The sequence below is a fragment of the Strongylocentrotus purpuratus genome, unplaced genomic scaffold, assembly GCF_000002235.5.
Source record: "Strongylocentrotus purpuratus isolate Spur 01 unplaced genomic scaffold, Spur_5.0 spur5_scaffold_1, whole genome shotgun sequence".
Taxonomy (NCBI): Eukaryota; Metazoa; Echinodermata; class Echinoidea; order Camarodonta; family Strongylocentrotidae; genus Strongylocentrotus; species Strongylocentrotus purpuratus.
The window spans coordinates 23,930,079-24,002,167 of record NW_022145594.1 but is presented as its reverse complement, the minus strand read 5'-3'; the positions used below and the strand labels follow the sequence as shown (position 1 = coordinate 24,002,167).

The following is a 72,089-nucleotide window of genomic DNA, read 5'->3' as shown; positions in this document are numbered from 1 at the left end:
CAAGTCGTAAAAGTATAACCCCGAATCAGGCGGTCATAATCAGTAAATCATGTGTAAAAATATAGTAATAGTAATAATAATGACATAGATGTGAAATACTCGAGGACAAATTAACTAACTCTGTTCTGATTGAGTGCATGCCCCACCAGTGGAGCTTGGGCGGCACCCCTCCCCCCGAGTGTCTTAATGTTGATGTTTACCCCTAATTTTGGTGTGAAGCGTATCTACTGCTGGAAGCTAGCTCGGCCTCCACCCCCCCCCCCACCACCCCCCCCCCCCCCGCCCGTCGGCCTGGCCGCATTGCGTTTGCAAGGACAACTCAACTCACCGAACTGACCGAAGGCAGGGAAAAGAGAAATGGGATTGAGGGGGCAGTTTTGAACAGAAGCAATACAGTTGATCCGACTACTCAAACGTTGCATCCCTCGTCGATGTATTTTTTATAGACATGATTAGAGGGGGTTCTGAAATTGCTCGGATAAGGTTTCCTGTCCCACTAAGGGAGCCTAACGTAGCAACCCTCCGCCAAGTGTCTCACTAATTGCACTTTCACATATTTTGAAAAATCCATGGCTGGGTTCTAACCAGACTTTGTAGGAATCATCCTCAGATAGGGCGGATCTGATATTGCTCAGAGGCCTGGTGCAGCTATCACTCCAGCAGACTCGAGTCAGTAGGCCTCAAAATGCCCCGGTGGCAATAATGATACAAATTGTACTTTTTCATCAAAAATCTTTATTGGATGTAAACTTAATATTTGTCAATTAGGGGTAAAACGGTGAATTCATAATGAACAACGCCATCTAGCGACACCACTGTTTAATATATAGTTATGATAATGCATGCTTATAAAACACCCTAAATGAATGTAATTATAATCGTTCTCAATGTCTTTCGTAATTAATTGATATGTGCAAATGTAAGTTGATCTGTACGTATCCTTCTTTCTCATATTAGTTTCCCCTCTTTGTTGTCTACCATCACGTACTATCCCTCAAACACACACACTTACACGCGACCTCACATTGAAACAAACACACACTCTCTCTCTCTCTTTCTCTATTCCTCTTTCTTCTCATTATCATTTATTTCGTTCATGAGCTGCAGGAAGTGCTGGCAGTGATTTAAGGGGAGTAAAAGGTTGAGTAAATATGAAATCTTTTTGAATCTTTGGAGAACATTGAATAAAAAAAGGACGCTATTTCTTTGTCTTCGTTTTTTTGCCTTGTAATCGAATTCTATAGGGGAAAAAATGCTTGTCACGGGGATGTTTCACTTGTTCGCATTCAGAAGTCCCATTTTGGGGAAAAGCCCCCAAGGTTCTTCTTTCTCCCTCTCTCTCTCTCTTTTTTCTTCTTCTCTCTTTATATACATATAGGCCTATATCAATGCCTGTAAGTTTCTTCATCGCATATTCGTATTCTTTCATATCCTTTTATGCTTCGTCTTTATCTTATCATTTGATTGAACTCTGAAATATAACCAACCCCCTTTGTATTAATCATGAAGAATTTTGTTGCCTTTATTCTTAAAATCTTTGTACCCAGTTTTACCAATAACATGTAAATATCTTTACCTGATCAATTTGAATAAGCCAGTTCAGAAGTTTTCATCTGCAAATAGGTAGATAAAGGTCATTAAGGTTGTACATAACTGTATAAACAGATTTAGACAAATGCTGAATATGTATTCATGAAAGTTAATTTTTTATTATTCATTTACGCACCGACGGTACATGCTGTGATGCGCACGTGAACATATGTATTTAAAGTATTTAAAGAGGGCAATCAAAAGTATATTTAAAAGCATCTCCGTGACTTCTGCAAGCATGATTGTACAACGAGCAAAGACTTGTCCGTGTTAAAATATCAATATACGAATATTTGAGGTTGTTTCTATTATGTGCTACAAACAAGTAAAACATCCATAGGCTCTGCCCACACATACGGTAATTTAATAGGCAACATCTTAAAAAGTATTTAATTATTTTAAAATTGCGTTGCATAGGTAATATCGGTGATATTGAATTAATAAATGGTCAAATTTGTGTGAAATTTGTACAAATTTGGGATACAAATACAAATACTTGTAAGACGCAGCATTTTCCAAATGTTATAAATGAATAGGATCAGTGCACAAAACGTGTATACCTGTCTTCTGATTATTTGTTTGCAATATCTGCTATTGACTTTTCCAGCTACAAATCGTATTTCCAATGTCACTTTATTCCTACAAGGTGTTTGCTTGTGGTGGTACGTTAGCTTTATAGATAAGATATTAGTGAACTTAGATTGTTATAAAAATTGAAAAAATACATCATACGTAAATTAAACGTCAAAGTCATTACAATGTGTAAACAACAACTGTAAATGTCATGCAAACAACATACCTAGACGAAATATAAGTTCTACGAAAGTGATTTGCAACATAACATGGAAAAGCGATTATTTTTCTTCTTCCGAAACAAGTCATCGCAGTAAGTATATCCAGCGACATCTTCTCCTTTTTTAAATCGAAGTAAAAATGATATCTATGGAAAGCTTACGATAAATAATAATAAATAATAGCTTATAATAAAACATAAAATGCTCATTATCGCTCTTTATTAAAGGTAGTATGTCCCATTTGCAGGCCAAACAAAAGAAAATGTGTAATTCCAACGGCAATTGAAAGTAAATACCAATTTTGAACTTACCTAAAAAAAGGGGGCTTGGAAATTTCTTTAAGTGGGCAAATAACGACTATTAGTTGTCGAATCGACTGAAGAGCTATAGAGCCAGTAAGTAATAGTCTAATTTTCAGACCATTGTACCGAATGGTTGTACGTTTCATGCTGCGCAAAAATTTAATCAGTGTAATTTTGGCCATTGCAAGTGGGTTATTGATGTAGACAAATGCTCATGTACCCTAATTTACAACTCATTTTATGCATGTTATTACCAAAGAAGGAAAAAGGCCAATCAGTCACTAAATATTGTCTGACATTGAAGCCTAGCAAGTAAACGGGTTTCCTTGAATAATTTTAATATAAGGACACTGGTAACGTTTACATTTCACAGATAGGACATACATGACATATTCATAATTTATGCAAAATTCTGCAGAATTTGATGTTGGCTGCAAAAGGGTCATAGTATCTTTAAAAACGAATATTTACAGTGAGAAACAGTAAGTATTTGTGGCATCAAACTAATTTGTCATACAGAGAGTATTTCAAGTTCAATGTATTCAAACTTATTTTTTTCTATACAAAGGTGAGTTTACTACGTAATGTATTTTCACATTTATTTTGTTACGGCAATGACTTTATTTTATTTTACTGTGTGCTGAACGTGATATATTTGTAAGTATTCATTTCATAATCAAAATATAAAGTGGTACAAAAAAGATCATACTTATACAGAGATATATCACAGTTTATCATAATGGCCCAGGACAATAAATCTTCTAAAAAAGCAGAGTGTAACATTTAAACATAAATCGTGCATTTTCTACCTATACTACACATACTTAAATAATCTGCTATGCATGAGATAATTACAATTTCATAGTTGATAGTATATAGTAAAATCAATATTTATGTTTTCCTTAGGTTTCCCAAACCTTTATTATTCTTATGTCATGTGTACTGATAACATACACATAATATAATGCAACCTTTGCATTTGCACATGAAATATAGGCATTCACATTTAAAGGTATAATAATCACTCCAAATACTATTGGGGAGAACAAAATGATATCTTATTTGTTTGTGATTTAAAGTAAAGTCTTAATAAGAGAATTATGTTTTTGTTACTTTGATTAAGTCACTTACAGTTTTTTACATTATATTTTTAAGCCCTCATTACTGTGAGGACGCAGGCGTACGAGCGTGAACATCACATAGACTTTATGTATTTGACTATCCGTATGTCAAAATATTGTTATGTTATACCTTACTATTGCATAGGAATAGAATTTGTTTTTAAGGGCACCTCAGTATTAATACTTTAAAAGAATCGTATTAATCTGTTAGACTATCCAACATTTGTATTTAGGAACCATAATGGTAACATAAACATGAGTATACAAGATCCAGGAGAATCATATCTCGGTATAGTCATAGTTGTTCACCTGCCAATGTAAAGTTTTGTAATTGTCACTATGGTTAATCTTTAAGCAAGTTAAATTCACATATAAATGTGTAGAAAATATATATACAGTCACAATAAAGGTTGTCCGAAAGGGTTTATCCACCAAAGGCTTTTTGACGAACATCAATGATTACTTTTATGAATAAAAGCATCACTAGATTCTCCGAAGATGTCTCGGTCAAGGCGATGTTAGAGAGCCAGTCGCTATAGTTGATGCCGTTATCTTCTACACCCTCTTCATCAGATGTGTTAGTTCCCTCTTCAAACGGCTCGTTAGAAGACACGTTGGTTTGTCCTCCTGAGGAACATTGAGCTGCAGATGTGCTATCTATCCTGGATAGCTGGTGAGAATCTTCCATTTTCTGAGAGTGTCCTGGTCCTGGTCCTGGTCCTGATCCTGTTCCTGTTCCTGTTTCGGGAGATGGTATTTATCAAGACTAGCATCAATGCTCTTCAACATGAGCTGGTCCAGAATAAATAATGAATATTGTACTCTCAGCAACACCCCAACCCCCCCCCCCCAAAAAAAAAAAAAAATAATAATAATAAAAAAAAAAAAAAATAAATAAATAAAAAATTAAAATAAATAAATAAATAAATAAAATAATAAATAAATAAATTAATTAATTATTTTTTAAAAATAGACAAAATCTGACAAACGACATATAGACAAATAACAACCACGAAACCGGCAACCCTTATTCATGTTACATATTTATTTGTAAAGTGACATTATCAGGCGGATGAAAACAGAGAGTATTCATGATTAAGGCGGCTTAACGATATGTTCTCCTTAGTTCTGGTTACGTGGAAAAGCAGGCAGACAGTAGACATTAATTTTCTCTTTATATTGATTATATCACGAACCAAATCAAATTATTAAACCAATTTTATGATAACCTTACCTTGTGGAATATAACGGTCAGCAAGGTCTAGCAATTTGGCAGCCACAAGCGCCCTCCTCAGTTCCATCCGTTCATCTTCCCTGGACACACCTCTTCTCCATTGTTTCAGCATGAGATGGGTTCCTCTACTAGTGACCTGTTCGTATCTCATGTTGGTTTTGAGAGCTCTTGCTATATCACCCTGTAGGATTCCAAGCTGACTACCCAAGCTATCGATTTTGGCCTCATCGGAAAGATCGTCAGCTATCTGCTTCAAGATGTCTGCAAACTCATCATTGGGTAGTTTCACGTTGGAATATACTTTAGAAATCAGCATAGTTAGAGAAAATAGAAGACATGCATTTTGTTGTCGCTTTAACAAAAAAGGTAAGCGGATACAAGTTAAAATCTGCCATGATGGAAATAATCATAACAATTAAACGAAGTTCTCTATCGGGTTTCGTTTAGCAGAATTATGTACCACAAATTGATACATAATAAGGAATTTAAAGGTTATAAGCGTTTGCCTTTTAAGGAAATAATACTATTATTCCCACACGGAAATAATGATAACAAGAAAAAGAACATGACGAACAGAAAGAAGGACAGGAAGAAAGAAGAAAAAGAAAAATTAGATGGAAGATGAGGAGAATGAGAAAGAAGAAGAATAAAGGGAAAAAGAAGATGTTCAATATGATTTACATTTTGTAATGGAAATGGGCCCTCAAGCTAGAATACCCAATACCTGGAACATGAGGTGTAGTAAACCGACATGCAAAATCTGTTTCAATCTACTCTGCTTCTGATGTAGTACTCCTTTTCGATGGATAGCATTGTCCAATTGAATTATCTTCAGAAGAACTTAACTCTGCCATGAACGTAGAATATTTGGATGTGATTGAAATAAAACGGTTAATAATTAAGGACAGTTTGATATGATCAGATCGTTAATGTCAGTATCTATTTATTTGCACAACATAAACTAACGAAATTAATAAAATCGTATCATCACAAAATAATGTACTACCCAGTGGCGTACATAGGTTTTTTTCAAGGGGGGGGGGGGGGGGGTTAACATTTTGAAATCGGGCCAAACATTTCGCAACGACTCAGCCAGCCGCTGAATAAGCGGGCGGGGGGGGGGGGGGGTAAGAGGTCATTTTGTATTATTATTATCATTATTATTATTATTATTATTATTATTATAATAATAATTATTATTATTATTATTATTTAATTCATTTATTTATTTATTTATTTATTTATTTTGTTTTATTTTTTAATTTTAATTTTTTAATTTTTTTTTTTTTTTTTTTTTGGGGGGGGGGGGGGGTCCCGAAATTTCAACATTTGACCGATCGACATTCCGTTTCGTTGGGGGGGGGGGGTAAGATCATTTTTTTTTATGTCATCCATTAGGATTTTTATAAAAAATTTTTTTTAATTAACCCCCCCCCCCCCCCCCCCCCCCCCCCCCCCCCCCCCCCCCCCCCATTGCGAATGCGCCTGGTACTACCCATAATTATTGTATTACCCTAGTTAGGTCTGCAGACTAATTCCAGATTAATTGGTATACAATGTCGACAATTGAAAATTAAATTCACTTTGTAACGTAACCAAAGGCTGAAGATGAAACAGTAATACTATAAACATATTAAGATGGTAGTATATACAGACGTGCATAATAATATCGGAAAATAGTCTTACCACTCTGTTCAAGCTTTCCAGAATTCGTCCAGGTAATCAAACTTTGCATCCATCGAGGTGTTTCTGCTTTCCTCTTCTGCTCTGCTGATCGTATCTCACTTTCTAGTTGAATTGTGGTTCTCAGTTTCCCGTTCTCACGCTCAAGTTGCTCCATACGATGCTCATTAGAAGCAGACTCGAGTTTCCATTTCAGCTCCTGAATTTCGTGTCTGCGTTCTTCGACCTCTTTGACCATCTTCTGATTGGCTTCTTTCATCTCTTTCTTGGTTTTCTCATAGAGCAACCTACATCTTGGATTCGTGCATATTTTTGTCAGTTCATTAATTGCTAACACTCTGTCACCTTCTTGGAGGCATCCATGTAGAAGTATTAGCAATTTCAACTGTTCCTCATCTGAAGAAACGTGATCAGAACATGGAACTTCATAGATGTGAATGACCCCGAGCTCCTTTAGTTTATTTATTGCCTCATTGGTGTCTTCACTTCCGCCGAAAGTAAGCATGGCACATGAAGGGATGCGATCTATCCAATCCAAACATATTTAGTTTGATTAAAACAAGTCGTTTAATCGTTTCATGACCTCTATATGCTACACATTTGTCACCTAATCCCTTTTTTCTGGGGGTGTATTTTGACACCAGAGTATGGATCGATTCGTAATATTTCATTCATCTCTGTGCCTTCTTGTATTGTCACTAAACATGTTGTATGCGCGCATAATATACCACCATTTGTTAAGGGTTGTAACAAGTAGAACTGGTAAATGAGAGAAGGATTGAGGAAGCGAGAGATAGAGAGAGAGGGGAGGGGTGATAAAGGAAGGAGACTGCAGAAGAGGTGGAATAGGGAGTTAACATGGAGAGTCAGGAGATACTCATACATTTACAACTATGACAATACACATGGATTATGAGAAGATGAAATAGCAGGATGACATTGTTTATGAAATTTAGCTACAACAATTGCAATCCATGAACATGGTTCTGACGAACTATCGTCAATGTAAAGACTAGTGAAATGATGTATACAACATTATTTTTTAAAGAAAAGAATGAAATAAAGAGAATCCCATAGGCATATTGCATTATACATGCCTAAGTATTAGCGTGTGTTTCACGAAGGAAAAAAAGGGAATTCGATATACAAAATGAACGGACAAAGGGCATGTTAGATTCGACGAACAGGATTACAGATGTGTAATATAGTACTTGATAATATGACATAATGGATAATATAGATATCTACTTGAATTCAATGTAAATTTTCTTCTAGAAATGAGCATGTAATATGCAATTAATAATGGTTGTTCCTCGTATGTCTCATGTCCTAGCCAAAATTGTTTCTGTATCAGGTGTCATTGTTGTTTGATGTTTATTCATTTGATAGCAGTTCAAATAACACAAATCGTCACCTATGTAAACACAATTTACCAACCTGTATAAAACAAACTTTCATGCGTGGAAGTAACCTAGCTCAGAACTTTATTGATTCATTCATCTCTTTAATTATATTCATTCTTTTAATCAATGCGGTGGTGTATATCACTCCATTGTGGTGTTTATGGTGTGTATAAATTAAATAATCGCTCCATATGCCCTTAGTTTATTTTCCTACCTACCTTTAAGGAATATGATTAGGAGCAAACTTACCTGTAATCGTCTTCACCAAACTGATCCATTGTTGGTAAAATAAACTATGAGTCCGGCTGAAGCTAAATAAAATTGAAAATGCAACGACAGAATCATTATTATTCACGTGGTGATGATTAAAGGGTTTATGATAACAAAATGCAAATAATTTTATTCTGCAACCCACCCACCCCCAACTGAAGGCCACCCTCACAATAAAAAAAATTGTATGTAGTTATTATACACTAGAACGAAGTATTCTTTGTGCTTTATGCCTCAGTCACACCATTGCGTATTTGTTTCGAATTTATCTCTCTCTCATCTCTCTCTCTCTTTCTCTCTCTTACTCTATTTCCTTCACGTGCAAGGCCCGATGTACCTAACTGGTAGAGATAACTACCAATAAACCGTAATTAGCAGTTATTGGTTGAGCGAAATGATTGTAAAGGAAAGGTAACTCTTCTGTTATATATTATAACACATTCCGCTTTTCAGTCGTAAATAATTGATTAATAAATAATAACATTTTTTGTATTGAGAGCGTTTACAGAATTATGGCTAAGCACAGACCTATTTTCCTTTTTTGTGCGAGTTACTTTTTTTAATTTGATATTAAAATATATATATAGTATTTAATTTTAGTCAATATATGTATGGCCTATGTGAATATAACAACGACAAAGATTATACTCACTCAACTAACATCACCACACATCCGACCTTCCCAGTAAGGTATTGTATATAATCTCTCAATTCCGAAAATGTGACTGTAACAGAGAACATATGTTATACATTGTTCATGATGCGATGGATTATTATGAACATGAAATTCAGTATTCATAAACAACGAAATAGACAAGTTTATGCAATTCTTTAAATTGCATTCAATATTCCAAAATAACAGAAATATATTTTGTGATAACCAAAACAGTGAACATATCATAAATTATTGAGAGGTAAGTAGCCAAAATATGATAATTATTTGCAGTTCTACAATTATACCCGGCACAAAATGAATTATGAATGATTGTAAAGTAGCAATGTAAGTACAATGTCGTTTGAAAATATATTAAGAATTGGAGTGGGTTGTCATGGAACAATACCAAATTCAGAAACAAGAAACAGCAAGAACAAAACAAAAACAAGAATAAAGAAACACCGAACCTAGTAATGTACAAAAATGAGGATGTTTGAAAATCCCAATAAACCCCTCCCTTCAATGAAAGGGTGCATCTATATATGAACACTATTTGAGCTTCATTTTACTGAAAATGTCTTTGGGAAATGCATGTTAGGGCCCTTATGTTTATTCACATATGATTTTGAGAGAGAAAACCAAAATTAATTCTACAATTGTTCCCAGCTCCCTTTTAATTAATCCCAATGTGGTGATCTGACGATTGACTTTGTCCGAAAACCTGTTTTTGCAACGTCCAAAAATACTTGTATGCTTACGCATAATACCCTGCTGGTAGACTTTAAACTAATAGCATCAGGCAGGGCAGGTACATGGTCACAAAGAAACATTCACATCATCTGAACAATATTTCTTTTAGTACAGGTAAAATGTAAAAATGAATCAATGTCCCACAAACATTAGTTTTTTTCTTATCCATGATAACTATATATACATATATTGCGCTTCATGAATCGGATGTGTGCTATGTTATGCGAAATATAAGAGTTTTATGTATTACTGATAAACCAATGACTTTATAAGAAAACGCAAGTGTTCACATAATTTCCCTCTGAGTCGATAGTGGGTTTGAGATGTCAATAGTCATTAGGTTACTTATGTCATGATTCATACCCGCGACAAAAAAACAATTACAGGTTAAAGACAACTGATATTTAGGATATATGATTATACAATTCAAGCGACTGAGTAAAGCCATGACAGTGTTGAATAACGTTTGATTGTTATGTAGTGTAGTATCCCATCAACGTAAAGGTAAAGTAAGCCCACTTGTAAGGATCAAGATATAAGAAGCCAAATTTAGTTTTTGTTTTGAGGATACCGTAGATTGACTGGAATTGTTGTACAAACGTAGCTAGGCTTGTCACATGGAAACTACAGATATGATATGATGTGGGCACGGATTCAAGGAAGGAAAACTTTGTTTTACCTACTAAACTACTACTATTATTGCTACTTTGTACATTCCGATGTATGGAAATGATTGGAGTTCAGTTGAGTGTTAATAAACAAAGAACCATGAAATTACCACATTGTCTCAAGGATCATATGTAGATATATCTACATTAGTAAAACAAAGTCGATTCTTCAACGGATACTGCATGGATGAAGGAATTCGACACGGCAAAGCCCCCGGGCGTGATACTTGCGAACACCGCACAAGTACTAAAGTCTGACGTGACGTGACACAGTGAGTAATTCAATGAAATGAAACTCAGAAGTGAAATCGGCTGAATGAAATGAAACTTTGAAGTGAAATCGGCTAGACTCTATAGCTCTACACGTTACTGCTGATTTGAAAGGAATGTTTATCAAGTAAATTGCAATTATGGATGAGAATACTACTCCCAAATCCCCAGGTGGGAAAGATAAGGAACTGAGCAATGCCAATGGCAATGATATTGATCATGTCGTGAAAGATAAGGAACTGAGCAATGCCAGTGGCAATGATATTGATCATGTTGATGATAAGGAGAGTAGTGCAACAAGGAGCTTTACTAGAGAAAGAGATCTAGAGAATGGGAAAGAAGATCAAGATGACTCAGAATCCACATTGTCATTATGTGGATCATCGGCCTCTTCTGCCAGTACTGCAAAGAGGAGAGAAAGAGAGAGAAAGAAGGAAAGACAACTTAAAGCAAAGTTGATAGCCTTACATCAAACGAGTGAACTTGAGAAGAAACTGAGAACACTTCAAAAACAACATGAAATGGAACAAGCCGAACAAGAAATACGAATTGCAAAAGAAAAGGCTGAGAATTTGAGAAAGAGTCAGCTTTTGAAGGATGAAGAAGCGGAGATTGAAAGACAAAAGACTGCTATTCTCTTGCAAGCAGAATTGAAGCTTCTACAACAAGACTCAGAGGAAGAGCTACAGAAATGGAAAGTGGAAGGTGATTCTTTCCGTGATCGTGGACAAGAACGAGAACGAGTTAGAGGTGATTTTGTCGGTGATCATGGACGAGATCAAGTTAGAGGTGATTTTGTCGGTGAACGTGGACAAGAACGAGATCAAGTTAGAGGTGACCCTTTCCGTGATCGTGGACAAGAACGAGAACAAGTAATAGGTGATTCTTTCCGTGATCGTGGACAAGAACAAGAACAAGCCTTTCGTAAGGAATCTGTGAGCAATGAAGAAGGAGCCACCAAACAGATGCTTAGGGAGATGATTAGATTCACTGCAGAAAACAGTCTACCATCGCCAGATCTCGAGCCGTTCAATGGGGATCCACTTGATTACCTTACCCTTATAAGGAATTTTGAATATGTGGTTGAAAAGAGAACTGATGAACCTTTCAGAAGACTAGAGCTTCTACTAAAATACACACGAGGAGAAGCGCATGAGCTTATTCGAGAATGCCCCCCACATACAACCAAGTAAGAGGGCATATGAGACAGCCAAGTCCATGCTACACAGAGACTATGGAAAGCAGAGTAACATAATAAATGCATACAAGGAAAGGGCAATTGCCTGGGAGCAGATACGATCAGGAGATAGGCAAGGATTGCGAAAATTCGCAATATACCTCAATAATTGCTCGCATGTTAGAGCAGCAGGGGACTTAGGAGGCATGGATAGTGCAAGTTTTCTGAGAGTTCTGGCAAGCAAGCTACCCTTGTATCTCCAGCAGAAATGGATATCACGAGTAGGCCTGACTCGTGATATTGCTAATAGGAATCCCACCCTGGAAGACCTGGCACAGTTCGTCATACAGACTGAAAGAAACATTAACGATCCCATGGTACAGGGATTGGGATATCAGAGGACAGAGAAAAATGCTTCCTACAATAAAGATGAGAAAGAAAAACTACAAAAATCAAGAAGCACAAAGGCATTTGGTACAGCTACACAACAGGATAGGGAGCAGAAGGACAAGAGGGAACCAAGTTGTACTTTCTGTGGCACCAACTCAAGGCATGTTATTGACGAGTGCCGAAAATTTGAAGCCTTGACAGTTGAAGAAAGATCAGAGCAATGTAAAAGGAAAGGCCTCTGCTTCCGATGCCTGAAACCAAAACATCTGAAAAAGGAATGCAAGAGTAAGATCAAGTGTGATGTCTGCGACAGGATGCACAACACTTTAATGCATGATCCCAGGTGGATGAAAGACGGAGAAGGAAATACAAGGAAAACCACCAATGATGCTTCAACATCTACCGATGTGCAAAGTGAAGCTGGAAGGATCTCTTCAGGGTCTACCAATGTGAAGAAAAGTGTTGGAGGAAAACCCCAGACATCGACGTGCATGACGATAGTTCCAGTCATCGTGAAGCACAAAGGAAATGACAGATGCATATCAACTTATGCATTCATAGATAATGGATGTGGAACAGTCTTCTGTGACACAGAACTTACCCAAAGGCTGCATGCAAGAACCAGGAAAACCAAGCTAATAGTCAAGACATTGAATCTTGAAGAAGTGATAGATACAGAAGTCACTGTAGATGAGCTGCAGATCGCAGGAGTAAAGGAGAAGGAATTCATCAATCTTCCGCCCATCTATGTCAAAGATGGTATACCAGTGACAGTTTCAGATGCTCCAACTCAAAAGGATCTGAAACGATGGAAACATCTGAAGGACATAGAATTGCCCGAAATAAGTAACCGCAACTCTATTTCAAGGGTAACTCTCATGATTGGAGCCAACGTTCCGTCAGCATCGATGCCTCTAGAAATTAAAGCTGGTGACATCGAAGAACCATATGCTATCCGCTCAAGGCTAGGTTGGCTCGTGTATGGTATACAAGCTCAAGAGCAAGCAGATATTCACAAAGTCTGTTTTTGTAAACAGGAGGAAGTTTCCATCATTCCTAGACAAGAGGAATTAGAACGGAAATTCAAAGACTTCTGCAATATGGAATTTACAGAGAGACTAAGTGATCACAGAGAGGGCCTGTCAGTTGACGACAAGAATTTCTTGGACATAATGGAGAAATCTATCACTAAGAAAGACAATCATTATCAGATAGATCTGCCCTTAAAGCAGAGAGATGTGGCTATGCCTAACAACAAGGACCAAGCTGAAAGATTTCTGGAAAGACAAGGACAGAAGTTATCAAAGAACAAGGAAATCCATGAACAGTACACCACATTCATGAATGATCTGGAAAAGCAAGGCTATGCAGAGAAGGTTCCAGAAGCAGACTTGGACAGACATGATGGGAAGGTATGGTATATCCCTCACCATGGGGTGTATCATCCCCAAAAGCCAGGAAAGATTAGAGTAGTCTTCAATTGTCCTATCAGCTACAAAGGAAAGTCTCTTAATCAGGAACTCCTACAAGGACCAGATCTAACCAACAGATTGCTTGGTGTTCTCCTCAGATGGAGGAAAGAGAAAGTGGCTATAATGGCAGATATACAGTCTATGTTCTATCAGGTGAAAGTTACACCAGACCAATGCGACATGCTGCGTTACTTGTGGTGGCCTGAGGGGAATATCACCAAAGAGCCAGTAGCCTACAGAATGCTAGTCCATCTTTTTGGGGCTACATCTTCTCCCAGTTGTTCGAATTATGCCCTGAAAAGAACAGCAAAGGACAATGAAGGTTGTGCAAAGGAAGAAGTCCTAGATGCCATACAGAAAGAATTTTACGTTGATGATTTTCTGAAGTCAGTATCAACACCCCAAGAAGGCATTGATCTAGCTGAATCATTAAGACAAGTGTTGTCCAAGGGAGGCTTCAAGTTAACCAAATGGTCAAGCAACAGACGAGAGGTCTTGGATTCCATTCCAAAGGAGGAACATGCTGTTGAATTGAAGGATTTGGACTTACAAAGGGAAGTACTTCCAACGGAACGAGCTCTTGGTGTGAGATGGGATCCAGAAAATGACCAGTTAGGCTTCAAACTGAAAGAAATGTCAAGAAAGGCTACTCGCCGAAACATCCTATCAGTAATGAGCTCAGTCTATGATCCCTTCGGGCTAGCAGCATCATTCGTTCTGAAGGCTAAGATAATTCTGCAAGAACTGTGCCAAGCTAAATTGGACTGGGACCAGTCAATCCCTGAAAAGCAGAAAATGGAATGGGAACATTGGATGAATGAGCTACAAAATCTTGACCAGGTGAAGACTGAAAGATGTCTAAAACCAAAGAACTTTGGTATAGTAACAAACAGACAGCTGCACCACTTTGCCGATGCTAGCATGGATGGCTATGGTGTTGTGACCTACTTGAGACAGACAGATGAGAATGAAGAGGTTCATGTGGCATTTTTGACAGCTAAAGCCAGGGTTGCCCCACTGAAGCCCCACACTATTGTTAAGATGGAGTTAACTGCTGCAACACTCGCAGTAAAGCAAGACAGTATGATCAAGAGTGAAATGAATATGGAGTTGGATGAGACAGTATTTTGGACGGACAGTCAAACAGTTCTGAAATACATTGCCAACGAAACTGCCAGATATCCAGTATTTGTGACAAACAGACTGAGTATCATCCGAGATGGATCAGAGACAAATCAGTGGAAGTACATTCCTACCAAGTTAAACCCGGCAGATCATGCATCCAGGGGATTGGATGCCAGTGAACTAACCAAGAAGAAGGAATGGTTTGAAGGCCCAGAATTCCTAAAGCGGTCTGAAGAAATATGGCCATCTGAGGGTGTGAAAGCTCAAGCAAGAATGGAGAAAGCTGATGATACTATGTCAGGAGATTTGGATGAGACTCACATTCATGCCACAATGATAAACAAAGAGGATCCAATAAGTGCACTCCTGTCGCACTATTCTGATTGGGATAAGCTGAAACGAGGAGTTGCCTGGATATTGAAGTTCAAGAAAATGCTACAAGGAAAGGGGAAAGGAATAGATGGCAATTCTAGTGAAATGTTCAGCCTGACAAATAAGGACATTGAAGATGCCGAAGTCGCAATTGTTAAACAATTGCAACTTGAATCATTCCCAGAGGAAATGAAACGACTGGCTGGTCACGGAGAAGAGAAAGGAGTACCAAAACGCTCTACCCTTAGTAACCTTGATCCAGAATTGAGCAATGGGTTACTTCAAGTAGGTGGAAGGTTGCAGAATGCCCAGATTCCAAGCAGTGCTAAACATCAATACATCCTACCAAAGAAGCATCATGTAACCACTCTTTTAATGCAATACATCCATAGGAGAGTTGGTCATCAGGGACAAAATCACATGGTAGCTGAATTACGACAGAAATTCTGGGTGGTAGCAGCTGGAGTTTTAGCACGAAACATAGCAAGGAAATGCATCATTTGTAGAAAGAACCAAGGAAAGGCTGGTCATCAGAAAATGGCAGAACTTCCAAGAAGTCGAGTTCAGAGTGACGAGCCGGCGTTCACCAGAGTTGGCATGGACTATTTTGGTCCTTTTGAAATAAAGTGTGGAAGAAGCATAAGGAAAAGATATGGCGTAATCTTCACATGCCTGTCCTGCAGAGGGGTGCACATTGAAGTTGCATCGAGTCTAGACACAAGCTCCTGTATTGAGGCTATTCGTCGCTTCATCAGCCGCCGAGGACCTATGAAAGAGATGTTCTCGGATAATGGTACAAATTTAGTAGGAGCTGAAAAGGAACTGAAGCAGGCATTAAAGGAGCTGAATCAAGACCAGCTGATCAACTTTCATGCAAACCATGGCATGAAATGGCATTTCAATCCTCCTGCTGCTTCCCATCAGGGGGGAGTATGGGAACGTCAAATTAGAACAGTCAGAAAGATACTGTGTGCAGTCATGAGAGAGCAGTATCTAAAGTCCTACCAGAATGAGGAGCAGCTCCATACATTCATGTGTGAAGTGGAGGCCGTCATAAATAGTAGGCCTCTTACCCGATGTTCAGACAACCCAAATGATCTGGATGTAATCTCACCAAACAGCTTGCTGACTATGAAGGGTTCAACGACGCTACCTCCAGGGATCTTCGACGACAAGGACATCTACGCAAAGAAGCGGTGGAAACAGATGCAGTACTTGGCAGACTTATTCTGGAAGAGGTGGGTGCGAGAATACCTGCCTTCCCTACAACGCCGACAAAAGTGGCTGCAGCCAAGTCGTAACCTTCAGGTGGGGGACATTGTACTCGTCATAGACGAAACAGCGCACAGATGTTCCTGGTCCATGGCCCGAGTGCAAGAGGTTATGCCAGACAACAAGGGGTTCGTCCGCAGAGCGAAAGTGAAAACTGCAACAACATCGCTAGTAAGACCAGTAACCAAGTTGTGTATTCTACTGGAGCAGGAAATTTGAATGGAGTTTGTCTCAAATTTATGAAAGGATCTATATGTATAATATGTGAAAGTGCCTTTAAGTGGATTGCTTTGAATCATTATTGGAGGAGGATATCAAGAAAATGAAGCAATTTGTGTTTGGATCAAGCGAACAAGTGGAATTCAGAGCGCCAGTGAAATTTTGTGTTTGTGTTAAAGTGAGAAGTAAAATATTAATAGCCCTTTGGCTAGTAATTGGTAATCATTTGTGATAATGAGCCAATACAGGATCAAATCATGTTTAATAGCGAATTTGGATCTGATCAACACATCTTTAATCGCGAATTTGCATTGGATCAACACATGTTTAATCGCGAATTTGCATTGGATCAACACATGTTTAATCGCGAATTAATTGGATCAACACATGTTTAATTGCGAATTTGCATTGGATCAACACATGTTTAATCGCGAATTTGCATTGGATCAACATTTCAAGTCGCGAATTTACACAGGATGATTTTGTCAACACGCGAATTGCAAGAGAGCAAAGTTTTACGCGATTTTAAGAGAGGACACTTCCATGAAAGGATGTCAATTTAAGACATTGAATTATGATAAGTCAGCACCGAACATTGTTTATGCTTTGCAAGAACGATAAAGGATATGAACATGAACTGGAACGAACTATTGAACTTTCAAACTGTTTAAGTTGAACTCTGTGAAATGCTATTCATGACTGAAATGTTCGTTTTGAAATTTGATGTTTTATACTCATACATGTACATGTATATATGTAAGTTTGTTGAGTTTCAATATTTCTTTGTGCTATCACAATTGGGATGTTTAAATTGAGGATGATGGAACATACATGTACACAAATAATTAAAAGAGAATATTTTGTTAAAAATTTGTTCAAGGTAATGATTGAATTAGCCTCAGAGTTAAAATCAGATATATTTTGTTAATATAAAACATACCAGAAAGAGAGAACTCAAATAGGGTTAAAGGGAGAAAGTGTTTTGAAAACAGTGTATTTGTTGACATAGAAAGTTAGAAATTTCATTTCATTAGATGTTCAGAACAATAACATGAATGAAAAGATTTAAATATATGTGTCTGCACTCTGCAGTGTAGAGCATTATAAGGAAGTTCAGATTGTGTTATATTTAAATTGAGGATTAACATGTTTAAGTGAAGTAAGGAATGTTATTTAGTTTTATGTGCAAATGGCAAGGATATTTGCATGTGCTTAGTAGTCAATCCACAATGTGACTTCAGTCATGCAGGTAAACTTCGGACAGATTGATATATGCAAATAGAAAGAACAAGGTTAATGTTCAAGCAGAAGTATAAGTATTACATGTATGAAGATGGTATTATGCACAATGCTAAATATTTCCTTTTCTCTATTGTTTGAAAGTACATGTGCATCTACGTTATTTCGATGTTCCTTTTATGTTGATGTACATGTACATCAGTTCAGTTCAATTGAAGGTGTTTAGAAATTGTTTTATGTTTAAAGTAAAAACAAAAGGAAAAATGTTAAGGTAGTAAATACAGCCACTAATTATTCTTGTTTTGGAAGAACAATTCTTGTGTTTGGATTTCATATTACTGGTTTATTTCCAGAGTTATTTTTTGAAAGGCAATTATAACGAAAATGATGTTTTTGATAATTTAATTACCATAGGTATTACATTTTGACAAAAGTTTGACAAAAGTTTGACAGCTATGAGTAAACATTGAAAATATTTTGATTTAAAGTTATCATTGATTCATGATTATTTTGTATTGGATGCTTTTGTTGAGTTGATACAGTAATGTTTATAGTAATCCAGGGATAAAGCTTGATTTTGCAGAATTTAGTGTATTCTGTGCATTTAGATAGTAGAAATTGGCAGAGTATAGAGATATAAGTGTTACATCTCATTGTGATTATGATTTGTTTTGGAAACAGTTAGGTATTATATAAATAGAAAGTGTTTGAATTTAATTTTACCTAGGTTATGAGACAATATGTAGAAAATGGTTGTAAACATTTGATAATACATGTAGATAACAGTTGGTATTTTGTTAATTTACATCAGTGATGGACAATTAAGTTTTGGTTAAATAGATGTTAATCGTTGCATCCTCTAGCTGCAACTGGGGGGAGGAATGTAAGGATCAAGATATAAGAAGCCAAATTTAGTTTTTGTTTTGAGGATACCGTAGATTGACTGGAATTGTTGTACAAACGTAGCTAGGCTTGTCACATGGAAACTACAGATATGATATGATGTGGGCAAGGATTCAAGGAAGGAAAACTTTGTTTTACCTACTAAACTACTACTATTATTGCTACTTTGTACATTCCGGTGTATGGAAATGATTGGAGTTCAGTTGAGTGTTAATAAACAAAGAACCATGAAATTACCACATTGTCTCAAGGATCATATGTAGATATCTCTACACCACTTAGGATCATAACGATGTTCAGTAAAACAGTCATGATTATTCACTACAAGGTGGTCACTGGTGACGTCGGTCTTTTTCGTACTTAGTTTAGAGACAAAGAAGAGCAAAATAGGAAGGAAAGAAAATGAATTGTTTTACCCGACGAGTGTACATACATTCTTCACAACGCCAGTTTATTGAGAGAAAACGAGTATTCCGTTGGTTTAGTAATACTAACAACACAATTCAATATTTTACCAAAACCATACCACGAACTTGATTATTAAAGAATAATGCTATCCAATAGTTACATGTTCATCGTAGAAGTGTTGCTTCATTTGAATTAAAACAACACCAAAATTGTAAGATTTTCAATATACAAACAAACAAATATACAAACCATATTTCGTGATGACAGATATGAAATCGGTGATATATTCCTCCTCATTCTTAGTAGATGTTTGACGACGTTTATCAGCAAGCTTGCTATACCTTGCGTCTCCTTCCAGAGCGCGCCTCAGAGCAGGGACTATGCCGGGCACATGCCCATGCGGACATATCATACTGATGACAAGCTTATCAGGAAACACCACTCGTTCATCTTCACAAGGTACAGCCTTTCCCGGTTTGTACGACAAGATTTCATGCCGTAATTCATCATTTCTATTCCTAATCACAGAGCTGACAGTGGCCATCTTTGTACAGATGTCGCCTTGAATACACGAACAAACACGTTTTATTATACGCTCAATATCATTCAAGTTCAACGTTTTCTGTTTAGTTAAGCATGTAACATTTTAGGTCTAGTTATTACTGGCCATGGTTGGTAGGAAATTCTTTATCTAAATGCACGTACCATGCACAGTAGGATAAACGGATGAGGGATTTTAATCAATGATCAACCGATTTTAGATTTGAGGTATGAAACTCAAATCTATTATTTGAATCACACAATCTGCCCTCCACCAAATTGCACACACACAAGTTTTACAATAATTCTCTCCATGTTAAATGGTGGAAGCACAATATTCCACGCTAGTTTCTGTCCTTAATTTAAATGTTTGAGTCTTTTACCAACATATTTAACCACATGAGAAACACATGGCTATTCTTGAGGCTTCAGTTATTTTAAGGCATCATAGTGAGACAAAATTAACCGTCAACCCATAACTGTTGGAGAGGAAACTGAATGTTTCAAATCGTACTGTAGTTGTACAGCCATGTCCTTCTTGGTTGCAGATGTATATTAGCGACCAAGGCTAAGAATAAATATCATCCACATTTTCCAGTAAATCATCGATTGCCTTTAATAGGGGCTTTTGGATTCTGCACGACGAGAACGCGGACTGCCCTTTTAAGGCAATGTGACGTCACTGACAGTGCCTTAAAAGGACGTCACGCCTTAAAAGGGCAGTCCACGTTCTCGTCGTGCAGAATCTAAAAGTCCCTAATAGGTGGAGGCGGACAACAATTAGCACCGTAGTGACAAGCAAAGACAAACCAACAACAAAAATAATAGATTGGCCATGTTTCATGAAATTGGGAAAGCCCAGAGCAAAAGCGGTGCTATGAAATAAAATCGGTTGAATCTATATAGTTGTCACCAACTCACGAGTGCATACGGAAGCCAGTTCAAAGTACATTGACGTGTGGACTTGCCAACTTGATGAGAGAATAAATCATATTGTATACATACAATATGATTTCAGGGCCCTCAGGGAGAACAGTATGAATAATGATGAGGCTACCCTGGGTAAACTAGACATATTTATTATTATTATTATTATACAGCCGCTGTACCATGCACACGTAATGCGCGCTTTGTGTGCTGTGTATACATCTGTTTATATGCAGCAGCAAATCTCTCGAATTGCAGCATTTCCCCCTTTTTTAAAACAAACAACAACGACAAAACAAATATAGGACCAAGAACGAGAATGCGGCACCCTGATATGTATTTGTCGTCGATTAAACATGTTTGTCAATTTTTCACAAAGTCATGAGAGCTCGTCACCAAATCACCAGTTTTTCATCAAGTCACCGTCATTTACCAATGAGGCCTATTACATTTTTATCAAATAACAAGAACTTGACAATAACATAACATGTCACCGTCATGCACATTATCTAAGGATAATTCTTAACCAAGTCATGGAACACTTCACCAAGTCATTGTCATGTATCGATCCATGTCAACTTTTAATATGCAACAAATCAATTGACACTAAGCTTTTTGGCAGAATACTCGATGCCAGCATTATAATTAAACGCTTCAACCCCCCTTTTTTAATTACTACTGATAATAATAATAGCTAGTTCTTATATAGCGCTTTTCAGGACCACAGGCCCTCTCAAAGCGCTTTGCAGATATAAATATCATTTCCCCGATCATCGGATTCAGGCTTACCCGCACACAGCCAGGCGTCATTTTTACAAGAGCACACTTGCTCATCTAACCACATTAACTTTCGCATCCTACCGGGTACCCATTTAACACCTGGGTGGAGATTGGCAAATGTAGATCAATGTTTTGCCAAAGGACATTAGTGCTGCGGCGGGACTTGAACCGCGGACCTTGTGATCCACAGTCTGGTGACATATCCACTCGACCACGACACCTCTAATAGCGGTTGATATAATTTGCCGAAGATTTATTGGTCAGCCATGTCGTGTTTTATTGCAAAACGTTATCATGTATATCGACAAAGACTTTAATATAATAAATGACAGCCATATTTGTCAGCCTAATCATCAATTCCCTTTTACAGGCAAGGTGTTTATCAATGGAAACAAAAGGCAATCCAACATTAATCCATAAAATGGTCATGTTAAATGAAACTGGGGAAACTTCGAGAACACGGGGAGGGGAAATTACCTCTGACAGACAACTTTCATAATATATTATGTAAGACAATCTAGAGGTGTCGTAGTAATTTCAGCACTTGACTTGACTAATGTAACGGTCGTGGGTTCGATCCCCGACACGGCACTAATGTCCTTTGGCAATGCATAAATCTGAAATCGCCACTCCATAACCAGGAGAGAAATGGGGACCTGGTAGGATGACGAAAGCCCTTGTGTTAGTAATTGCTGTATGCCCTCATGGTGACCATGTGGTAAGAATACATCCAGTGAGTTGAGATGGTGCATATTGTGAATGAAAGAATCCGATGACCCGGGTAATCTTATGTTTATAAGCGCTTGGAGATGGTGTTTTGTAATAAGTGCTATGTAAATCAAGATTACTATTATTATTAATCTCTGAGGTGCACCGGTAGCAGGCCTACGCTGGGAATGAAAGGATATCTAACGTGTGTATTACAATAAATCCAAATAAAGAAAATTTATATTTCAAGGACATTGCCTTTGGCAGTTTATTTTCCAGCTTTCAAGTAAAGAGGAACTCTTCACCTTTCCATTGATCCATTTCTATTGATGTCATGCATGATCGAGTACATTGTAGATGACAGGTACGTATGGCATGCCAAAAAGCAAATAATTGAAAATATGTGGTTTTATTTTTGTATGTGAAATAATATGTGTTCATAAACTTGTTATGCGTAAACCTTTAATTTTCGTATGCATAAAATGTTTCTACTATATTTGTTATTGCAAATACTGTATGTATAACTCCTAATGCTTAAATGCTGTGTTATACACTTTTTGTAACGCATTGTTTTAAATAAATAACTTTGTCAATGCATGCCGTTATTTATAAAAAAAACTTTTTGTTATCGTTTTATAAATTGCAAATTTCGTCGGCCTTTCAGCGTTGTGTGTACAATAATAGCTCACCGTAGGAATGGACCATGTATGCTGATGAAAATAAAGATAGAAATAACCTGTCTGACAGAGCGAATTGAAAAGAAGCAACAGTGTCGGTGCGATTTCTCCAACGTTGTATTGTATCCCCAATTGTTGTATTTAAAATCGACTTGATGGGAGGCGTCCCTAAGACCAGGGGCGGATCCAGCCAGTGTTTAATTGTATAGGTATGATAATGTATGGCAATAAATCCACACTAAATCAGTATTATAATGGTAATTTATTATCAATATCCATCAAAATAAATTGATAGGTGCAAATGTTAGTTGATCTCTACGTATCCTTCTTTCTCATATTAGTTTCCCCTCTTTCCTGTATACCATAACGTTCTATCCCCCAAACACACACACTTACACGCGAACTCACATTGGAACAAACACACACACACATACACACACACACACACACACACACACACACACTATCTCTCTCTCTCTCTCTTTCTCTCTTCCTCTTCCTTCTCACTAAAGGCCTTTTCATTTATTTCGTTCATGAGCTGCAGGAAGTGCTGGCAGTGATTTAAGGGGAGTAACAGGTTGAGTAAATATGAAATCTATTTTGAATCATAGGAGAACATTGAATTGAAAAGGGACGCTATTTCTTTGTCTTCGTTTGTTTGCCTTGTCATCGAATTCTATAGAGGGAAAAATGCTTGTCACAGGGTTGTTTCACTTGTTCGCATTCAGAAGTCCCATTTTGGGGAAATGCCCCCAAGGTTCTTCTTTCTCCCTCTCTCTCCCTCTTTTTTTATTCTTCTCTCTTTATATACATATAGGCCTATATCAATCCCTGTAAGCTTCTTCATCGCATATTCGTATTCTTTCATATTCCTCCCTTTTATGCTTCGTCTTTATCTTATCATTTGATTGAACTCTGAAATATAACCAACCCCCTTTGTATTAATCATGAAGATTTGTTGCCTTTATTCTTAAAATCTTTGTACCCAGTTTTACCAATAACATGTAAATATCTTTACTTGATCAATTTGAATAAGCCAGTTCAGAAGTTTTCATCTGCAAATAGGTAGATAAAGGTCATTAAGGTTGTACATAACTGTATAAACAGATTTAGACAAATGCTGAATATGTATTCATGAAAGTTAAGTTTGTATTATTCATTTACGCACCGACGGTACACGCTGTGATGCGCACGTAAACATATGTATTTAAAGTATTTAAAGAGGGCAATCAAAAGTATATTTAAAAGCATCTCCGTGACTTCTGCAAGCATGATTGTACAATGAGCAAAGACTTGTCCGTGTTAAAATATCAATATACGAATATTTGAGGTCGTTTCTATTGTGAACATATGTGTTTAAAGAGGGCAATTAAAAGTATATTTAAAAGCATCTCTGTGACTTCTGCAAGCATGATTATACAATGAGCAAAGACTTGTCCGTGTTAAAATATCAATATACAAATATTTGAGGTCGTTTCTATAATGTGCTACAAACTTGACTAAAGACAAATAAAAAACATCCGTAGGCTCTGCCCTCACATACGGGAATTTAATAGGCAACATCTTGAAAAAATATTTCATCATTTTAAAATTGCGTTGCCTAGGTAAAATAGGTAATATTGAATTAATAAATGGTCAAATTTGTGTGAATTTTGTACAAATTTGGGATACAAATACAAATACTTGTGAGACGCAGCATTTTCCAAATGTTATAAATGAATAGGATCAGTGCACAAAACGTGTATACCTGTCTTCTGATTATTTGTTTGCAATATCTGCTATTGACTTTTCCAGCTACAAATCGTATTTCCAATGTCACTTTATTCCTACAAGGTGTTTGCTTGTGGTGGTACGTTAGCTTTATAGATAAGATATTAGTGAACTTAGATTGTTATAAAAATTGAAAAAATACATCATACGTAAATTAAACGTCAAAGTCATTACAATGTGTAAACAACAACTGTAAATGTCATGCAAACAACATACCTAGACGAAATATAAGTTCTACGAAAGTGATTTGCAACATAACATGGAAAAGCGATTTTTTTTTTTTCTTCTTCCGAAACAAGTCATCGCAGTAAGTATATCCAGCGACATCTTCTCCTTTTTTAAATCGAAGTAAAAATGATATCTATGGAAAGCTTACGATAAATAATAATAAATAATAGCTTATAATAAAACATAAAATGCTCATTATCGCTCTTTATTAAAGGTAGTATGTCCCATTTGCAGGCCAAACAAAAGAAAATGTGTAATTCCAACGGCAATTGAAAGTAAATACTAATTTTGAACTTACCTAAAAAAAGGGGGCTTGGAAATTTCTTTAAGTGGGCAAATAACGACTATTAGTTGTCGAATCGACTGAAGAGCTATAGAGCCAGTAAAAGTAATAGTCTTCAGTTTTCAGACCATTGTACCGAATGGTTGTACGTTTCATGCTGCGCAAAAATTTAATCAGTGTAATTTTGGCCATTACAAGTGGGTTATTGATGTAGACAAATGCTCATGTACCCTTTACAACTCATGTTATGCATGTTATTACCAAAGAAGGAAAAAGGCCAATCAGTCACTAAATAGTGTCTGACATTGAAGCCTAGCAAGTAAACGGGTTTCCTTGCATAATTTTAATATAAGGACACTGGTAACGTTTACATTTCACAGATAGGACATACATGACATATTCATAATTTATGCAAAATTCTGCAGAATTTGATGTTGGCTGCAAAAGGGTCATAGTATCTTTAAAAACGAATATTTACAGTGAGAAACAGTAAGTATTTGTGGCATCAAACTAATTTGTCATACAGAGAGTATTTCAAGTTCAATGTATTCAAACTTATTTTTTTCTATACAAAGGTGAGTTTACTACGTAATGTATTTTCACATTTATTTTGTTACGGCAATGACTTTATTTTATTTTACTGTGTGCTGAACGTGATATATTTGTAAGTATTCATATCATAATCAAAATATAAAGTGGTACAAAAAATATCATACTTATACAGAGATATATCACAGTTTATCATAATGGCCCAGGACAATAAATCTTCTCAAAAAGGAAAATGTAACATTTATACATAAATCGTGCATTTTCTACATATACTACACATACTTAAATAATCTGCTATGCATGAGATACTTACAATTTTATAGTTAATAGTATATAGTAAAATCAATATTTATGTTTTCCTTAGGTTTCCCAAACCTTTATTATTCTTATGTCATGTGTACTGATAACATACACATAATATAATGCAACCTTTGCATTTGTACATTAAATGTAGGCATTCACATTTAAAGGTGTAATAATCACTCCAAATACTATTGGGGAGAACAAAATTATATCTTATTTGTTTGTGATTTAAAGTAAAGTCTTAATAGGAGAATTATGTTTTTCGTTAATTCGATTAAGTCCCTTACAGTTTTTTATATTTTATTTCTGAGCCCTTATCACTGTGATGACGCAGGCGTACGAGCGTGGACATCACATAGACTTTATGTATTTGACTATCCGTATGGCAAAATATTGTTATGTTATACCTTACTATTGCATAGGAATAGAATTTAAGGGCACCTCAGTATTGATACTTTATAAGAATCGTATTAATCTGTTAGACTACTAACATTTGTATTTAGGAAACATAATGGTAACATGAAGATGAGTATACAAGATCCAGGAGAATCATATCTCGGTATAGTCATAGTTATTCACCTGCCAATGTAAAGTTTTGTGATTGTCACTATGATTAATCTTTAAGCAAGTTACATTGACATATAAATGTGTAGAAAATATATATACAGTCACAATAAAGGTTGTCTGAAAGGGTTTATCCACCAAAGGCTTTTTGAGGAACATCAATAACTACTTTCATGCATAAAAGCATCACTAGTTTCTCCGAAGATGTCTCGGTCGAGGCGATGTTAGAAAGCCAGTCGCTATAGTTGATGCCGATATCTTCTACACCCCCTTTATCCGATGTGTTAGTTCCTTCTTCAAACGGCTCGTTAGAAGACACGTTGGTTTGTCCTCCTGAGGAACATTGTGCTGCAGATGTGCTATCCATCACGAATAGCTTTTGAGAATCTTCCATTTTTTTAGAGTGTCCTGGTCCTGTTCCTGTTCCTGTTTTGGGGAGATGGTAATTATCAAGACTAGCATCAGTGCTCTTCAACATGAGCTGGTCCAGAATAAATAATGAATCTGATCTTCTCAGCAACACCCAACCCCCCCCCCGAAAAAAAAAAAAAAAAAACAAAAACAAAAACAAAACAAAAACAAAAACAACAACAACAACAACAAACAAACAAACCAACAAGTAGAACAAATCTGACAAACGACATATAGACATATAACAAACACGAAACCGGCATACCCTTATTCATGTTACATGTTTATTTGTAAAGTGACATTACAAGACGGATGAAAAGAGATAGTTATCATGATTATGGCGGCTTGACGATATGTTCTCCTTATTTCTGGTTTCGTGGAAAGCAGGCAGACAGTAGACATTAATTTCCTTTTTGTATTGATTATATCACGAATCAAATCAAATTATCAAACCGGTTTTATGATGACCTTACCTTGTGGAAAATAATGGTCAGCAAGGTCCAATAATTTGGCAGCCACAAGCGCCCTCCTCAGTTCCACCCGTTCATCTTCCCTGGACACACCTCTTCTCCATTGTTTCAGCATGAGATGGGTTCCTCTACTGGTGATCTGTTCGTATCTCATGTTGGTCTTGAGAGCTCTTGCTATGTCACCCCGTAGAACTCCAAGCTGACTACCCAAGCTATCGATCTTGGCCTCATCGGAAAGATCGTCAGCTATCTGCTTCAAGATGTCTGCAAACTCATCATTGGGTAGTTCAACGCTGAAAATATATAACTCAGCATAGTTACAGAAAATAGAAGATATGACATTTTTGTTTTGGCTTATAAAATAAAAAAGGTCAGCGGATACAAGTTAACAATCTGCAATGATGGAAAAAGTCGTACAAATCAAAAAAAATTCTCTATCCGGTTTCGTTTTGCAGAAGTATGTACCACAACTTGATTCATAATAAGTATTCAGCGTTGACCTTTCAAGGAATCCCAGACGGGAATAGTAATAAGAAGACCAAGAACATGAAGCACAAAAAACAAGAATATAGAAAGAAAGAAGAAGAACAACAAGGAGAAGAAAAATTAGAAGGAAGATGTGGAAAATAAGAAAGAAGAACAATAAAAAGAAGAGGAAAATGCCCAATATGATTTACATTTTTTATTGAGATTTGCCCTCATTCCAAAAAAACGCTATACCTGAATAAATAGACAATTATTATTTTCGGAACCAGTGTAATTAATCGACATGCAAAGGTTGTTTCAACTTACTCTGCATCTGATGAAGTACTCCTTCCTGGTGGATAGCATTCTCTAATTGAATTATCTTCAGAAGAAGTTATCCCTGCCATGAACATAGAATATTTTGATTTATTGAATTGATACGATTACTCAATAATTAACATTTCAGATGACCGGATCGTTATTGGCAGTACATATCTATGTACGTGCAAAACATAAACAAACGACAATTATAAAATATCAACATCACATGATGATGTATCACCCTTGATAATGGTATTACCCTAGTCAGGTCTGCAGACTACTTTCTTGATTAATTTGTATATCGTTTCGAAATGTGATAGTTTAATTCATTTAGTAACCAAATGCTGAAGATGAAATAGTTTAAACTAAAGATATTGGGATAGTAGTATGAAGAGACGTCAACAATAATATTTGAAAATAGTCTTACCACTCTGAACCGGCTTTCCAGAATTCATCCAGGGAATTAAACTCTGCATCCATTGAGGTGTCTCTGTTTTCTTCTTCTGTTCTGCTGATCGTATCTCGCTTTCTAATTGAATGTTGGTTCTTAGCTTCCAGGTCTCACGCTCAAGTTGCTCAAATCGCGCTCTGTCCTCCTGCCTTTCGTTCTTTAACTCTTCAACTTGCTGTCGTACAATCATCTCGTTTCGCTCTTTCTCCTCTACGATTTTCGTCAAAGTGTCTATGCGTTGTTGCTTAGATTCGAGTCTTTTCTTCATTTCTGCTGCCAATGAGCGCTCCTTTTTCTCAGCTCTCGACCCGTCTTCCTCCCTTCCTTTCTTTAATTCTTCAACTTGCTTTTTCAGAGTCGTCTCATTTTGCTCTTTCTCCTCTACAATTTTTGTCAAAGTGTCTTCATGCTGCTGCTTATACTCGAGTTTTTTCGTCATTTCTGCTGCCAGTGAGCACTTCTCTTTCGCAGCTTTTGCTCTTTCGTCCTCTTTTTCGGTTTGTTGTCGCTCAACCGCACGTCTTGCCGTCTCTTCGGTTTTCTGTAAGTTTTCCATAATTGTTCCGATGTACAGCTCTTTTGATTTTAGTTTCTCCTCCAGCTCCAGCTCTCTTTCTTTGTACATCTCCATAGCGTGCTTTGCTATTTTCTCATTATCACCTAAGGTCATTGTAACTTGCATTCGCTTTTCTTGTTCGTGCACCATCTCGTTTTTAAGTATTGCGTGGTCGTTGACAAGGCCCTCATAACTGGCAAAGGATTCTTCACATTCCCGTTCCAGCTCCTTAATTTCGTTTCGTAGTGACCTCTTTTCCTGTTTTCGCTCTTCAATTTCTTTAATTATCTTCTGATTTGCTTCTTTCGCCTCTTTCTTTGCTTCATTATAGAGCAGCGTACACCTTGTATTCGTGCACGTATTTTCCAGACCATCGTTTGCTAATACTCTGTCACCCTCTTGGAGGCATCCATGTAGAAGGTCGAGATACTGCAAATGATCTTCATTTGAGAGATTGGAATGGTCAGGGTAAGGTAATTCGTAGATATCAGTGATCCCGTAACGCTTTAATTCATCTTTCGCTTTGTCGATGGCTTCACGTCTGCCAGTAGAAAGTATGGTACAGATAGGGACGTGACCTATTCAATCGAAACATATTCAATGAGTTTAATCAAAATAACGTCCAAAATCATGTTGATGTTATGACTTCTATGTACCAAATATATGTCACCTATTCTGTATTCTTTTAAGGAAGATGGAGTTATATTTTGAAATAAAATAATAGAGAGAATCTGCAATGCCTCCTTCTTCTGCTTGTGTTTCCAATATTGACATACACTTTTGTGTTTAATTCGAATAAAATCCCATGTCTCGGCTCAAAATTAACAAGCTTAATCCCCAGCAAAGGAAATTGATAATTAAGCACCTACTAATATGTTAGGGGGTTAGTTTATGTTAAGCTCATACAAATGTTATATTGGTTTAATGAAGGAAACGCATGTTAGGGTCTACGATACCAACGCCATGATGATAATGAAGGGCCTGGTAATATGAAACAATTGATTATTATAGAAAAATTAACATATGCCTTGATTTCAGAATCATGTTACCTGTATAAGTGTGCATTTAAATTAAAATGAATAATTTATGTTCCTCGCACGTTTATTGCTATAGTCATTACTGATGAACAAAAAGTTTGTAGCAGTTTTCATTATCGTTAGATGCCTTTCCATTTGCTTGCAGTGCCAATAACACAAATCATCATATTTGTCAACACAATTTACCAACCTTCATATACAAAAGTGTCATGCCTTAAAATAACCTGGCTGTTAATTTCATTAATTTCTTCATTTCTTCATTTGATAATTGTTTTTAATTAATTCGTTGGATTGGTGTGTATCAACAATGTCATTAAAAATCGTTTATAGATGTTCCTTCTTATGTCTTCAATTTATTTTCCTACCAAGCATTAAGGATTGGGAGCAAACTCACCAGTTATCGACTTTATTGTCCTCATCCCTGTTGTGTAATCTGAAACATAAATCGGGCTGAAGATAAATTGAAAAAATATATCTATTCATTACCATTATTATTCACGTGGTGGTGATTACACGTTTAATGATAGGAACATGTAATTTAAATTTGCTATCCCCCCCCCCCCCAACACTTGGTTCTACTATTCATGATGCAGAATATGTTTAAGTTTTAAGTTGTCTAAAACCCAGTTTAATCTTTTCTAAATCTATTCTTATTACAACCGGTGAATAAGCCACCTTGAATTTTAATAGATAGAATATTTCTTATTTGTGTTTTAATGTAATGAAGGGGCAGAGCAGGACCGATTTTGCCGACCCTTTCACAGGGACAAAATGTATTTAGCTTGAAGCTTTTTCAGCTGAGACTAATATATGTAATCTTGTTATCAAAGTTCGGAAGCAGCCTGTACATTTTCTGTACTAGTACTAGTAAAGGTAATTGTTATTACAATGTAATGTCATGTGTAATCTTAAAATTCCTTATAGTACTGTAGAGAAATTAGGCATATTCTATCTATGGTAATTCTGGAAAAAGGTTAAACTCACAACCATTCATATCCCATTAAGCTTGCGGATGTGGATAGAATGTCCTCTTTCGTTAATATCTAATGCAATTATCGAAGTTCATATTTTAAACTAAAAAGTACATCTTTTTCAATATATCATGAAATTATTTAATATCGCTTGATTCAACTGAGAGGGAAAATGGGGATATTATAAGAGCTAGGCCTGTTGAGCGAGATATCCAGTATAAATTTAATACTAGACCATCGTCAGCGTGCATCAAATGTTTCGCTTGCCTACTCCCAGAAAGACCAAAGATGCGAGAATGTACCAAGCCGCTCCAGATCCCCGTGCCTTTCCCGCCGAGGCTTGAGCCTCATAATTATATATGTCTGTCGTTGCCAGGTCGAACAAGCAGTATAAACTATTATAGATTAATACATTTTAATTTTTTTTAATTTTTTTAAATATTGTTTATGGAATATTGTCCATTAACGGCATCGTTTAACAATGTTAAATCTGGGATTCATGACCCTACGTGTTATCAGTGTCTGTGATAAGGTGTAGCACTAAACAAATTGTGCTTTAAACTCATCATAAAGTGCCTCAAAAGAAGTAAAAAAAAAAAAAAAAAAAATATATATATATATATATATATATGGAGGCTTTATATATACATGGCACGTGTGAATATGGGAAAGGGAAAAGATATTACTTACTTCACTATCAGCGCCATACACCCCACCTTACCAGCAAGGTCTTGTACAATTTCTTCAAATTGAGACGGTTCGACTGTAATTGAGAACAAATTTCGTACATTATGCATTTGTGGATTGTACATTTAGCCTCCATAAAATGTATGTTGTGATAACCAACATATTTAAAATAATGATTGTATATCTTAAATTGTGAGAAAGTCGTTGAATCTTAATCTCAACACGGAGCCAAAATAAAATAAATACTTGCAGTTCTATTGTACCCGCTAGAAAATAATTTATGAATGAATGTAAGTAGTGGTATAAGTATAATGTCATATGAAGATATTTTAGGAATTTGAGCAGGTAGTAATATAACAATAGCAAAATCAGTAATAGAAACACAAAACAAAGAAAAGAAAAGAAAAATTAAAAATCAACGAATTAGGATGTTTGGAGAAAAAGAAAATCCATACTTTTCCATCCACAGGGATTTCATTGAATTTCATTTGTAACAAATTAACAACCATATATTCAACGTAATTTACATTTATAATATAAATACAATTTACAACTGAAGATACAAATATTTCTTGAACTTTCGAGGTAACAGAAGACATACATTTTTTCAATAATGTATTTCTGATATTAATAGAAAAAAGGAAAGAATACAAAAAACACATATTACCGTTTGATTAGTATTGGGCTATACAATTACTTTGTTGTGACCACTGCTAATGATGAGGGGAAGAAATACCAACAAATTCTTTCATTTGATTTAATTTTCCTTAATTGAAACCATTATCGTGTGATAATCATTAATTAGAGTGTTCATATACTCTTCACACTGCTAATTTCTTTGGGGCAAAAGACATTCCGTTGGTTCAGTAATACTTAGTCATAATTTCCTCATACAATGTATTGATTTTTATATATGAAGAGTTTCATTCCAAAAGAAGCTAAATCTACTTTGGATACTTCTGAGTAAATCGCTATTTTTATTTCTCCACTTTCCCTTGAGCTAAATAGCTTCACGTTGGTATATATGTTAAAGGTGTCAGAGACGAAAATATATCATTTTTTCCAGATTTTTCATTTTTTACTAAATTTTTAGATTTTTTATTTTCGTGGATTTAGCTCCTTTTGGAATGAAACATGTTAGTGTACCTAAACAAAAATAACATATTTTCTCAATACAGTCATTGCAATTTTATTCACGTTTAGCAGCAATCCTTTAAAAAAAAAATAATAATAGTGAAATCACAACTAAAAACACTTTTAGAAAAGAAGGTAAACAACATATCACAGTTTCATTCCAAAAGGAGCTACATCCGTTCAATTCCAAAATGAGCTAAATCCATGTTTCATTCCAAATGGAGCTAAATCCCAAAAATCTAAATATTTGATAAAAATCAAAAATAACTGGTAGACTTTTTTCATATTATATATTATTGGTCCAGGGCGATATCTTTAACATATAAAACAACAAGAAGGTATACGGCTAAAGGGAAAGTGGAGAAATAAAAAAAGGTGATTTACTCAGAAGTACCCAGAGTGGATTTAGCTCCTTTGGGAATGAAACATGATATTGTACTTAAAGTTTTTCATACTTCCTGATGAAATTTTCTCATGTGATATAGTGCATTTTGTCCCCATGTAGGAAATCATTATTTTAAGACAAGAAACTCAATTTTGATAAAAATATGGATTTAGCTCCTTTTGGAATCAAGCTCTTCATATTCAAGTAAATATCATGTAATTTCTATTTGGTTTCTACTCGAGAGTGTGGTCGCTAAATATTTGTATCATGACTTCATGAGTATTTTAACAATTCTGCATTTATATGTAGGGTAGGTGTAGGGAATCGGAGACCGTAGGGAATTGGAGACTACCAAGCTTGAACCCATCCCTGTATGTCCGTGTTTGCTCCAATATTGCTATAGCGCCATTTGTAGCCTTTAACAACACTACTGCATTTAATCCAATTCATTTCGAAGACTACAATGCGTTCTTTCTCCGAGAAAATTAGCAACATTGACCAAGGTAACCAATTTTGATCGTAACATTTTGCTCTGATATAAAAACACAATTGTCACTGAATGTTGTAGTGTATGCAGATATTTAGGGGTGGCTCTTAAAAAGTAGTTTTAAAAGGAAGTTTATAAAGTGCACCAACTATCACAGAAAATTTATGACCATTATGTGTTGTGAATGGGTGTTGCAATGCACATTATAAATGTGGAATTATTATGGAAATGTGTGTAGGCAATGGGGGACACCAGGTCCAAGATGGGGGTCGTTTGTAGTGAATGTCGAGTATGCCGAGGACAGTCAATGAACCGATGCTGGTTGGTTAATTGTCCATGTACAGAAATATTTTGGGCCACATTGTTTTAAAATCGTTTCAAGATTACAGTAAGTTCATTGGCTGCATATATCTCTTTCAAAAAATGTTTGTACTAACTATAACAATCCCATTTTCATTCAAATTATATTTAACATTTCTTGATTTGTTACTGTCACTTTTTATCTACATATGTAGGTAATGAGAGACCTTTGGGGATGACGTCATTAATCATTGTTATCTTATTAATCAGTTACATCATGACCGCAATTTTGTTACTAAATAAAGAGAAGAAGTTACAGAAGAGAATACAAAACTTTCTGAATTCGTAACATTTTTCATGTTTATGTAAATTATTCAAATGTGCTTAAGGGTCTCCAATTCCCCACACCTACCCTATGATTATTTTTTTAACATATTTTAGTGAAAGCTTTTGATATGCATGACCACGATGTAAACCAGTGATTTATAATTTTGTTAACATGATGAAATATGTTTAAATAAATAAATAAATTAATACATTTTACAAAAAACATACCTTATATGGTAAAGTAAGTAGATTTCATCCCTAAAAAGATACATGTTCAAAATGGAGGCGTAGTTTGATTTGAATTACAACAAACACAAACACAAACAACATTGCATTCGTTTTCAATATACAAACCAAAGAAATCTGATGTGATGACAGATATAGAATCCGTCAGATGATCCTCCTGATACTTCTCACGATTAGTAGATGTTCGACGTTTACATACGTTCCCATGAATAGCGCTTCTCAGGGCAGGGACTATGCCGACCGTATGCCCATGCAGCTCAACCATACCAATGACAAGCTTATCAGGAAACACCACTTCATCACGAGGCACAGCCTTGCCTGGTTTGTACGACAAGATTTCCCGTCGTAATGTATCCTTCCCTTTCCTAATCCCCGAGCTGGAAGTAGCCATCTTTGTACAGATTTAGCCCTGAATACGCGAACAAACACGTTACACACTCAATAGTGTAGAGATTTGTCGTATATGTTCTATGTAAGCATGTAACATTAGGCCCGTTCACACCTAACAGTTCGTGCGATTTGGATCGCGATGCAAAGATCGTCTTTTTTCTGGTGACCGTTCACACACAGCGCAAAACAAATTTCGACGGCAAGAACGTCTGAACTGCGCATGCGAGAATCTCAACGATGTATGCGCGCTTGGAATCCTGGGATTAAATGAATCGATTGTTGATTCTCATTACCATTCACACACTCAGCGCCCGGAAAACTATCGCGATCATATTTTCAAGAATCGCAAGACTTACTGCGAATTTGATTGCGATGCGAGTCGCGAAGATTATTCTGTCCACACACGCAAAAACATGTTTGGATCGCGATGGACCAAATCGATTTTTAATCTCACTTTTTTTTATATATGTGTGAACGCCCCTAATGTAAGTCTAGTTTTTACTGGGTGAAGGAACTTCTTTATCTAAAGGCACGTATCATCCACAAAAGGGAAAAGGGATGATTGATTTCAAATAATGATCAACCGACCTTGGTCTTGGGGTATGACACAACTGTAATATTTTAATCACATAATCTGCCAACCGCTTACATTCACTTGAATTATCACCATGTTAATGGTGGAAACACGATGTTCCACGCTGGTTTCCGTCAATTATTTCAATGTTTGAGCATATTGATCATATTTAACCGCATTGTATAGACAATGGCTATGCCTGAGGTTTCAATCATTCTTAGGCATTGAAGTCAGACACAATTACCATCAACACATTGGAGAGGGGACATGTTTTAAATCTGACTCTATGGTATCTTCATCAAGTCACCGTCATATTACCAAAGAAGCCTATTAATTTCTCATTAAATCACAACAACATGACAATAATATGATATGTCACAGTTTTCTATGGATAATTCTTAACCAAGTTACGAAAGCAGTCCACCAAGTTATTGTCATGTCATTCATTGGTTCAAGTTAAGTCTTAATATGCATAAATACATTTTTACGCTGAGCTCTTTCGCAGAATACTTTATGCCAGCATTGTGATTTAACGCTTTGCCCTCCCCCTTGCAATACAAGCGGCTGATATAATTTGCCACGTTTTTCTAGGTTTACAGCCATGTGCTATTTTGTTTGCACGACGTAACCATGTAGCGACCAACGCCCATGATTAATGGCAGCCATATTTTTCAGCAAATCATCAATTCCCTGTCATAGGCAAAGTGTATTGGGGGTACCACCGGGAGTGCCGCCTCTGGCATAATGGGCAAAAGTGAGAACCCCCCCCCCCCCCCCGGAAAATCATGTCATTACAGCAGCACTGGTATCGAATCAGAAATAAACCAAGTTTGAATTTTTATTTTGGGATCAACTGCCCCCCCCCCTCCATCAGTACGCCAGTGCTGGTTCTAACCAAACTTTGTAGAATCATCGTCGAGCAGGGCGAATCTGATATTGTTCAGATGTCTTGAGCATTACCCTTACACTACAGGAAATCCCGGGTAGCAACTCTCGAAGTGCTTCGATGGCAATACTTATATTTTTTTCATTAAATTTCTTTATTGAATTTGAACTTGATTGGATAGGAAGTATATGTCAAGCGGGGGAATACGGTGGATTCATAATCCAAAGCGTCACTTAGCGACACCCTGGTTTGATATATTAGTTATGATTATATATAGGCAATAAATAAACCATAAAACGATATAATTATAATCGTTATCGATATCTTTAAAAATATATTGACTTGTCAAAATGTTGGGTGATCTCTACGTACCTTTGTTCTCATATTATTATCCCTTCTTTCATGTCTCCTACCACGTCCTACGGTGCGTTCAAGATAATTTTTTTAAAAGGTAGAATCACAAATATGAATCACAAATCAAAACGCAGTTAAAAAACAATGTTAGTTGGGGAGAGCGTTCAAGCGATTTTTCATCAACGCTGATTCTCGCTCATTTCAAGCCCAGCCACTGCTCAGTCATAGTTCATTTTCGCCGCGTGCTTTCCGTCTGTGTTTACGGTCGACTGTCGGTCAAACCGGAACAGGCCACGATAAAGACGTCATAGAATCATGATTGAGATCTCCGTTCGTTCAAGCGACCGTGATTCTGCAGAATCACGATACAAAACGCATCTTCTTCAGCGTTTCATGTTTGCGTTTTAAAAACGTTTGTTTTTTTATGACCGACGAAAAATCGCCTGAACGCAACCGTAATTAAAAACTAAACGTCTTTAAAAACCGTGATTCCAAAGGTTGAAAAAGTGTCGATTGAACGCACCCTGACACGTCATACCAAATTCGAGCGCACGCTGTCTCTTTCTTTCTCCCTCTACCTCTCCCTTTTCCTTCTCATTTAGCCTTTATATTTATTGGCCCGAATTCACAAAGAAGGTTTGTCGACAAACCTTAGTTTTCGTACGTCATATGACGCGTTTTACGCGTTTTTTTACAAACCTGGTTTGTAAAGAACAAAAGGAGGTTTGGCGAAACAAAAGGAGGTTTGAGCTCAAACCTTGGTCTGAGCTCAAACCTTGCTTTGTGAATTCGGCCCACTATGTTTATGAGCTGCAGGAGGTAGTGTCATTGATTAAAGCATAGTGGAGAACATTGAATTGAAAGGAAACGCTATTTCTTTATCTCGGTTGTTTGCCTTGTCACAGATTCTATAGAGGGAAAATTGCTTGTTACAGGGTTGTGTTGGCATTCACAAGTACCATTTGGGGGAAAACCCCTCTAAGGTTCCCTTTTTTCCTCTCTCTTTCTCTCTCTCTCTCTCTCTCTCTTCTTTCTCTCTCTCTCTCTCTCTCTTCTTTCTCTCTCCATATACCTCTCTCTATTACTTTCTTCATCGGATATTCGTATTCTCGGTTTTCCTTCCCTCTTATACTTTGCTCCATTGTGTCATTATCTTACCATTATATTGAATTCTGAAATATAACCAAACCCCTTTGCATGAATAATGAAAATAGTTTGCCTTTATTCTTAAACTGTTTTACCAAGTTGTACTCAATAGCTGTATATATCTTTACTTGTTCAATTTGAATAACCCAGTTCAGATGTTTTCATAGAATCAGCAGTCTCTGTCAACACATACGGGATATCTTTAACATTAGAACGAGAATTCGATTGGAAATGACGTTAAAAGATACTTTATTATTTTCCATTAAATTTCTTAGATCATATTGCAATATTATATTGTACATTTTGTTTTAATTTTGTAAAGGTTTGGGGTTAAAGTACAAATTAAAGGTAAAGGCCAGTTCTGGTCATGCGATTGCATTTTGAAAGAAAAGTTGTGGAATCGATCAGAAAAGGTTGATCATCTAGCATCTAGCATCTGCAAATTTCTGGAATCATCAAAATGATAATAAATTTGGCCCATTCTTCGTAAAGTTACAAGCACTATACACAGAAAGATGTATATGGGACTACCCTATATCTCTAACAGACCATAAGAGAAACAAATTTACCAAATATATGAATTAGTAGGCGGTTTCCCGGGAAATTTTTTATCATCATGTATTAGTCAAAACATATTCTTTCACATGATTGGTAATGAGAGCTTCCATTTCATTTTTTGAAACTGGGGCGTTTCCAACACTGGTCTTTACCTTTAAGATATGCTGTGGTAAAACGTAGCATGATTTTTAATGTTACAACATTGTAAGGTATAGACGTACACTACTAACGTAACACAGTAAAAGGTATAACATATACTTTTCATCAAATATCCATTACTCGTAATGGATCACAAAGATAAACCATGTACATATACTGAAAATAATTAATGTTTGTAATACCAATGATATATAGGTAAGTCATTATACGCATTCTCCTATGAGAATTGTTTTGTTCTTTGGTTACATGTCAGTCCCTATATTCTAAAAGGTTCTTGGTTGTAACGGTATGTCTGTTCTAAAGATATGGTACTTAGATTGTCCTTACAAAGTAAGGAACGTAAAACATACTTATAACATGAGAAGAATTGAAATATATAATCACGGTAACAGTATGCATGGACTAAGTTACGATTCTACAACCATGATTTGTAACGAAACATGGGGAAAATAATGGTTTTCAACCTGTTTCTCCCCAAACATATCGGTGCGGTTAGCATATGCATGTGATACAATCTCTCCTCGGAGACTAAATCAAATTTGACACATAAAGACTATTTAGGGTAAACACATTCATATCAAATTCATATCAAAATGTACATGTGATATAAAAAAAATATATATAATGCAAAACAGTAAGACCAATACAAATTGAGAAGCTTCCGTGTTTTATGAGCTCCTTTCAAGCAAACTCTTGTAGCGTACGGGGATCATTTGATATTCAATGCATTCATTCTAACATGTTCATATCTCGATTCGACATAAAATAAATATATTTACAGTGGGAAACAGTAAGAACCATATACATTGAGAAACTTTGATGTATTATGAGCTTTTTTTTCTATCAAACTCTTTAGCATAAAAAAAGTGTTTAATATTCAATAAATTAAAACTTTGTTGTCTACATAGAGTTAGTTCTCTTTGTAATAATAATAATAATAATAATAATAATATTTAATATTTATATAGCGCTTAATACAAATGTCTCTAAGCGCTTTACAAATATACTATTACCCCGGTCATTGGATTCAGTGCTTGCCCGCACACAACGTGTGCATAATCTCCACTCCCTGGGGAGCATTCCAGGAAGGCGTTACATGACGCTCAAAAACTGTTTGACCAACAAGGACGGTCGCATCCTACCGGGTACCCATTTAACACCTGGGTGGAGAGTAGCAAGTGCAGGTTTATATCTTGCCAAAGGATATTAGTGCCGAGTCGGGATTCGAACCCTCGACCTTCGCATCTCCAAGTCAAGCGCCCTAAACCACATGACCACGACATGAATATACACGTAGTGCGTGGCTTATATTTGAAAAGAAGACTCCTAAGAGATGCGGTTGACAAATTTGATACTGTTTCTGTTTAATTCGACATCTGTTGTGTTGATGCAATGCCTTTATATTGAAATTATACATTAGATTCCACTTATAAATGTCCAAAGCAATGATTATGCTAATGCAAAATGTGCTGATAACAGACGATGAACATAATGCACATTGTTTATGCTAGGCATTCATATTGATTTTGCAGGTCTAACGCCGAATTAAATATACATAATCAAGCCAAACAAGAAAATATCCTTAGGAGCATTTTATTTCTTGACGTTCATTTGATAAAGTCCTTTGCATAACTTTATATCTGACACTTCGAACTTCATAGCCGCCGTCATTGCGAGGACTCAGGCGTACAGGCTCGGACAGTATGTTGACTTTACGATTTATAGATTTGACTCTCAGTATGTAAAACATAGTTATGTATTTTTGTTTTCTTTTATTAATGGCTATACGTAATATTGGTGTCTAAAAAGAAACATCCTGTTAATATATCAAACACTTTTCTTGATAATAGAGACTGTATAGAAATCTTAATGGTTCCATAGCCATTATTATGCAAGATGCAGAATATATCTCGATGTAGTCATAGTGATTGACCTGTCAATATACTTCCAAGTGTTCTTAAAGTTATTTGGGTATTAGCAAGTTTCATAGACGTATACAGTTGTAGAAAATATGTATGCGGTCACAATTTAGAGTGTCTGTACAGGTTTATCAACCAAATGCTTTTTGAGGAACATCAATGATTAATTTCAGGAAGAAAAGAATCAATAGATTATCTGAAGATGTCTCGGTCACGGCAAGATTAGAAAGCAAGTCGCTATAGTTAATGGTGACATATTCTACATCCCTGTCATCCATTGTGTCACATCCCTCGTCAAACGGCTTGGTAGAAGATACATCTATAGACGTTTCTTGTAAATCATCTTCGAAACTGTTTGTTGGTGATTCTTGAGGATTTTGGTCCGTTCCTTCACTCACTTCCTCCCTGTGGTTCTTGAAGGACTTGTCCTCTTCAGGAGGTTGATCACTGGTTGAAGTAGTCGTCCGTGTCTTTGTCTGTCCTCCTAAAGACCCTTCCGCTTCAACTTCTCCCTGAGGGTCTTCAGGTCCAGTTGCTCCTCCTTTTTGTAGTGACAGAAAGTACAAATATTGACATCGGTGTTATTTGATACAAATCTTAAAATGTTATTCTATTTTCCCCTAATTTGGGCTAATATCAACAAATGTGACCAGAACACCCACCTCATAATGAATTTTGTCAAAGTAGATTCACAGATCTTACCATACCAACGCGTTTTGAGGATATCATAACATGTATGTGTTGGAACTTATTTAAGCGTTTCCTGTCGAAAACCGATCATTTAAATGAAAGGCATATCTTCTTTATACTATTTGATAATCCTTATTCCAGTATTGTCTAATGATAACTTTTTATTTAATTCTTAGTGTACAGTTGGTAAGTTTCTCACCATAGAGCATATCATCGGATGAGCCATGTACACCATCAGTGGTGTGGTTTGATACCTCTTCAGAAAGTTGGTCTGTGCATTCATTCGCCACATCTCCGTGGTTCTTGCCGGACTGGTCGTGTGCAAGTGGTTGATCAGTGTCTGCAGTAGTCTCTCGTGACTTGGTTTGTCTTTCTGACGACCCTAGCGTTGCAGATATACTACCTATCCCGAATAGCTGTTGAGAACCCTCTATTCTATGAGAGTGTTCTGGTCCAGCTTCTCTTCCTGCTTTTTGGAGATAGTTAATATTAAGAGACTAGCTTCAGTGCTCTTCAACACGAGCTGGTACAGAATAAATGATAGCAATTATCCTTTGAGTGGACCCCCCCCCCCGGAAAAAGAAAATCAACTTGCAAAATTAAATTAAATGAAAGTGAGGTAAAACAATCTGACAAACGACATAATGACACACATACAAACATAAACCTGTATGCTTACTTGCTTAAGTCGGGTCAACTGCCCGAGCTGTGATGGCCATCCACACATTCCTGTCCAGCATGGCTGCTTTTATCTCTGACAGTTCAAGTCCCGTATCCTTCTTGAGTAGGTCTGTATAAGTAAGATGAGGTCTTCCAGGTTTCCTCTTCCCGTGTTTAGGCTTCCAGAGTATAAGCTGAGATATTGGTTCATTGATGTTCCTACAGCTGTGTCCTGCAAAACGTAGTCTTCTTTTTTTGATCTTTTCTGATACTTTTGGTAGATCCTTCCCGTACAGCTCTTTATTGGTCATATGCTGGTTCCAGTGCACGTTGAATGCTGTCCTAAGAAGTCTGGTGTAGCAACCATCTAATTCTTTTGCCAGCTTTGTTGTAACTGCCCATGCTTCGCAGCCGTATAGAAGCACAGATTCAACTGTAGCAACAAACAAACGTTGTTTGAACTGCCTAGGAAGAGAAGATTTCCAGATTCTTCCAAGCTTGCTACACGCTCTCCATGCTGCTGACTTACGAGCTTTCACATCTTTTTCTGTGCTCACCATCAATGCTCCCAGGTACTTGAAATCAGGTACATTCTCCAACTGAATTTCATCATTTGTTTTTATAGTGATGATCCCCCTGTGATTGAATGACATGAACTTGGTTTTGCCTGAATTCATCCGGAGCCCGACCTTGCCTACCGATGTCTCCACCCTGCTCAGCAGTTTTTGGGCTTGCTCTAATTCCTCAGATAGCAGGGCTATGTCATCAGCGAAATCTAGGTCTGTTATGATTTCCGGACCAACTCTCCTACTTCTCCTTCTTTCTAGTTGGAATCCAAGTTCTTCTTCATGGCCGTCTATAGCTGCTCGCAAGGCATAATCGAGGACTATTACAAATAGGTAAGGTGCAAGCGTGTCACCTTGAAGCACACCAGCCATGATTTCAAAGAGGTCAGTCTCTCCATCAGGTGATATTACTTTTGCTTTGGTGTCTTCGTACATCTTGCCAATAGCATTCACCAGTTGTTCCGGTATGCCATATGCAGTAAGGATCTTCAACATCTTGCCTCTGTGGATGGTATCGAAGGCTTTGCGAAAGTCAATAAATGTGATAATAGCCGGGAGCTGATTTTCTTTTACTCCTTCTATAAGCCTGCGAAGTGCCAAAATATGTCCCACTGTGGTCCTTCCAACTCTGAATCCATTTTGGTTGGTTCTCAGGTGACTATCAAGTACAGGTCTGATCCTGTTCAAAATCAATCTATTGAAAGTTTTGGCCACGATGGAGCTTAGACTGATTCCTCGATAGTTTCCTCCTTGGCTCAGGTCTCCAGACTTTGGTATTGGTACAATGTTCAGTATGGACCATTGGTGGGGCTTTTCTTCATTGATCAGTGCGTTGTTGCAGAAACTCAGAATTATTTCATCCAGGTCACATCTTTTTAGAACCTCTGGTGGTATGCCATCTTCCCCAAAGCTCTTCCCTTCTACTAGTGACTTTATTGCCTTTGAATATTCTTTACGATCAAATGGCCCTGTCTTGATGTTCAGACTCTCTAGTATAGGCAGAATTTCTTCATCCTCATCATCTATATCAGGAGGGCTTCCGAGAAGATTCTTGAAGTGGTTGAACCAGTTTATGACCCTGTCTTTCTGTGTGTCTCCTTTTAACTGCCCTTTCGGGGATGCTTTCCTTCCGGTTATGTCATTTATGAGTCTCCAGCTCTGCCCATGTTTACTGTTGGCATGCGCTCTCTCCACATCTTTTAGTTTACTATCAAGATCTTCTTCTATAACTACATTGTATGCTTCCTCAAGGTTGTGCTTGGCTTGCTTGTAGATCTGCCGATTTTCATCAGTTGTATCTTTCTGGTACTCCATGTAGGCTTTATTGATCTTATTTCTAGCACTGATTACACGTGTATCGTTGGGAAAATGCAACTTTCTTGTCTTCTTTTTCACTGGGATAACTTTCTCAGTAACCTCCTTATGTGCTGTTATGAATCGCTCATACCTCTCGGTAGCCGATTCTTCCTCCTTCTCTAGGGGCTGGAACCTGTTGCGGACTTCAATGCTGTATAGCTTCTGAAGGTGGTTGTCAGTGCTGAGAAGTTTCCAATCGTGCTGTTTTCCTTTTGCCAAGGTTTTGCTCTTTCGAAGGCTCAAACGGACTCTTGCAGATACTATTCTATGGTCGGATCCTACACTGGCAAAAGTACTATACGCCTCGACATTATTCAAGCTGTTCCTCCACTTTTTCCTTATTAGTATATAATCCAGTTGGCATTTACTTCCACATGGGCTAATATAGGTCCACAATTTCCCTTTCTTCTTACAGTACTGACCACTTGCTATAACTAGGTTCTTTTCAACTGCCATGTCCACTAAGTACTTTCCATTTCTGTTGGTTGTTTCATGGTAAGTGTATTTAGCATCCTCAGGTCCAATTCTGGCATTGAAGTCTCCAACCACAAGAAGAACATTGTGTGCTGGTACGGAGTCAATTGCTCTTCTTAAATTGTCATAGTGTCCTTCAATGATATCCTCGTTCACTACGTTGGTTGGGCAATAAGTTGTAATGACTGTAGTTGCAGGGTTTCCTTGAAAGTTTGCGACGAGTATTCGGTCAGAATGTGATCTCATGCTAGCTAGGGAGTCATATGCACTGGGACTTAGTATTAATCCCACACCTCCTATTGCAGCTCCGGCTGAACTTCTGTTTGCAGATGATGTTATAAGCATGTTGTTTAGAACTTTCTCATATCTGATAGGCTCATTATGTACTATTCGATGTTCTTGTACTCCCAAAATATCAATGTTCTGCGCTGTTAAATTGGTTGATAGCTCTTCTCTATTTCTTTGCTCCCTAATAGTTCTCACATTCATAGTTGATACAATTACTGTCTTTCTACATCTTAAAAATGGTCGTCCTTTACAGACACCATCATCAGATTTACCCCTTCCATAAGGCTTTGAGGGCAAACCGTCATGAGATTCTAAGGAATCGATGCCTGATCCAGGACATGTTGTGTTAGGGACTTTAACCCTAGTGTTGTTAGGTTGTGCCATCATAGTTTTTCATTTGCTTATAATATCTGTGGTTGCAACTCCTACAGTATGGTTTAGTTCTAAAAGCTGTCATGAGTTTTCCTTCTCTATTGACATTGTGAATGAATTCACTGATAAAGCAAGAGGAGAACTCTTACTGGTTTCACGCTAGGGTTTTCCTTCCCAGACTCATCCCCCGTCGGTTTCCCCAGGCCACAAAGCGGACCCGAGTTATCCAGCCGGCACCAGCGTGGAGGTGGGAGTTTGAGTTGCTAGTAGAGAGGCGATTATGGACTCATGGGCTTAGATGTTAGTTGCCAGAGTACAAACGGCAGCAGAGAGGTAGAATGAGAGGTAGGATATAGAAGAGGAAAGATGATAGCTTACATGCAGAAGGAAGGTAAGGGCATGCAGGGAAGAAATGGAAGGGTGAAATGATAGCAAAGCACGCTAACCGAAGTTGCGCATCTAAAAGCCATTTACCGACCAAACCTGTATATCCTGTATAATCATGCGACATGTAAACTTTTCAAGTGGCATTACCAGGCAGATGAAAACAGAGAATTATCATTATAATGACTGCTTTAATAACGATACGTTGTCCTTGGTTCTGATTATGTAGAAAGGAGACATAGAGTAGAAATTAATTACAGATTTTTATTAGTATCACGAATTAAATGAATTTATTAAAATAATTTCATGGTGACCTTACCTTGTGGAAAATAATGGTCAGCAAGGTCTAACAACTTTGCAGCCACAAGCGCCCTCCTTAGTTCAATCCGTTCATCTTCTCGGGAAACACCTTCTCTCCATTGTATCAGCATGAGATGGGTTCCTCTACTGGTGACCTGTTCGTATCTCATGTTGGTCTTGAGAGCTCTCGCTATGTCACCCTGTATAATTCCTAACTGACTACCCAAGCTATCGATGTTGGCCTCTTCGTAAAGATCATCGGCTATCTGCTTCAAGATGGTCGCAAACTCATCATTGGATAGTTTCGCCCTGAATTGTATGAACAAATTAGACATATTAGAGGGCACATTTCCTATTGATTTGGCATATACAGGTATATAAATTATATTTAATAAACGTGTCATGAAATAAATACGCGAAACCACCCACAATATGTTATGATAGAAATATCCACACACAAAATAAGTTCAATACGTGGTTTCGTTTGCAGAAGGATGTCCCAACATTGACAGATGTATAATATGATGTAACACACATATTAAAGAAGAATACAAATTAGAAGTAGACGAAGAAGTAGTAGGAGAAGAATAAGGAAAAGAAGCAAAAAGTTATGAGGGGAAGGTAAAAGAAGAAGAGGAATAATGAGGAGGATTTAGGAAGAGAATAAGAAGAACAAGATAAGAAGAAGAAGAAGGAGTGGAAGAAGGTGAAGAAGGAGGAGAAAAAGAAGGAAAATAAAAAAGAAAGATAGGAAAAAAGTGAAGAGGAAGAGAATCATAAAGATCATGAAGAACAATATTGAATAAAAGGGAGTTGGAGGAGAAAAACGAGAAGAAGTTATGTTCAATGTGATTTAAAGTTGATGTTTCGAATTTTGAGCTAAAATATACCATGATGACTAAAATGGTTAAAAAGCACTATTGTTAGAAATCAGTGTAGTAAACTGGCAACTGCTGATTTTCAGAGAACTTTATGCTATCATAAACGCGAACAAAAAGTTTAACTACAAAAGTTTCAACTTACTCAGCTTTTGATGCATTGCTCCCTTCTGATGAACAGACTTCTCCCCTTGAATGATCTTCAGAGGAAGTTATTCCCGTCATGAATGTAAAACGAATCGATTTGATTGAATTAATTAAGTTATACAAAAGGAACATTTTATATTCCCAAATCGGCTGTGGTATTCTGGCAGTAAAGTAAAAATTTATGATTAAATTATAATTAAAACTAAAATAATAGAATTGTAACATCACACAATATTAATGCATTACAAATCATACATTAAGTTTTTTTGTCAACTCCCCGGGCTATGTTTAGAATTGTTTTAGTTAAAGACAGTTTAACAGTGTTCATGATAAGATAGAATAAAAGTGATAGATTGTATTGTATATATTTTTTAAAGGCTGAAAAGAAAAAAACTTAATCTCAAGTAATTGACATGCTAGAGTGAAGAAACTCTTTAAAAAATAATGCAAAACGGTCTCACCGTCCTGAATTTGTTTTCTAGGAGTCACCCAGCGAATGAAACTCCATTGACGTGTCTCTGCTTTCTTCTTCCGCCCTGCTGATCGTATCTCACTTTCTAGTTGAATTTTAGTTCTCAGCTTCCAGTTCTCACGCTCAAGCTGTTTATTATAATCAAGCTCCTTCTTCCAGCTTAATTCTCCTGACCGTTTGTCCTTCTCACATTGCACTCTGTCTCTCTCTCTTTCTTTTCTGAGCTCTTCAACTTGCTGTCTTCGTGTCGTCTCATTTCGCTCTCTCTCCTCTACGATTTCTGTCAAATTGTCTACGTGTTGTTGCTTAGACTCGAGTTTCTTCGTCATTTCTGCTGCCAAGGAGTGCCTCTCTTTCTCTGATCTCGCTCTTTCGTCGTCCGTTTCGGTCTGTAGTCGCTCGACGTCACGTCTTGCCGTCTCCTCTGTATTCTGTAATTTGTCTTCCAATGTTCTGATGCGCAGCTCTTTTGATTTAAGTTTCTCCTTCAGCTCTAGCTCTAGTTGTTTGTATATCGACATATCGCGCTTTGCAACTTTCTCACTTCTACTCAAATTCATTTCAACTTGCTTTCGCTTTTCTTTTTCGCGTACCATCTCGCTCATAAGTATTGCATTGTCGTTGACAAGGCTTTCATGACTTGCTAAGGATTCTTCATATTTCTGTTCAATGCCCTTAATTTCGTACTGTAGTGACCTCTTTTCCTGTTTTACGTTTTGGACTTCTTTAAACATCGTCTGGTTTGGTTCTTCTGCCTCTTTCTTGGTTTCGTCATAGAGCAACTCACACGGATTCGTGTATACGTTCTCCAGTTCATTAATTGCTAACGCTCTGTCACCTTCTTGAAGGCATCCATGTATTAGGTCAAGCCACTGCAACTGATCCTCATCTGAGAGAATGTGATCATCCAGATCTACTTCGTAAATATCAGTGATCCCGAGATGATTCAAATCAGTTTTCGCTTTTTCGATGGCTTCACGTCTCCCGGTAGAGCGTATGGCACAGAGAGGGACGCAACCTATCCATTCGAAACATATGCAATGAGTGATATAGAAATTAAATCCAAAGTGACGATGATGTTTTGACTTCTTTTTAACATAAATACGTCGCCTTATCTCCTTTTTTTTTGGGGGGGGTGTGTACTTTGACATAAAATAATGGAGAATATCTGCAATGCTTCATTCATCTCTGTTGTGTTGTACAAAACTCTCCTTAATTGTTGTGTGGCATCACTATGAGTATACCGCCATATTTGAATTATTAATAGAATGGACTAAATTGAATTCGAGAAGCAGGGAGCAATATAGGGTAAAAAGACGACAGAGGAGATAAAACGAGCATTACACCTAGAGAGTCAGGAGATATAAATCTACATATGTGACAATGAAAAATAAATGTAGCATTCATGGTAGGGAAATGACTTGGGACAATCGGGAAACAACAGCCTAATGGCATTGTTTATGATATCGTTAGATTATAACGACTGCGATCGACAAATATAAAATCGTGTCTTTTTTTTTGTCATCGTTGGCTTTTGATTGTCCTTATGTAGTTTACAAAAGCCCATGGTTAGAGCAGTAACGTCGATCATGTCAATACAGGGCGAAATACGTCTTTTGTGTGAATAGTATAATATGAAATATTGATACAGACAACTTAGAAAAATACTTAAAATCAAGGTCATATTAATTGTAGAAAGTGCATATAATATGACATGAATAATAGTTGATCATCGTAGGTTTCTTGTCCTAGTCATAACTGATAAATGTATGCGCATGTAGGTGTCATTATCGTTACATACCTACCAAATTAATAGCACTGATAATAAGACCAACAAACGTCATTATATGTACACAAAAAAGCTCAACTTTCATTTATACAAAAGCTTCCCAAGTGAAGGTAAATAAGGTATCAAAAGACTAACTGTTTACGAATTCAAAATCTTATTTTCATGTGTTTAGTGTATATAATTATTGTCCTAACTATCATAATGGATTAGGATCAAACTTACCTGTTATCTTCTTTATCGTCTCGATAACATTAGGAAAAAACGGAAAATCCTTCGGGCTAAAGAAAACAAAAAGAAGACGATGGTACGATTCAGAATTATAATTATTCACGTGTTAATGAATCAAGTTTTAATGTATACAAATTGAATATAAATCGAGTTGGCCTCCCCAAACAAATTAGACCCCTCACACTAAAATAAATTGCATGTTTTTGTTATACACTACTGAAACAATTAAAGTACCCGCTCGAACATGCAACCTTAAACAAAGGCATTTTCTCACTCGGTCGCCAAGCTCCTTTCAAAAGTGATATTTCTTGCCCCCACAAGACAATAAACAGTTTCAAAGTAAACCTACCGTATTGTTTGTTCTCGAAAATGCAGTTTTAACCCTTCATAACCTAATTTCGTCTTTAATTGGACACTGTGCTCCCTTACACCCAAAATACGGCGGATGTTGCCAACACGCTTTCCAGAGGCGATAATATTGAGGTTGTGTATTTCCCTCTAGTTAATGGTCATTTAAAAAGTGTTTCCCCCCTATGCGATACATTGTTCTGCAGTATAACGGATAACTCTTATCGCTAGTAATTTGAAAATATGACACTTCAACATAAGATTATCTGACTTCTTGTTAGTTTGTTCAAATTGCATGTACTGATAAACGATTTTGACCCCCCTAATGAGTTTTCTAATTCTAAAGTCGACATTTTCTCGCTCGGCCACTAAGCTCATTCCCTAATCAATCGCTGCAGTAGTACTTTTACGTTACATATACACTATCGAATAGACCCCCAAAATAAGGGATAAGGGCTAATCTTTATAAAAAAAAAATAAAAGGAGGATTATTTTTCCTTCGCCTCGCTTGCAATTGTAAATGATGAAATTACACTCATTTTGTTCCTTCATCTAATTGGAAATTAGTGCTAAAAAAAGGATTTTCAAAAATCACAATTCGGTTGTGTTTTTCTTCCTCGCTTTGTCTCTACGCTCTGGTGCAAACTAACATGCTATCAAAGATGCACGTTGTACGCTAAGGAAAGTGCAGTAAGGGGGTGTTCCCGGCAAGCGAAACGATATTTTTGAACACGTAATTCAATACATTTAAATGTTCATTATGTACATTTAGTGCACCTGGTTGCTACACAACTTGCATTTTAATATATTATACAACTTCTTATTAGCGTTTCAATCCAAAAAAGGGGGTAGCCCTATCTGCTGAGGTTTGCATATGCTCAATCTGGTTCTAGGACGCCTACCCCCTGGACATCCACCCCCGGATAACCACCCGCAGTCAACTACCCTCTAGGACAAATACCCCCTAGGGCAACCACCCTCTAGGACGACTAACCTCTGGGACAACTACCCTGGGCAACTACCCCCAGTTAACTAACCCCTAGGACAACTACCCCCGGACAACTAACCCCCGGACAACTACCATCCGGACAACTACCCCAAAACAACAAACTCCTACGACAACCATCCTCTAGGAAAACTACCCCCGGACAACTATCCTAGGGGTTGTTTCCCGGGGTATTTGTCCTAAGGGGTAGTTGTCTTGGGGTAGTTGTCCGGGGATAGTTGTCCTAGGGGTAGTTCTCCTAGGGGTAGTTTTCCCAGTGGGTAGTTTTCCGGTGGGTAGTTGTCTCGGGGGTAGTTGTCCTAGGGTTGTTTATCTGGGGGTGGATGTCCAGGGGTAGGTGTCCGGATACGGCTCAATCTCATTATCAAAACTTTGAAATTCGCTGTGACCTATCTGTGCGTGCAAAGATAACCTTTATTAAAATTTACTACTGTAACATTGACATAGAAGCGTGTGTGTGTTTTTTTTTCGTTCAGTCGCTAAGATCCGGATAATTTTTCCTTGTGTGTTTTTTAAAAGTTGCTCAAGATTTGTTATGCTTTGTTTAAAAACTATGATGTCGAGAAGCTGTTTGAACATAATGAATATAAAGAATATGGGAACTGAAGTCGTTATCCTTACCCTCCCCCTCCCCTTCCGGCCCCTCTCTCTCTCTCTCTCTCTCTCTCTTTTCTTTAACTCTGTCTCCATTTCCTCGTTATTGTTTAATGTGACGTAAATCAATATTCATATTTCAGTTTCTTTAGCGTATCTCCTGTCCAATATCCCATTCCTTTGTCAATCTACTTATATGTCTCTTTCTCTATGTTTGACCCCACCCCCGGTCACTGTGGCGGATCCAGGGTCCCCTGGCCCCAAAACAAGTAAAACACATTTATTTGTTACCTTTTTTGTGGGAAAACAAGAAGACGAGCCCCCTCCCCTGTCAATTTTGTTGTGCTCAAGGGTGGGGTGAGGGTGGGGGTGGTGAGTTTTAAAAAAAATAGCACTTTCCCTCCTCCCTCCTTATCAAATAAGTAGCAGAAAGAGGAAGATCTAAACTTTACCAATATGTGTCATTTGTTAATTATAATTGTGATAAAGTTATGATAAAAAAAATCGATAATTCTCGGTTTCGTTTTTTCTTGGACGCACTGTAATCAGTTTTGTTTATAATATTAATCGAACTCTTTTGAAAATAGGATTTCGGGAACCTGTAGTGACACAATTGTAAAGGGAATATGCGTTTATGGTAGTTGATGGTGTCAGTAATTGATTCATTACTCAATCAATCATTTTCACTTGTTTCTTATTAAGCGTGTTTGCATAATACCAATCAAACGAGTACCCATTTTTTCTTCTTGGCGACTTACAATTTCAAAATTGCGATAAATCAGTCTAATGCTTGATTTCAGTCAAAATAAATATGTGAATATGGACAAAGAAAATATTAATACTGACTTCACCAACAGCACCTGACATCCAGCCTTCCCAGTAAGGTCTTGTGCAGCTTCTTCGAAATCGAGCCAACTGTCTGTAAAAAAGAACGGGGTTGATGCAATTTGCATGATGGACATCTAAGATACTATGAACATGTTTTTTAAAGATTTTTTTAAAACAAATACAAGTTGTGTGGTACTAATTGGATGCAATATGCATGCATAACACGAATTAATTAACTGCTTGTGCAATAACATTTTAGGGAACCATGACAAACAAATTTTGTGGTAACAAAAACATTGAGCATAAAGCGTTTAATGAAGAGAATCATACACTGATATATAGTATGGGGAAGCCCATGGGAGTAATGATTAATCTATGAATATATGTGGGCATAAAAGTGTAATGCCATTTAAGAATTAGAAGAAATAGAAATACCAGAATAGCAACAGCAACATTCGGATGTTTGAGCTTCATAATATTAAACACGTCTTCGAGAAATGCTTGTTTTTAATTTAATTTATTCACCACTTTCATAAAAACATGCACAGTCAAATAATTGATCACAAGACATAACAATTGAAAATCCACTAAAGAAAATTAAGAAATGGTTGGATCCTCAAAAAATTTCAGAAACTCATAGGAAGATGATCGAAATGCTTTATCTGAATTTCAATGTTCATAGTGACTTCTCTGATGGTGATACAATATGTGAATCTGTATTTATTAAAATTTCACGGGATAAAAAAGTCCATAATTTTTGTATGCTTATACAGAGCTCCAAATACTGATATTACTCATCTTCATGCTAGAGTTGACAAACACGTCAATTATGTAAAATTGTTAGTGTGAGAAGAAAAAACTTTATCTTCTCGGTGACTTATAAGCTTGCTCAATTATGACTCTGATAACAAAACCAGTGACTTTTTTAACATTATATTTTCATATGACTTACTTCCATTTATAATAAAGCCTAATCGTACAGCGAATATCACAGCGACATTAATTGAAAACAATTTCACAAATGCTATCCCAGTTAATGTGAAACATGGCGTGATCTATCCAGACATATTTGATCATTTTCAAATTGTTTGTATCAATACTGGTACACCTATATACTGTTAAAAAGGATGATATTCCTTTAAGGTTGATTAATCACGAGAGAATATCTCAATCTAAAGAAAACATCAACGACATAGATTGAAGTGAAGGAAGATGTTAACCTTTCCTAGAACTTAGGGTTTATGAATTACTTATATGATAGGGAACAGTATGTGGTGGTCAATGGTGGCTGATCTCAGTCTTGCTCAATGTTTTATGAAATTCCTAAAAGGAGTATATTGGACCCCCTCATTTATCCCATCTATATAAATGATATTGCTCATTCTACCAGGCTATTTGATTATTCTTTGTTTGCTGATTGCACTAGTGCCATTGTGTCTCATAGCAACAAACATGAATTGATGTCATTAGCAAACAAGGAAATTTATAAACTCTACTTATGGTTAAGTAGTAATACATTATCTGTAAATCTTGACAAAACTAATCATATCATGTATAGATCAAGGAACAAGAGGGTTCCCCACAACATAAACCCATCAATAATTGGTGGAAGTCTTGTGAACAAAGTGGAAAATGTTAATATCTTGGAGTAATGTTGAATGAGCTTTTATTTTTGAAACCTCAAATTGACAATACTTAATGTTGCATTATCTAGGTGAAAATACTTTTTTTACCACATAATATTCGTACATATAGAACAGTATAATATTGCCTCACCTAATTTATTGTAATATTAGATAGCTTACACAGATACCGAGATGTGATTGGTCCAGAACTCATCATGTAATATCGATTGCGAGGATCGTAATTGTCATATTACCCTGGCTGGTCACTTTAGATGGTTATATTGACCAGCTGGTGATATTAATATATTTTTAATCAATGCATGTCGCCCTCGTGATAATCCCAATGTGGTAATCTGACGTTTGACCATGTTCGAAAACGCGTTTCTGCAATTTACATACACACTTTCATGATCATGTAAAATACCCTACTAGGTACTCTCCAAACTAATTGCAACAGGCGAGTAAAAAAAAAAAGATTTTATGATTTCAGGATAAGGGAATAGTCTCATTTTGGAGGCTTAGTTTCATTTACATTTCAACAAACACAAATTATTCAACGTTGCATGTTATTTTAATATACGAACCAAAACGACTTCTTATGATGACAGATATAGAATCGGTGAGGTATTCCTCCTGATCATCTGTAGATGTTTCACACTTATCAGCAATCTTGCTCGCCTCTACGTCTCCATGAAGAGCGCGTCTGATCAAGGCGGGGAGTGTATCAGGAGCACATCCGTACGGATATATTATACCAATGACAAGCTTATCAGGAAACACCACTCGTTCATCATCACAAGGTACAGCCTTTCCTGGTTTGTACGACAAGATTTTATGTCGTAATTTATCATTCCTATTCCTAATCTCAAACCTGGAAGTAGCCATTTTCTGTTCACATGTCGTCCGGAGTACTCGAACCGAAACGTTACACGCTTAATAGCATACACAGTCGTCCTATTCTTTCTATGTAAACATGTTGCACAGTAAAGTTATTGTATGGTGTATGGAATTTGCTATTTATAATGCACAAAAGGAGGAACGGATGAGGAATTTCAATCAAATATCAACAGACTTTGGACTTAAGTTACGAAACACAAGTCATTGTTTGAATCACACAATCTGTCCACCGCCCATATGCATAAGCACAAATATTACAATTAAATGGTCATTCTTTCCATGTTAACGTTGGAAGCACAATATTCCACGATAGTGCCTGTCCATTCTGTTAATGTTTGAGCCTACCATCATACGTAATCTTATAATATAGATGTGGCTAGTTCTTCGTATGCATCTGTAACCAGGTGACTGATTTTAAAGATAAGCCGTACACCCCCAAGCTTTTGCCACATAAAATACTGTATTTCACATAACGCACGTTATGCAAATAGCTTCAACACTTGACCCCCCCCCCCCTTCATTATTTTGTTAACACCATACATTAATTAAATCCTCTGGCTTTGTTCCTGTTAATAATTTCAAAAAACTATGAACTCGTGAACCCGATAGACTTCTCGTAGTTCGTGCCAAGAGTTTCACCAATATACATCTCTTTTGTGCCTATTATTTTTACAGGTATATTTTCATATTTGATATCATACTTATTTTAAAGTAAATCATATTACCATGTTATATAACTTTTTGCGATTGTATACTGATGTATGCATGTGTTTGTTAGGTTTTGTAAATAAAATTATTTTCGGGGAAGAAATTCGAGTTGAGAAAATTGATTTTTCTCACAAGTTAGTGGAGTGTTAAAGTTACAGGTGAATGGTACCCGCGAGTGTATATTCGTATCGGTCATTTACAACTTGAGGGAAGAAATAATATCATATTTCGCATTGTAGATAACTTATTCTCTTTTTAACTAAAATAATAACTCTAATCAATATTTTCTTGTTCATGAACCACTAAATTGATTCCTAACGACTCAGCCAGCCGCTGAATAAGCGGAGGGGGGGGGGGGGGTAGCTCCAAACCCCCACCCCCACCCCCCCCCCTCCTTGCGTACGCGCCTGGTCGTATTACATGACATTCGGAAAATCGAGATCAAAGCAGGGGAAGACATTTAAATCAGTTGATTTAAATCACCAACTCACGCATGCAGAATGTAGCCTTTTTAAAGTGCACCAACCTGTTGATTTGCCAATTTGATGAGTGTATATATCGCATTGTACACAAACAACCACTGTACCATGCACACGTCATGCACGATTAAGTGTGTTGTGTATCATTATGATAATACGTACCACTTACATAGCGCAATTCCTGTCCTAAGACATATCAGTGCGCTTTGCATATATAACATAGTATAACATGACATAAAGAGATACTGCTTAAACAAGAAATATAGATTTACCGTAACATTTATATCCCATACACAGTTTTACCTATATACTTTTACTATTTGAATAACAATTACAATGATCGGAGGCGGCCCTCCCGGGGGGCAGGGGGGCGCAGTGCCCCCCCCCCACTTTTTCAGATACCCCAAAAGTGCCCCTTTTTACATAGGAAAAGTGCCCCTTGTATTTTGTAAGAAGTGCCCCTTTTACTTTGACAAGTGCCCCTATTACTTAGTAAAAGTGCCCCTTCCCCCTTTTCACCTCTAACGAGTACCCTTTTTATTTTTGACACGTGCCCCTTTTCCTTCGACATGTTCCCATTTTCCTTTGCAATAAGTGTCCATGTTCCATTCTCATAAATCTTGAAATTATATTGAATAAGTGCCCTTTTTATTCTCTAGTAAGTGCCTCTTTTCAGGTACGAGAAGTGCCCCTTTTCACTTTTAATAAGTGCCCCCTTCACCTCTGATAATTGCCCTATTCAAAACTGAGAGGTGCTCCTTTTACTTTGACAACATCCCCTTTTTTCCTTTGTAAGAAGTGCCCCTTCTCCTTTTAATAACTACCCCTTTTTAAACTCGGATGAGCACACCTTTCATTTTAACATGTGCCCCTCTTATTTTCTAATAAGTACCCCTTTTCCTTATGATAAGTGCCCCCATTAAAAAGAGAGAGAGCTCCTTCCCCTTCTCATAACTACCCTTTTCCCTTTCTAATAAGTGCCCCTTTTTCCTTATGATAAGTGCCCCCATTAAAAAGAAAGAGCTCCTTCCCCTTCTCATAACTGCCCCTTTTAAAAATCTGAACGGTGCCCCCTTTTCATTCAACAAATGCACATTTTCCTTTATTATAAGTGCCCCTTTTACATTTTCATAAGTGCCCCTTTTCATATCTGGTCAGTGCCCCTTTTCAACTCTGATAATTCCCCTTTTAATAATGATAAGTGCCCCTTTTCCTTTCTAATAAGGGACCTATCCACTTTTCACCTCTTATAAATGCCCCTATCAAAATCTGATGGGTGCCCCTTTTCCGTCAACAAATGCCTTTTTACCATTTTCATAAACGCCTCTTTTTCATCACTGGTGAGTGCCTCTTTTCAGGTGAAAAAATGCCTCATTTTCACCTCTTATAATTATCCTTTGTACTTTGACACGTGCTCCTTTTCTTTTCTAATAACTGTCTAATATCCCTTTCGATAATTCTTCGCTGTTTTCACGAAGTGACGGTAGTGAAAAAAAATTGCATTCACTTTGCGTTACGATTTTCCTCACTACCGTCACTTCGTGAAAACAAGGACGAATTGTCCCCTTTTCATGTAATTATTAAACGTGCCCCTTATTTAAGCGACTAAGAGCAATTTCCCCCAAAGTTCACTCGCTGCGCTCGCTCGCATTTAAAGATGATATAATTATGTTACTTATCAAAGGTCTTTTCAGTCTTCCGTTATGAGAATGTGCTTATAACCCCATCACGATTGGCTTTTTTCCTCTGTATAAGATGTAATTTTTCGCACTGCGACCTCACAGATCTTTAAAATTTTTCTCGCTCGCTTCGCTCGCTTGTAAATGCATATTCAGACATCACACCCAACTGTAAAGTATGATGCTTAAGCGATATCTTGTATGGTGTATGAAGAGAAACAAATATTGAAATCATCCCTGATAATGTAATCACAATGTAGGGGTATATACCAATGTCTAAAAAATTGTATATTTTCGCTTTGAGATTTCCCACTGTAGGTGCCCTTTTTTTTTTCCAGAGAGTGCCCTTTTTTGTTGGTGCCCCCCCCCCCCCACTTTGGAAGTCGCTCAGCCGCCCCTGACAATGATCTATAAGGGTAGCGGAGGACAGTGAATTGAAACGCGACACAATCTCTCTTTCTTTGTTTGTTTGCCTTCGCAAAGAATTATATGGGGCGGAAAAAAATTGCTTGTCACAGGGTTATTTCACTTGTTGTCATTCAGAAGTTCCATTTGGGGAAAACAAATATGAGTTACCGTCTACCCCCCCTCTCTCTCTCTCTCTCTCCCTCTCTCTTTTTTTCTCTCTTCATATTCATATATATCCCTCTCTGTTAGTTTCTTTATCGCAAATTAATCCTTCCCTCTTATACTTTGCTCGAACATATCTTTATCTTATCATTTGATTGAACTCTGAAATATAACCAGCCTCCTTTGCATGATTCATGCAGATATTTTGCCTCATATTCTTTTATCAAAATTCATTCCTCATCTGTAGATATATTTACTAGTTCAATTTTAATAACCCAGTTCAGAGGTTTTCATCTGCACATGAAAAAATGCCATGAAGGTTGTAGAAAAACTGTAACAACTCATTCAGACAAATGCTGAATATATATTTATGAAATTAAAGTAATCAATATTCATTCATACAACGACTGCATATCATGTGATGTACACGTGAATATATATCTTCCAGATGGCAAAAATAAAGGTATTCAAGAAGTACTGCCATGTCTATGCCAGTGATTATTCTGAAATGAACATAGTTGAATATTTGAGGTAATTGTACTATGTGCTTGTTTATAGAATTAGCAGTCTTTGCCAACACATACGTGTTGTCTTAAACATTTGAACAAGATTTTGATTGGTATTATCCTAAAAGGTATTCATATTTTTCAATTAAAATTCGTAGATCATATCACAATAATATAATATACATGTAATGTTAGTGTCGTAAAGATGTGGGGTAGAAGTGGAAATATAAATATGTTTTTGTAAAACGTAGCAAGTTTTTAAATGTTACAACAATAGTGCTCTCAATTGGATCGGTACAATAAGTAGATACCTGTCTTCTGAGCTTTTTGTGTCTGTCTTTAACATTAATTCAAATTTGTCTTCAAAAAGGAGTGTTGCAATTATTTTATAAACACAACCGTTATTTTTTTTAAATTTCTTATCGTTCATAGAAAATATAGAGTAGCAATTTCACATAAAATCATCCCCCCCCCCAAAAAAAAAAAAAAAAAAAAATTAAAAAAATGAACAAACCCAAGGGGAATTTTAACAATGTTCATAGATCTTATGATTATATAGTGGGTAAATGTTTGCTGGTATTGGTTTTTTTTGCCTTACGTTCATTGAATGGATATTTGAAGATTTACACACGTGAATCTTATTGAATGACATATAATGAGTCGAAGAAGAAAACAAAAATCAGTAACATCAAATCATATTGGATTATATTTTATTGCTTGTCGTATACATACAATTTTTTGCCTCATACATTTCCCTAACATTTTACAAATTAAACACCGATCTGAATAAAATATTTGATTGTTGACTACATTAATTCTTTTGTAAACCAACAAATCATATACAATGCATAAGCAACAGCTATACGTTTTTCGTGCACCGATTAAATTTAAGGAGCCTTTTTTAACTTTAGGAGAAAAGAAAATTCTTCTTACAAAAACTAGCAAACATTTTTAGTTTTGGCCCTCATCCTCATCAACTTCAAACACAGTTACACGTCAATATTCATCATACATCTCAATAACGATGAATAAATATTTATATAAAATATCTAAATCTAGCTTCTTCCTTTGTTATGTTTATTAAAACTACCCCATATGCACACTAAAGTGTGCATATCAAATACGATTTTGAAGACTCCTTTCGAGTTCCAGACGCATACGTAAGATTTTCACATTGAAAGCTAGACGTACACACCCAACGTAACACAGTAAAACGTGTAGCTTATACAAGTCACCAAATATCAATTACCCGTCTTGGAACACAAAGAGAAACTATTAGTCCAATAGACGATACCATATACCATGTACATGACCTGGAAAAGTACAAGGTGTTTTTTTGTTGATTTGTGTTCTAGATGGGATATTGAAGTAAATTCAGCTTGGTTGCCAGCTTGGCAACCTAGGGCAACTTTTGTAATAGCCATATTAGCATAATTATCTAATTAGCATATGTGCAATATGTAATAGTGTTGCTAATCTCAATCCAGGAAGCCTGAACACATGGATAATACGACTTTTCACGGGTTTTCTATAAGGAATACTTATCAACTTTTCCAGGTCTGAAAAAACTTCTACAGGACTATATGTATGTATACTTTATAACAAATAATATGCGTTTGCTTTGCCACTGTTATACAGGTATAAAATCAGTTTACATATTATCGTATGGGAATTATTTGTACCTGTAGTTACATAAATATATTGCAAATGCAGTCACTTTATTCTATAAGGTTTTTGGTTGTGGTGGTATATATAAGGTTAAAGATAGAGTACTTGCTAGCTCATATTGTCATTAAAAAATAGAAAATGTACAGCATACTAATAACGTGAGAAGCAATGACTTATATAATCATGAAAACATTATGCATAGACTAATTTATGATTCTACATTTCATTGGAAAGTTAGTCGTTTTTAACCTGTTTCTCCCAAAACATATCATCGCAGTTGCTTTATGCATGTGATACAAAATTTCCTCGGAGACTAAATCGAATTTGACATCTAAAGACTTTTTACGGTAAAACATAAACATAACCTTTTGATATCACAATGTAATATAACAACAATTTATTCCTTGGGAAACATTAAAACCAATATAAATTGAGAAACTTTCATGTATTATTAGTTCATGTCAAGCAAACTCTGTTAGCGTACACAGAATATTTGATATCCAATGCGTGCAGTCCTAACATGCTCATGTCACAATGTAATATAACAACAATATAATCAATGGGAAACACTAAGACCAGTATATAAAATCGAGAAACTTTTACGATGTATGAGTCGCGTTCAAGCAAACTCTTTTAGCGTACAGAGAGTATTTGATATTCAATGCATTTAGAACTATATACAATGGCAGACAGTAAAACCAATACAAATTGTATGTATTTTGAGTTCCTTCTATTAAACGTGTTTAGCATAGAGATATTATTCAATGTATTACAACTTATTTTTCTACAGAGAGTAAGTTAACTCTATACATTATGTACACATAGTGCATGGCATATATGTTAGAATAAGGTTTCTACGAGATATTGTTGCAGAATCTCATTTTCCTGATTTTTGATCGACGTCTATCGTGTTGCTCCAATTCCTCGATATTAATATTATACATTAAATTCCACCTCTTTATGTCCTTAAATTGCATATAAATTATGTCAGGTATTGAGATTTGCAGGTACAACGCTAACTTAACATAAACCTAATCAAGCCAAAAAAACATTCATTAAAAAAAAAGGAAATTAAAGTCTTCGTAGGATCTTTTTTTTTTATTAGCGTTCCTTTGCAAAGCTTTAAATCTAATTGCGAGGACTCAGACGTACGGGCGTACTACGTTGACTTTATATTCTTTGAATTTGATTCTCAGTTTGTCAAATATAGTTTGTTACAACTTTCTATGGTGAATACATAGCGAGTGTTATGTTTTTTGTTATGACACCAAGGTTTTGATTAGTAAAACAAATCGAATAGTCCATCAAACTATCTTGCACTTTTCTTGAGACGACAAAGGAAGCATAATGGTTCCATAGTCAGGATTAATCAAGATCCAGAATACATCTCGGTTGGTCAAACATTTTTTGGCGTCAAGTAACGCCTGGCTGGAATACTCCACAGGGAGTGAAGATTGTGCACACATTGTGTGCGGACAAGCATTGAATTCAATGACCGGGTAATAGTATATCTGTACAGCGCTTAGAGACGTCCGAGATGTATTAATCACTATATAATAGCTGAATATTATTATTATTATTATAGTCATAGTAATTGACATGACAATGTAAAGGTCAAATTTTGTAAAGGTCACTTGCGTATCAGATAAATGTATAAGCAAGTTAGACGTATGAACTTGTAAAAACTATGTATACATTCACAATAAAAGTTGTCTGTACATGTTTATCCACCAAATACCTTCAGAGGAATATCAATGATTACTTTCATTAACAAAATGATCAATAGTTTCTCCGAAGTTGTCTCGGTCGAGGCGAGATTAGAAAGCAAGTCGCTAGAGTTGATGGTGGTATATTCTACACCCCGTTCATCCGATGTGCTAGTTCCCTCAGCAAACGGCTCGTTAGATGACACATCTACGGATGTTTCTCGTACATCATCAGCGATATTGTTGATTGATGATTCTTCAGAATGTTGGTCCATGCCTTCACTCGCCTCCTCCCTTTGGTTCTTGGGTGACGTGTCGTCAAGAGCTTGGTGAGTTGTTGCTGTAGGCTTATTGGTCTTGTCCTGTCCTCCTGAGGACCCTGGTGCTTCTCCTATTTTCTGAAGGTGTTCTAGTCCTGTCAATCCTCCTACTTATTATAAATGAAAATTAATAAGATTAACGTCGGTGTTATTTGATACAAATCTTAGAATAATTTTAATTTCAACAAGTATGTCGACACCATATTTTCTAACGTTATCCATTATGATGAACTTCATCAACGTGTATTCATAAATCTCACCATAATAACGTGTTTTGAGGATATCATGATGTGTGTTCGTATTTGTTTTAGAGTTCCCTGTCGAAAATGTTCATTGAAATGAAACGCATATCATCTTTAGATCATTCGATAATCCTAAATCCCCTATTAATTAATGATAACATTTAATACTTAGTATACCCAGGGACCTGATAGAGAAGGACTGGAATCAAGCCGCTCTCCTTTGACCCCATGCTCCAAGCCGCCGAAAAGTTATGCGCTAACCTGCAACTGTTGACCAGGTGGTGAGATAAAAGAGCGCATGAAATTTCGGATTTAGAATTCCTACATCAGAAAATGGTATCACAGCAACTGTTTGCTGTCCCTTCCAATGATATCTCATCCATTGTTGAATGTGTAAAGAGTAGAACAAGCGAACACAAACTTGTGTAATTTCATCCTTTTTTAACTTGAAAAATACAAAAAACACGCGAAAACACGCATTAGCAAACGTAATGTTGTTGAAGATTGTAAATCATGGATCAAATAACGAGACATTAAAGTTTTTGTCAGGATGTAATTTTTCTTTTACCAACTCTGGCACACAAATTATAGGAAGGACGGAGTTCTAAATTTGAAAATTTGTTTGATGCACTATTCCCAATAAAATCCCCATATAAGTTTTTTGATTTACACTGCAATTTTGCCGGTAATTATTTATCTTGTAATAAGTGTAAAACTGGTGCCTGGCTTCCGAAAGTCCCCGCAGTGGAAGCGCGGTTCGGAGCATGGAACTTCAAAGCCAAGTGGAATGTTACACATCCCATTGTTACGCTTTAGAACTCACGAATGCGTTTGAATAAATTACAAGAGTTTCGACTCCTTTCTTTCACCTCCCTGGTATACCGTTGCTAAGTTTCTCACCATAGGGCTTGTCTTTGGATGTGTCATGTACACCAGCAGTGCTCTGGTTTGATAGTTCTTCAGAAAGTTGGTCCATCCATTCACTCGGCTCGTCCCCCTGGTTCTTGGATGACTGGTCGTGTAGACGAGATTGGCCAGTGGCTGCAGTAGTCTCCCGTGTCTTGGTTTGTCCACCTGAGGATCCTTGCGCTGATGGAGTGCTATCTATCCATAATAGCTGGTGAGAATCTGTCATTTTCTGAGGCTGTTCTGGTCCTGCTCCTTCTCCTGCTTTTTAAGAGATGATAAATATCAAGACTAGCATCAGTGCTCTTCAGCACGGGCTGGTCCAGAATGAACGATCGTATCCACTTAGTGACCCCCCCCCCCCAATTCAAGTCGAAACACTATACAACATTATATTAAAGTAAAACAATCTAACAAACGACATACAGACCAACAAACAAACATAAACCTGTATCCCATTATTCATGTTAACTTTTGAAGTGGGGATTTTCAGGCACATGAAAACAGAGATTTATCATGATTATGACGGCTTAACAATATGTTGTCCTTTGTCATAGTTAAAAATGTATTGCCGTTATTTATTAATTATATCACGAATTAAATCAAATTATTAAGCCAATTATATTATGACCTTACCTTGTGGTAAATAATGTACAGCAAGGTCTAACAACTTGGCAGCCACAAGCGCCCTCCTTAGTTCGTTCTGCTCATCTTCACTGGACACACCTTCTCTCCATTGTTTCAGCATGAGATGGGTTCCTCTACTGGTGATCTGTTCGTATCTCATGTTGGTCTTGAGAGCTCTTGCTATGTCACCCTGTAAAATTCCAAGCTGACTACCCAAGCTATCGATCTTGGCCTCATCGGAAAGATCGTCAGCTATCTGCTTCAAGATGTCTGCAAACTCATCATTGGGTAGTTCCCCACTGAGATAAATCAACATATCAGATAAAATAATGTGTTTTGGTTTTAATTACATATAAACATATATATATATACATAGTTATGTGATTGTGTCTGGGTGTGTGTGTGTTATGCAGAACAATGAACCACCGCCTGGTATATATGCGTGGGACTTTCTAAAAAAATGGGAATTTTCCTTTCAAGGAAATATTATGATCAAACACAAAGATTAAGAATTTAAAAAAGAAGGAGTAGAAAAAAAAGTGATGAGGTGGAGAAGGATGACGAACAAGAAGAACAAGAACAGGCAAAGGGAGTTGCAGGACAACAAGAAGAAGAAATGATGTTCAATGTGAATTCAAGTTTTTGTTGAAATTTTAAGCTAAAATACACCATACATGACTGAAATGATAAAGTGATATTTTGTAAACCAGTGTAGCAAATCGATAACAGCTGAATTGCATACTACCTCAAGCTATCATAAAAGCGAACAATTTGTTTAACTACAACTGTTTCAACCTACTCTGCTTTTGGTGCATTGCTCCTTTCTGATGAATAGACTTCTCCCCTGGAATTATCTTGAGAGGGAGTTATTCCTGTCCTGAATGTAAAACGAATCGATTTGAGTTATAAATAATGAACATTTTATTATCTCAAATCGGTTTTCGTATTTTTGCAGTAAAATTAAATTTTTCTTTAAAATATAAGTAAACTAGAATTATAGAATCATAACCTCACATAATAATGCATAACAAATGATAATTTGTTTTCAACTCCTCGGGCTATTTTTTAGATTTCCTTGAGTATTATGACAATTTAATAGTGTGCATGATAATATATACTAAATGTGATAGATTTGATTGAATATTAAACAAAGGCTGAAAAGAAGAAAAAAAGTTTAATCTCAAGGTATTGACATGCTAGAATGAAGAAAATCAAGAAAAATAGTGCAAAACAGTCTTACCATCCCGGGCCCATTTTCCAAGAGTCACCCAGCGTAATAATCTCCATTGAGGTGTCTCTGCTTTTTTCTTCTGCTCTGCTGATCGAATTTCACTTTCTAGTTGAATTTTGGTTCTCAGCTTCCAGGTCTCACGCTCAAGTTGCTCCCTAAGCTGTTCATTATAGTCAAACTTCTTCTTCCAGCTTCCAAATTGCGCTCTGTCTTTTTCTCTTCCTTTCCTTAGCTCTTCAGCTTGCTGTCTTAGAGTCGTCTCATTTCGCTCTTTCTCCCCTACGATTTCTGTCAAAGTGTCAACATGCTGTTGCTTAAACTCGAGGTCCTTCGCCATATCTGCTGCCAATGAGCGCTTCTCTGTTTCAGCTCTTGCTTTGTCTTGCTTTCTGTATTTGTTTAGCTCTTCAATTTGTTGTCTTAGTGTCGTCTCATTTCGTTCTTTCTCTCCTACGATTTCTGTCAAATTGTCTACGTGTTGTTGCTTAGACTCGAGTTTCTTTGTCATTTCTGCTGCCAATGAGCGCCTTTCAGCCCTCTCTTTCTCAGATCTCGCTCTTTCGTCGTCCGTTTCGGTCTGTAGTCGCTCAACCTCACGTCTTGCCGTCTCTTCTGTCTTCTTTAAGTGTTCCGCCATTGTTCCGATGTGCAGCTCTTTTGAATGTAGTTTCTCCTCCAGCTCAAGCTCTTTTTGTTTGTACATCTCCATAGCGTGCTTTGCTAGTTTCTCCTTTTCACTCAAAGTCATTTCGAGTTGCTTTCGCTTATGTTTTTCACATTCCATCTCGCTTCTAAGTATCGCTGAGTCGTTGACAAGGCCCTCATGACTGGCTAAGGATTCTTCAAATTTCCGTTCAAGCTCCTGCAGTTCGTGTCTTTGTTCGCCGACCTCTTTGATCATCTTCACATTTGCTTCTTTCGCCTCTTTCGCCTCTTTCTTTGTTTTCTCATAGAGAAACACACATCTTGGATTCGTGCATACCTTCTTCTGTTCATCAGATGCTAACGCTCTGTCACCTTCTTGGAGGCATCCACGTATTAGGTCAAACCACCGCAATTGTCCATCAGCTGAGCGAATGCGATCAGGCTCAGGAATCTCATAGATGTCAGTGATCCATGACTTCCCCATGTTTTCACATTCACCGGGAGTGTACATGGCACAGAGAGTAATGCAACCTATCCAACCCAAACAAAAAATAATTTGTATTGAAAGAAGCCGTTTAATCGTTATAAACCTCTACATAGCACACATATGTCACTTTTTTTTTCTTTTTTTTTTGGGGGGGGGGGGGGGTGTATTCTTGAAACCAGAGAATTAATCGAATCTGTAATTTTTCGTAGATATCTGTGACTTCTAGTAATAATTGTCATCAACCTTGTTACATCCAACGTACGCAGGACTAATTACCAGCTCTCCTACCACCAACTTTTAAGCAACACAAATATCCGAGTCTGAGCACTTGTTTTCACCTTCCATGGATAATGTACTTGGAACGTTGTTTACCTCTTACAAGGACATTGCTACTAAAAAAATCTTCTGTGTGCCCATGCCTTCAGCCATAATGCATGGCCGTACAGAGGATATGTCTATGTTGGGGACTGGGGTAAAATGTAATGAATTTTTGATAATTTATTGCATTTTTTGTTTGTTTTTTATTTGTAGGAAATGCCCCCTACCCTAGCCCCCGCTGCGTACAGTCATGGTTCAGTGACAAAGCAAAGGCCTCGTAACTGTGAGGCCTAGGATCAAAACCGTGTCGATATGCTATATAAGTGCCCTTTTGTGGGGCGTTAAACCTCATTACTGTCATTTATGACTTAAGGGCATAGGTTCCCTAGTTGATAAGCATAGTAGCATACACATGCTTGAGCAGTCTAGCAAATCAAACACTGGCAAATTACTAATCAATAAAATCTGAGAATGTATACTATTATCTAGAGCTATTAGGAATAAATCATAGTCAAAATAATTCCATAAATTGGGGTAAAAACAAAATATTCCAACTTTATGAGCAACAGTGTAGTAATAGGGTTGCTTACAAACCGAGGACATGATACGGTATGTGCAAGCATATCAAATACAATAGACAAATGTAACATTTCAATGGATGCTATAGTGGTACATATTAAATTGTATAGTACATTTGCTTATCTTGCTTTCATTTGTTTTAATTCTTTGTCTAGAGTGACCGCCATTCCTTTATGTTCAAATAATAATTGAGTGAAGAGATTGGACAGCGTGTGTAGAACAGAGATCAATAAGTCAGATATGTAGATAGTAGTATGTGGAGATGTGAGAGGAAAATCAAGGAATCAGTTTGATGACATTTTGAGGAAAAGTGAACAAAAATTCGTTCATTTTGAAAAGATATACTGTTATTATTTGAATATACAGTGCGTCCGAGAATTATCGATGTTGAATCATAACTGTGATAAATAATCACAATTATGATAAATAAATGACACATATGTGCAAACTTATATCCTTTCTTTCCATTTGATGCAACTCATGTGATGCATATTTTACGCATGAGTGATTAAAAATAATTTGAAGAGAGGGTACCAGAAAGTCATTTGGCTGGTGGTATCTGAATTTCAAAAAGTAAATCACATTTCTAAAGTAAGTTTATTTTCTGCCCTTTCATATGACACCTCAATTAGGATACATGAGCCAGGAGTAACAAAGTTCTGTTTAAAGTAATTCTTGAATTTTCATAATTTGATAAAAACGAATTCGTTTCCACTGGCTGCCTGCCATAGCAACATACATAGTTGAAAAAGTCTTAACTCCGTTTGTTGACGATTAGCCATGCATCAAGCCTTTCGTCATCTTTGTGAAGGTCAACGAAACGGATTTAAGTCATTTGTTGTTTACTCGAAATATAAAATGGCCTCCATGTCAATAAGATGTGAGCGCGCAGCGCAGGCAGTGACGCAACAATACACGCGCATCTGAAAACATTGATGACGCGATGTTTACTCGCAAAATAAAATGGCGACCTTAACCGTGAAGGGGTGTATTGTGTATTAATTCAAAATTATACACCTTAAAGGTATTACAAAGTTTTGGTATGGGGTCATGAATTTGGTTCAAATTAACATATTGGAAGCATATGCGTTCCTACAATATTCATTGATCGTTGTCAAGGTTGAAATCGAGTCTAAAGTTATGAAATTGTAAATAATAAACTCTTATGTTGTATAGCTCCCTCTCAAGGTCAAGATATTAAATTAGCTATGAAACAATGTTTCTTGACTAAAATCGACCAATAAGCTATTCCCGTTTGGAAATTATATATCACAACTACATATTCTGAGGTTTTCTTGGTCGCAGCTACCATTGTACGGCCATAGGCGCTATTTGAAGTTTATCAAAATTTACCGGGAGCACCGGTAAATGTTTATATTCAATTTTTCTCAAAAACAGAAGTGTTTTAGGGGCTATTTTTTGTAGTGCTTATAACCAGAGGGGCATCCAAATATATCAAAATTGTAAAGATTCACTATCCACCCGATTCTCATAATTTCCCAAAACTTTGTATTACCTTTAATATGCCTCTAGGTTATTGTCCTACCTACCGGTAAGGTTTAGGAGCAAACTCACCTGTAATTCTCTTTAGCAAATCGATCCGTTCACTATTGTACAAAATATCAGACGAGCTGAAGATATAAATTAGAAAAAGCACCGATTTAGAATCATTATTATTGCCGTGGGGATGAACTAAGGGTTATTGATAACAAAATGCATACAATTTGATTGTGCGAACCACCCTGCCCCGCCCCGTACCGAAGCCCACCCTTAAGGCCCGGTCACACAGAGGAGACGCATGGGGGACGCACGGCCAGCGCATTGGAAATTTGCAATTTGGGCCAGTGCGTTGTCGTTCGCTAGGCGTGCGGCATCATTCGTTACTCGTTCGTCGAGCGCGCTGGACCCACGCTATGCATTCGTCGTCATTCGCTGTGTGCGTCGGGATTTTTTGAGCATGCTCATAAGTGTGTGCGGAGCTCGACGCATGAATGTACACGCCAAAGGCACGCAAGGCATGCGTGGAGCGCGCTAGACCAGCGCCAGACATACGCGGAGCACACGCCCTGTATACGCACAGCGCGCTAGCTACACGCTGTGCATTTTGTGTCAGCTCGCTAGCTTTTCCAAAATCATGACAAAAGTTAGGCACACGGCCTTTCCGATTTCCAATGCGCGGGCCGTGCGTCGTCTATGTGTGACCATCTCTGTTGAGAACGCGGTGCATGCGTGGACCATTCGTCCAGCGCGCTAGCAACACTGTGCATTCGTGGAAGTTGTTATCATGTGCGCTCTGTGTACGGTCTGTATGCGCACTGTATGCACCCTGTATGCGCTCAGCGCGCTAGCAACACGCTATGCATTTGGTGTCAGCTTCGACAAAAGTTGGGCGTACGACAACGCACTGGCCAAAATTGCAAATTTCCAATGCGCTGGCCGTGCGTTCCCCATGCGTCCCTTCTGTGTGACCGGGCCTTTACAAATTGGTTTTATGTATTTGTTATACACTACAACGAAGGGTTCTCAGTGCTCTTATGCTACGTTTAGACTATGCTCCTGGCAGACACGGCAGCCCCGTTTGCCCGAAACGTAGTGGACCGTGTGATTCTAGCCAATTTTTTCTTTGTGTTCAAGTTTTATTATGCTATGTTTACACTATGTTCACGTTTCAAGCCACCGTGGACAAAACGGGATGGAAGTGAGACAACGCAGGGGGACGAAATGGGCTAACGTGACAGGCTGTTATTGCCGTGGATACCGGGCCAGCTCTTTAAAATGTCAACGAATTGGCCACGGCAGTCACGGTACGGATGATAAACCTAGTAGGCCGTAGTAAAACGTGGTGAACGCAACGAAACGTGACAGTACGTAATGTGCCGTAACAAAACTTGGAGGCGTTCCGTAGTGGGACGGTTTACTGGCCCGGCGCGCTAAAGCGCGTTGCATTTTACTACGGTCTGACGGTAACGTTTACGGCCCCGGCGCGCTAAGGCGCGTTGCGTTCTACTACAGTCTGGCACGACAGGCTGGTCTCAGGATACAATAATTGATATTGCTTTGAAGGCTTTTTTTATACCGTTGGCCCAAACGTGCTTGAAACCTGCCCGGCGTCCACGTTTCATCTTCAGAAAGCTTTAGCAGAACGTGAAAAACTTGTCAGACCTTGATTAGAACGTGACGGGCCGGAAGGGAACGTATTTGCATCCTTGGTACAACACAGGCCGTACCGTAGATGGCCTTTTCCCTCTTTCCTTCCTACGGTTCGTCACGGAAACTGTGATAGACCGTAAGAAAACTTGGCTAGTCTTAACAAAACTTGAGTACAGAGAAGGAAAAAAAAAATCTCACGGCGCACAACGTTTCTGGCAAACGGGGTTGCCGTATCGGCCGGGAACATAATTTGTAAACGTAGCATTAGGTTTCGGATGCTCCAAGGCGCACTACGGTTCGGCCCGTGGTTTACCTCGGATACCGGTATTCTTCCTCCCGGCCCATCACGTTCTAATGAGGTCGCTCACGTTCATCGCGTTCTGATTAAGGTCTGACGAGGTTTTAAAGTTCTGTCAATGATTTTTACGGTTGAAATGTGGACGTCGAGCAGTTTTGGAGAGCGTTTGTGCCCACGGTATAAAAAGAAGGCCTGCCCCAAAATAGCAATCATTTTATCCTGAGATTTCGACAAGACAACATCAAAAATGCCAAAGATGAAGAAGATCTTGTGTTTGCATGTTTGCTGGGTGAATACATTTAGTCTTTGCGTCAGCAGCATTTGTAGAGAGGGAAAACCAGAGTTCAGCAGGCAGGAAGAAGGCGAAGAAGGCGGATGAGAAGGCCAATATCCATGTGGTTGCGCAAATGACTATCAAAAGACAGAAGGCAACATCTGGGCCACTACTCAACATGTCTCACCAGAGAGCTCCGCACCGGAGATTACAACGCCTTCCAGAGCTATCTGATGATGCCTCAAGAGCTCAATGATGAGATCCTGGAAAGAGTACCACCGGCCATCAAGAGACAAGACACGAAGTTCCACTCTGTCCTACCACCTGGACTGAAGTTGTCAGTGACTCTGGGACATCTGGCCACTGGGGACAATTACTCATCACTCTCCTATGCGTTTCGGTGCAGTAAGGCAGCCATCTGCCATATAGTGCCAGAAGTGTGCAGGGCATCGAGGAAGCCTACAACTTACAAGGACGAAGTGTTCACCGTTCCTGTGGCGCCCGATGAGTGGAGAGCCCTTGCCCAGGAGTTTGAAGACAAGTGGACTGTGCCTCATGCGGTAGGAGCTCTAGACGGGAAGCAGTAACAGCATGCTCCTCTTCATCTGGCGGGGGTGAACAGCGAGGATCTTCAGGCTCTTGCTCCTCTACTGGTGGTGGTGGTGGTGCAAGACGGAGGGGGGGGGGGGGTTCCGTTTTTCTGGCATCTTCGGTGGCATAGCTTGGCCTTCTTTCTTCGTATTTTAGATGCAGTTAAGTTTCGTCGATTGCTAAGACTCGGAATGAAGCTCCTGCCAGGCCCGGCTTTTATATACTACCTCCCAGACCGCGTGCGCCGTGACAGAACAAAGTAGAACGCAACGCGATGTAGCGCGGGCCCCGCAAACAGTCACACGCCATGATGTGCAGTGATT

General features: G+C 37.3%; 6 protein-coding genes across 6 annotated transcripts; 2 read left to right on the top strand and 4 right to left on the bottom strand.

Moving 5' to 3' along the window:
• Window positions 1-4,061: 4,061 nt before the first annotated feature.
• Window positions 4,062-6,885, bottom strand: LOC115920987. Its single transcript, XM_030977851.1, has 3 exons — window positions 6,728-6,885; window positions 5,042-5,341; window positions 4,062-4,545 (listed from the first exon to the last, which is right to left on the bottom strand). The coding sequence occupies exons 1-3, from the start codon at window positions 6,879-6,881 to the stop codon at window positions 4,232-4,234; spliced, it is 768 nt and encodes a 255-aa protein (XP_030833711.1). The 5' UTR covers window positions 6,882-6,885; the 3' UTR covers window positions 4,062-4,231.
• A 5,238-nt stretch (window positions 6,886-12,123) lies between these two features.
• Window positions 12,124-16,767, top strand: LOC100892971. Its single transcript, XM_030978629.1, has one exon. It carries the CDS (start codon window positions 12,124-12,126, stop codon window positions 16,765-16,767), a length of 4,644 nt encoding a protein of 1,547 aa, XP_030834489.1.
• Window positions 16,768-26,776: 10,009 nt separating this feature from the next.
• LOC115921290 (coiled-coil alpha-helical rod protein 1-like) lies at window positions 26,777-29,470 on the bottom strand. Its single transcript, XM_030978627.1, has 4 exons — window positions 28,741-29,470; window positions 28,320-28,392; window positions 27,531-27,820; window positions 26,777-27,072 (listed from the first exon to the last, which is right to left on the bottom strand). Exons 1-4 carry the CDS (start codon window positions 29,468-29,470, stop codon window positions 26,777-26,779), a joined length of 1,389 nt encoding a protein of 462 aa, XP_030834487.1.
• An 11,541-nt stretch (window positions 29,471-41,011) lies between these two features.
• Window positions 41,012-44,971, bottom strand: LOC115921289. Its single transcript, XM_030978626.1, has 3 exons — window positions 42,296-44,971; window positions 41,770-41,986; window positions 41,012-41,418 (listed from the first exon to the last, which is right to left on the bottom strand). The coding sequence occupies exons 1-3, from the start codon at window positions 44,969-44,971 to the stop codon at window positions 41,012-41,014; spliced, it is 3,300 nt and encodes a 1,099-aa protein (XP_030834486.1).
• An 890-nt stretch (window positions 44,972-45,861) lies between these two features.
• LOC105446643 (myosin-11-like) lies at window positions 45,862-66,553 on the bottom strand. Its single transcript, XM_030978625.1, has 10 exons — window positions 65,434-66,553; window positions 64,993-65,065; window positions 64,203-64,492; window positions 63,561-63,827; window positions 62,253-62,525; window positions 54,470-54,697; window positions 47,457-48,485; window positions 46,994-47,048; window positions 45,990-46,279; window positions 45,862-45,887 (listed from the first exon to the last, which is right to left on the bottom strand). The coding sequence occupies exons 1-10, from the start codon at window positions 66,551-66,553 to the stop codon at window positions 45,862-45,864; spliced, it is 3,651 nt and encodes a 1,216-aa protein (XP_030834485.1).
• Window positions 66,554-71,411: 4,858 nt separating this feature from the next.
• On the top strand, window positions 71,412-71,762 carry LOC105446640. Its single transcript, XM_011683684.1, has one exon. The coding sequence runs from the start codon at window positions 71,412-71,414 to the stop codon at window positions 71,760-71,762; it is 351 nt and encodes a 116-aa protein (XP_011681986.1).
• The last annotated feature ends 327 nt before the right edge of the window (window positions 71,763-72,089 follow it).

What these genes read in the sequence shown, in the direction of transcription:
- LOC115920987 (XM_030977851.1), bottom strand. Translation starts at nt 6,881, where the DNA reads ATGGAGCAACTTGAGCGTGAGAACGGGAAACTGAGAACCACAATTCAA. An exon ending in TGGAAAGCTTGAACAGAGTG is followed by an intron (nt 5,342 to 6,727) that starts GTAAGACTATTT and finishes TGATTTCTAAAG; the next exon opens with TATATTCCAACGTGAAACTA. An exon ending in TGACCGTTATATTCCACAAG is followed by an intron (nt 4,546 to 5,041) that starts GTAAGGTTATCA and finishes CTCCCGAAACAG; the next exon opens with GAACAGGAACAGGATCAGGA.
- LOC100892971 (XM_030978629.1), top strand. Translation starts at nt 12,124, where the DNA reads ATGGATAGTGCAAGTTTTCTGAGAGTTCTGGCAAGCAAGCTACCCTTG.
- LOC115921290 (XM_030978627.1), bottom strand. Translation starts at nt 29,470, where the DNA reads ATGGTGCACGAACAAGAAAAGCGAATGCAAGTTACAATGACCTTAGGT. An exon ending in AGTACTTCATCAGATGCAGA is followed by an intron (nt 27,821 to 28,319) that starts GTAAGTTGAAAC and finishes ATATATTTTCAG; the next exon opens with CGTTGAACTACCCAATGATG. An exon ending in TGACCATTATTTTCCACAAG is followed by an intron (nt 27,073 to 27,530) that starts GTAAGGTCATCA and finishes TCCCCAAAACAG; the next exon opens with GAACAGGAACAGGACCAGGA.
- LOC115921289 (XM_030978626.1), bottom strand. Translation starts at nt 44,971, where the DNA reads ATGCTTATAACATCATCTGCAAACAGAAGTTCAGCCGGAGCTGCAATA. An exon ending in CAGCCATGCTGGACAGGAAT is followed by an intron (nt 41,987 to 42,295) that starts GTGTGGATGGCC and finishes GGTTCTCAACAG; the next exon opens with CTATTCGGGATAGGTAGTAT. An exon ending in ATCCGATGATATGCTCTATG is followed by an intron (nt 41,419 to 41,769) that starts GTGAGAAACTTA and finishes TACAAAAAGGAG; the next exon opens with GAGCAACTGGACCTGAAGAC.
- LOC105446643 (XM_030978625.1), bottom strand. Translation starts at nt 66,553, where the DNA reads ATGGGGAAGTCATGGATCACTGACATCTATGAGATTCCTGAGCCTGAT. An exon ending in AGCAATGCATCAAAAGCTGA is followed by an intron (nt 46,280 to 46,993) that starts GTAAGTTGAAAC and finishes CATACAATTCAG; the next exon opens with GGCGAAACTATCCAATGATG. An exon ending in TGACCATTATTTTCCACAAG is followed by an intron (nt 45,888 to 45,989) that starts GTAAGGTCACCA and finishes CTACATAATCAG; the next exon opens with AACCAAGGACAACGTATCGT.
- LOC105446640 (XM_011683684.1), top strand. Translation starts at nt 71,412, where the DNA reads ATGCCTCAAGAGCTCAATGATGAGATCCTGGAAAGAGTACCACCGGCC.